The 72,089-nt window shown below is 36.2% G+C and overlaps 2 protein-coding genes and 2 long non-coding RNA genes across 4 annotated transcripts in view; 1 reads left to right on the top strand and 3 right to left on the bottom strand.

Moving 5' to 3' along the window:
• Positions 1-62, bottom strand: part of LOC139893438 (uncharacterized) — a 1,904-nt gene extending 1,842 nt beyond the window's left edge. Inside the window, exon 1 of the long non-coding RNA XR_011774536.1 lies at positions 1-62. This exon is cut by the window's left edge and continues 72 nt beyond it. This is a non-coding gene — a long non-coding RNA (uncharacterized lncRNA).
• A 4,427-nt stretch (positions 63-4,489) lies between these two features.
• LOC139893437 (uncharacterized) lies at positions 4,490-6,524 on the bottom strand. The gene is made up of 3 exons (XR_011774535.1): positions 6,260-6,524; positions 5,104-5,170; positions 4,490-4,642 (listed from the first exon to the last, which is right to left on the bottom strand). It is a non-coding gene; the product is annotated as an uncharacterized lncRNA (long non-coding RNA).
• Positions 6,525-28,336: 21,812 nt separating this feature from the next.
• On the top strand, positions 28,337-32,979 carry LOC139889975 (transcription factor TGA2.2-like). Its single transcript, XM_071872884.1, has 8 exons — positions 28,337-28,432; positions 29,341-29,400; positions 29,595-29,702; positions 30,113-30,205; positions 30,296-30,355; positions 30,833-31,075; positions 31,159-31,375; positions 32,906-32,979. The coding sequence occupies exons 1-8, from the start codon at positions 28,337-28,339 to the stop codon at positions 32,977-32,979; spliced, it is 951 nt and encodes a 316-aa protein (XP_071728985.1).
• A 428-nt stretch (positions 32,980-33,407) lies between these two features.
• Positions 33,408-49,566, bottom strand: LOC139889974 (F-box protein At5g07610-like). The gene is made up of 2 exons (XM_071872883.1): positions 49,198-49,566; positions 33,408-33,701 (listed from the first exon to the last, which is right to left on the bottom strand). The coding sequence occupies exons 1-2, from the start codon at positions 49,564-49,566 to the stop codon at positions 33,408-33,410; spliced, it is 663 nt and encodes a 220-aa protein (XP_071728984.1).
• Between the last annotated feature and the right edge of the window lie 22,523 nt (positions 49,567-72,089).

Genomic DNA, 72,089 nt, shown 5'->3' with positions numbered 1-72,089 from the left:
GTTAGCCTCCAAATCCGAAATTAGATGATGAATCTTGGTTGAGTTCTTGAGAGGAAAATGGAAGTATGAAAAGAGAGAAAGAGAGAAAATGAGAGGAGGAGGTTGAAGGTTTGACTAGTTGACCTAGTCAAATCTTTGGCCTCTTTGCAAGTTTAGTCCCTCTAGTTTGGGTGCGGGTGCGTGAATTAACCAAACGAATTATTTTGAATTACACGAGAGTACGAGAGATGTTAAAATCCAATAACGAAAATATTTTAAGAAGGTTAGCTAATGGAGGCTATGAATCGAGGTACTGAGGATAATATTACAATAAAAAGACGGGCGTTAAAATAATTTAACGGAAAAAATGCGGGATGTTACATTACCCACACCTTAAAAGAAATTTCGTCCCGAAATTTAGTTGGAAGCAATAGTCGTTGCTTCTTACTCGAGACCTTACGTTGCCAATGCTATGAATAAGTGAAGATACATCCCTGGGCATTCCCACAAATTTTGACAGTCGAGATTTCAGTTTGTATTAAGACTTGGTTTTACGATCCAAAATTTCAACCAGTTTCCCATGAAGGGGAGTTTGCCATCAATAGTAAGTTTATCTATGAGAGTAGCACGTTCCTATTCCGTAGGACACGTCTCTAAGTTTGTTGCATGGAACGTAGGGTAAACGGAAATTTAATTGAGTCGGAAGTTCTAAACGGTAGGAGCGGTTACAATACGCCCCAAGGTTTCAAAAGGATTAATATTTCGCGGTTTAAATTTCCCTGATTCCCGATACGGATTTCACCTTTCCAAGGTGCGAGGTCTCAATATTACACGGTTACTGACTTGGGATTCGAGAGGTTTACGTCGAATATCGGTATAGTCCTTTTGGCGACTACGGGTCATCTTGAGTCCTTCTCAGACTTGGACGATCTCAACTGTTATTTCTTGAATGAGTTCGGATTCGGTGGTTTGCTTGCCACATGCTTTGATCCAACGAATAGGGGTATGACATTTGCGGTCATATAGGGTTTCGGAAGTGCGGCGTTAATACACGAATGGTAACTGCTGTGTGAGAGGAGACAACTAAAGGCAACAATACAAGTTTGTAACATGTCTTTCCAAGATGTGAAACGTACGTTTGTTTGGTCCGTTGATTGTGGATGATACACGGCATTCATGTTTAAACGTGTCCCTACAGTTCCTTGTAAGGCATCCCGAATTTAGAAGTGAGACGAGTATCCCGATCTGAAATTTTAATGGAGATGGTACGCCGTTCCGAGCTAGAATTTTCTTTAATACACGTTTGAACAGGTTTCGTTTCTCAAGAGGTCCGCACCGCGGAAGATCCATCGGTTCCCGAAAGTGGTTGTTAGGACTATTCACCATCGTGGCGAATACTAATATAATGTGAAGAGTTTCTCTCTCCATTGAGAAGTTTTATAAAAAGTTTCCTTACACGGAAATGCGAGCAATAAGACAGGAGTGAAATGAGAACTTAGAATAGGATGAGTTCACACCTTGAGGTAACCATGTCGCGCACTTAGTGGTCGAATGTTGAGGCTTGGTGGGATAACGAGATAGTACACGTAGTTGTATGATAAGTCAAAGAAGAGTGAAGCATCCTTGGATTGGGTGTTATCTTAAGTTCCAGTAATATCAGGCGGAAAATGGTGAAATAACAGGGCTATGTAACGTGGCACGTGTTGATGAGAAGGTTGATCGGGTCCATGATTAAGTATTCAAATTTATCGAGCAAATTAACGAATTTCAGTTCCCTTGATTTCGAGTCGAGGGAGTATGTCTTTCGGGCGTTCAAGTAGAAATATTTCCATATTTGAGTTCCAGTGTGCTAAACGAATTTAGCTAGTAAGGTTTGTGTGAAAGATCATGTTCAAAGTTCAGACACGGAGAGGTTTAAATTTTTCCCTCAGTGAGTTAACGAGTTTAAAGGTCGTGCAACACGAGAAAAGTCGGAAATGAATCTTCAGTGATAACCGGCGAGATCTAAGATTTTACGAATACAAGTCTGAGTCGTGAGGGTTTCCCGATTACGTGTGGTTCCGATTGCGAGATGTATTGAGATACTTTGACCACTAACAACATGGTCTAAAAATTGAACTTCGTTTAACCAAAATTCTCACTTGGAGAATTCGGTATAGAGTTGCTCTTTTCTCAAGTGTTCGAGCGTAAGTCGGAGACATTGTTCGTTTTATTCTTCGATTGAATAGGTTTAGAACATCAATTATAAGTACGGTAACGATTTGTCTAAATAAGTTTGCACACGCGGCTCCGGAGGTTTATGAATACAGACGGAGTCTTAGATTAACTGAACGGTACTAAGAGAGATTTACAACTATCGTAGCGAGTTCAGAAAATGGTTTAGGAGACATCGTCTCCCTCAACCCTCAATTGATGATAACAAGGATGGAGATCGATTTGGTATACACACGAGATCCTCGTACTTGATCAAGAGGTCATTGATACGGGGAAAAAGAATATCGGTTCTTAACCGGAAATTATTTAGTTCACAATAATCTATACAAGACGATAGGGAAACATTTCTTCTTAACGAATAGGTTTTGAGCTCCTCAACTCTATAGGTGTTAAGTCAAAATTCAAATTATTCACCCAATAAGTTTAACGTACATCCTCCGATATAAATTTAGTGGCACACAATAGTTTTTCGTGGGTCACTTGAATGGCCTAAGCAATATCTAGGGGGAGTGGTGGAGTGCAAGGAGTACGAGTCAAAGTCTTGGTTATAAAACGTCTAACGATAACCGAATCGAATAAGTATGAAATATGCGGGTTGTTGTGAAGAAACGTACCCGTGACTAGTCCATCGTCGTCTCGGGCATCCTAGGTGTCGATGGTGAAAGTTTAACGGCGGGCGTTGGGGTTGGCTTTCTTCTTTGGGCACGCATTCCTATATTGACCCGGTTGGCCACATTCGAAACAAACAACCGCCCTTGGCGCATTGGGCGTCTTTTGAGCGACGGTAATGGTACTTTTACAAATATGGGCCACATGGCCACTTCTTTGACACCTGATGCAAAATAGTTTGCCACATTCACCCAAATGATGTTTGCGACATTCGTTACAGTAGGGCAGGTTTCCGGCATACCCTTTCTTGCCGTTGGAGGTGAAGGACTTCTTGGTGAAGTTGTTGTTGTAGTTGCTCGATGGAGAGGCTTCCCATTTTCTTTTGTTGTTACCCGGTTGGTCCTCGGCCGTAGGTGTCGGAACTTCAATTTCATTCACCGTTTTTATAGATTGGCGGGCCATCGTTAAAGCCTCTTGTAGGTTGGCAGGTTTGGATGACATTAACCCGTGTTGAACGCTCTTCGGGAGGCCATCCATGTAAAGTTCGACTCTTAGGGATTCGGGAGTCATGAGATTTGGACACATTAAGACTAGTTCGGTAAACTGTTGATTATAAGCTTCGAGGTCATTCCCGACCGTTTTTAAATTCCGTAGACCCTGTTCGAGCCTTTGAGTCTCGTCGCGCGGGAAGTATTCGGTGATCATTCTTTCTCTTAATTCGGTCCAAGAGAGTGTAAGGGCCTCATCGATACCCATTGATTGTACATACGTGTTCCACCATGAGAGAGCAACACCGGTGAAAGTGAGGGTGGAAAACTTGACCTTATCTTGGTCCTGACAACCGCTTATGTTAAAAACAGCTTCCGTTTGTTCGAACCATCGGGTGAGAGCAATCGGTCCCCCGGTTCCATCGAAAGTGGGAGGTTTGTACCCCATGAAGTTTTTGTAGGAGCACCCCTCGTTTGAATTATCGGCTCCATGATTGTTGTTGTGGTTGGAGAAGTGATCGGCCACGGCCTCACCCACGGTGGTGGCTATCATTCGTTGAAGGGCTTGTTCTAAAGTTTCGGGAAGGGTATTGTGTTGACCTTGGTGAGCCATTGTTCCTTCATGACACAAGAATATCGTTGATTAGTATTCTTAACAATACTAATCGTGATATGGAATAATGATGAAGAGGAAAAAAAAAATTTTCCTTGATTCGCCTTAAATTCTTTATGTCGTAATGTCGGAATGTTCATATGAGTCACCGTAATATAATCCCGGCAATTATATTACCCTGATTCATATGTGCATTCGACATTATTCTATAAAGTCAAGGTGGCGCGTCAATCAAATTAAACAACGAAAGATTTAGATGAAGCGAGAGTTAGTTATGAGTAGAAACGTTCGAGTATAAATGCACAAATAGTCAAGTAATTCCTACTTCATGTCTATATGCCGGTTGTAGTCTAGATTCACTAATGTACCCTATGACTCGGGGTTGACACCAATGAACTCTAAATCCCTACAACCAATGCTCTGATACCACTTGTAGCGACCCCGACAAATCGTCAATTGACGGCGTCGACTACTTAGGTCCCGTTGCGTGGTCATAGGTCTTTAACGTGACGTTTGACCAAAGATATGTCGCATTCCTTTCAAAAATAAAGATTGTTTCAAAGTTTACAAAAATTGTTCATCCAAAAGTTACGTTACAAAGTTATAGTTACATGTGAAACCTATGCGACACAGTTTTAAAGAAAGTCAAAAGACGCTCCATGAAATGCATGTATACTCGACATCCAATGCAAGTATCAAAATAATGAGCGGAAGCATGTTTCACATAGCGTTCAAAGACCTGAGAAAAACATAGAAATCTGTCAACGAAAACGTTGGTGAAATCATAGGTTTAAGTAAGTAAGTACAAGTGAACCACAAGATTTGCATCAATGAAATAATAGTAATACATTCCAAAAGTTTGTTTCACGAGCACCCAATTATCAATGCTTAACATTTCTCCCATTGAACCCCATCACTTAGTGCTAGAACATACACTGTTTCTCGAAAATATATTTCATTCGTAAACGGAAGCGAACCGTTTGAATGAGGGTTTGTCAAACCCATATGGATCCATACAACATAAGTTCTCGCTTACACCCGGCAAGTGTAACTAATGATAATCGAATTGAGGATTTTGTTCTAAACTCGTATGTAGAATGTTTGTTTTCCTGTACTTGTGTTCACTTAGTAAAGAAATGTTTATGTTTTCTCATCCCAAATGTAAGTTCAAAAAGAGTAAAAGTGGGACTATGATCTCACCTTGAGTGCACGAGTAGTAAAGTACTTCAACAAGTAAACGTGTGCAAAGAACAATGCTAGTCTTGACCTAAACAATAGGTTGTATCAATAACGGTAAACACAATAGGTCAAAGATGTTCAATTAGTCCTATGGCTCGTTAAGACTCGATCATAATAGCATGTGAATCAAATTGTCATGTTTCATGCAAGGTACAAGTATAAAAACATGTTAGAACGATTGCACAAATATTTGGTTAAGTTTGATTAAAAGTCAACTTGGTCGGGTCAAAGTCAACGAAAAAGTCAACATGTTCGGGTCGGGTCCCGAACTATTTTTCTGAGGTTTTTAATCATATATGAGCATGTTAGAACAAGTTTCATGTGAATCGGAGGTCCGTAGTATGCCAAACATTTTTCGTATTTTGGACATGGAGGTCAGAGCCTGGACACGGCTTATGCCGCGCCGCGGCCCACAATTGTCGCGCCGCGACAATACACGGGAGCTGGTACCTGGCCAGTTTCAAATGTTCAAGTCTTGATCCAAAATTCGTTTTAGCACAAAATGCAAACCGTAAACATTTAGAACTCGCACCTTATATCGTTGGAAAGCTCTTTTGACAAAGAACATAACTAATCATGTTTCATCAAACAAAAACATCATTTCCAATGACTGATTTCTCGTCATGTGATCATTTAAAGTCCATTTTCAAGTTTCAAGTTCACAAAATGCATTTTAAGTTTCAGGAATCCAATTCACACATATGATATGCCGTTTTGAAGGTAATGAAACATGCATTACAACTAAACACTAACAATTAACATTTCATGGTATTCAAGCATCAAAAAGTTCATCTCAAGAACGATCAAACCCTAATCAAGAATCACAAAATCATTAATCATGTTTTTGAAGTTTTACAAATCAACCTACACATCAAAATGAAGCTAGTGATACTAGTAACACAATTAAAACATGAACTTTAATGATTTAACAACATTTAATCTTCCAAAATCAAAGATTAAGCAAACCCATTTTCAAGTGTTCAAACTAGTTACTCAAAACAACAAATCGAACAAACAAAACATATATTCATGTTATACACGAGCCATAGACACTAATTAACACTTTTATAATTCAAAAACATCAAGAACACAAAATCTAGTAATTTTAGAAAGTTACCCAAATGAGATGAAATTGGTATCAAGTCGAAGAGGATGAAGAGAGGATTCCAAATATGTAATTTGTTTTGATGTTAGCCTCCAAATCCGAAATTAGATGATGAATCTTGGTTGAGTTCTTGAGAGGAAAATGGAAGTATGAAAAGAGAGAAAGAGAGAAAATGAGAGGAGGAGGTTGAAGGTTTGACTAGTTGACCTAGTCAAATCTTTGGCCTCTTTGCAAGTTTAGTCCCTCTAGTTCGGGTGCGGGTGCGTGAATTAACCAAACGAATTATTTTGAATTACACGAGAGTACGAGAGATGTTAAAATCCAATAACGAAAATATTTTAAGAAGGTTAGCTAATGGAGGCTATGAATCGAGGTACTGAGGATAATATTACAATAAAAAGACGGGCGTTAAAATAATTTAACGAAAAAAATGCGGGATGTTACAGCCGTCAGGGTTACTTCAACAACCAGAAATCCCAGAATGGAAATGGGATGGTATTACCATGGATTTCATCACAAAGTTACCTAAGACTGCCTGGGGTTATGACACCATTTGGGTAATAGTTGATCGTCTCACCAAATCTGCACATTTCTTACCTATAAAGGAAACGGATAGGATGGAGAAACTATTACGACTGTACATAAAGGAAATTGTTTCAAGGTATGAAATACCTATTTCCATTATATCCGATCGTGATAGTAGATTTACATCAAAGTTCTGGCAATCACTACAGGAAGCCCTGGGAACTCATTTGGATATGAGCACCGCATATCATCCGCAAACTGATGGGCAGAGTGAAAGAACGATTCAAACTCTTGAAGACATGCTCAGAGCATGTGTGATCGATTTTGGAAACGGACGGGATAAATATCTACCATTAGCAGAATTCTCGTATAATAATAGTTATCATGCGAGCATTAAAGCTGCACCCTTCGAAGCACTGTATGGAAGGAAGTGTAGATCCCCTATCTGTTGGAACAAAGTAGGAGATCGACAATTAACTGGTCCCGAGATCATCCACGAAACTACTGAGAAGATAGTACAAATCAAGGAGAGATTGAAAACAGCCCGTAGTCGCCAAAAGAGCTACGCCGATGTCCGAAGGAAACCATTAGAGTTTCAGATCGGTGACTTGGTTATGCTAAAGGTGTCACCTTGGAAAGGTGTAATATGTTTTGGAAAAAGGGGTAAACTGAACCCAAGGTATGTAGGCCCGTTCAAGATCATCGAACGCATCGGACCGGTAGCTTATCGACTCGAGTTACCACAACAACTCGCCGGAGTACATAATTCATTTCACGTCTCAAACCTCAAGAAATGTCTTGCAAAGGAAGATCTCACCATTCCTCTTGAAGAAATCCAAGTCGACGAGAAACTACAATTCATAGAAGAACCAGTCGAAATCATGGACCGTGAAGTTAAACGGCTCAAGCAGAGCAACATACCAATCGTTAAGGTTCGTTGGAATGCTCGAAGGGGTCTCGAGTTTACTTGGGAACGAGAGGATCAGATGAAACAAAAGTACCCACATTTGTTTCCCGAGAACGCAAAATAGGTACAATTTTAAAATTTCGGGACGAAATTTATTTAACGGGTAGGTACTGTAACGACCCGGATTTTTCTGATCGTTTTATACTTATGAGATTAATATTTACATAAATTAAACCTTACCAACATGATAAGCAATCTAAATTGTTGAGACTTGTGTTTTTGAAAAGAGTTTTACACAACGTTTGACCGTCCAATTTGACCGATGATATCACGAACTATATAACATACGATAATTATACGTTTGTGTATATATATGTATTTATATATATTTAACATGATCTAAGGATGGTTTAACATCTCATTGTGTACTAATAATAATAAGATAAAAGTATACTTTGAAACTACTAACTTAAGTTTTCAAAACGATAACTATACGTAACGTTCTTTGACATAAATACTTATAATGTTTATACAAGTATTGTATAGATATGTATTTAATCACTTTTAAAGGGCTTTTATACATAAAACAATATAAGTATATTTACAAAAGATAGTTATATTTGAAACCTCGTTCTGTTTTCTCAAGATTTCTACAAGTATATCTAGAGTATATGTACCGGTATCATACCCAGCTTCTATAAGTATTTACTATTAGTATATACATATTAAATCAACATCCTAATCACCTTTAATACTGCCCTAGATAAGAGGTAATTAGAATTTGGAAGTTAGTTGACTAATTACACAAGATTACAACACAAAATTTTGTTTTTGTTCCCCATTAAATCACACCATCACCACCATATATACACCATCCATCTTCAATTTTTACTACCTATTTCTCTAACCAAAAACACACTCTTAGGAACCTTAAGTGTTTTTCACAATCTCAGCAAATAACCATGAAGATCTAGCTACAAAAACAACCCTTAATCATCATAAGAAAATCCATTCAAAAACACTTCAAAAATCCTTCCAAGTAAACAAGTTTACTTCCAACCTTTCAATCCAACTCCACCACTCTTTTGATTCTAGGATTTTTCTCATCTCTTACAGTAACTTTGTCCAAGTAACTTGAGGTAATAACCTTATTCATAATCTTATTCAATTCATATTCATATAACTATCTTATTTTGTGTTGTAAAATTTTAACAACAAGAACATAGTTTGAATGATTTCAAACTTATTCGCAAACTAAATAGATCCTTCTAACTTGACTTTTAAAATACTTCAAGACCTGTAATATATTATAATGATATGCTAACTTAACAAGATATAACTTGGTTTTACAAAGAACACCTTAAAAACTGAATCTACGTCGTCGGAGTGCAACCGGGGGCTGTTTTGGGTTGGATAAATAAAAACTATCTTGAACTTTGAATTGGAAGTTCATGTTCTGGAAAAATGATATTTCTTATGAATATGTTAACACATAAAAATTTCATGGTTTAACTCAAAGTGTAAGTATTTTTAGAAAAATGATCATTAAATGTTGTTTTTATGATGGAAAATGATCACCTTCATAAGTTTCACCAAAGTTTGACCTATAACTTGTGATTTAGAATACAACCTAAGGTATTTTCAGTTCATATTCTTAAAATTTGACTCGATCCAAGGAAGTGGCAAGTTGAACCAACAAAAACGGAGTTGTAATGAAGAAACTACGACTAAAACAAGATCGGGTATCCGAAGCTAGTTTAGCTACGAAAATATTTGGAGAAAAATTAAATTAATCATATATTTCTAATTAATATGATATTTCATATATATTTACTTATGATTTGATTTTATATATTTCAAGACCACCCGTAAACAACACGAGAAGATTAATCATAAGACCTCATGATTGTACGCAACACGTCATTTGACAACACGGTACTTTATGTACGCAACACGTCACTTGACAACATGGTACCATGGGTCGAGATTAATTCTGATCAATACGAATACGATGGGGTCTTTATTTATTTTATTTAAGCAACTAATTGTGGACCACTAACATCGGACTGCTAACTACGGACTAAGAAAATATTAAAAGTATTAAAAGTATATATATATATATATATATACATATATATATATATGTATATATATATATATATATATATATATATATATGTAACGATTACTTGAAAAGAAAATATGTTGATATATTATATATATGGTTAGGTTTGTGATATCAATCGGAGACCAAGTCGTGTTTATTACCTTCAAGGCAAAACGTGAGTATATAGTCCCACTTTTAAACTCTAAATATTTCGGGATGAGAATACATGCATTTTACGATTTACGTTATGGACACAAGTGATTAAAAATATATATTCTACGTTGAGTTGTACCACTGGCATACTTCCCTGTAACTTGATAACTACTATTTACATGAGGTATTGTAAACGCGAATCCTGTTGATAGATCTATCGGGCCTGACAACCCCAACCGGACTGGACGACCAGTATTCAACGGTTGCACAGTACTTCATTTCGGTGACTACACTTGGTACGGTGTAGTAAGATTTCATAATAAAGGGAATATGCGACGTTGATTAAATGTTAAGTATGGTTATCAAGTGCTCAACAACTTAGAATATTTTTATTAAAACGTTTATATATGAAATCTTGTGGTCTATATTTATAACGCTGCCGGCATTAAACCTATATCTCACCAACTTTATGTTGACGTTTTAAGCATGTTTATTCTCAGGTGATAACTAAAAGCTTCCGCTGCAACATGTTGAATTTAAGCAAGATCTTGAGTATGCATATTTGTGTCAAAAATAAAACTGCATATCGGAGGATTTGTAATGTAAAATATGTTGGAAGTCGTATTGTTATTATCACATGTAAAGTTTGTAAGTCTAAGATTATCGCTAAACGATAATCATTATTAAGTTGTTTAAACCTTGTATTTGTAATAAAAGCTATGGTTTGTATTGTAAAAATGAATGCAGTTTTTGAAAAATGTAGCATATAGAGGTCAATACCTCGCGATGAAATCATATGTTATTGTATTCGTCCTTATGGTTAAGGTCGGGTTATGACACTTCAGAGAAACGATTGCTTCAAAGAAGTTTCGAGTTGAAGATTTATCATTATCTCCAGCAAAGACGAGTTTCTCAAAAGATTTGTCAAAAGCTGAAGATTATCAATCACATCATATATCTAAGGGGGGGATTGTTAGGAATAGAAATTCCTAATGATAATAGATATATATTAGTGATTGATCGATGGATGAGTTTGCTAGGCTTAATGTTTATGTGCTAAATTGTAAGTGACTTAGTATGAGTATAAATACTAAGTAACTGATAATGCTAAAAACGAACATATATTTCATAGCATTATTCCTCAAGAAAGACAAGATTTTAGTTGCAATTGTTCTATTTACAAGTGATATTCGTTTAAATAATAAAAGGTGAAGACAACGGACAGATTCGACGAATTGAAGACGCAAACGACCAAAAAGCTCAAAAGTACAAAGTACAATCAAAGTGGTTCCAATTATTGATAAGAAACGTCTCAGAATTACAAGAGTACAAGATTCAAAACGCAAAGTACAAGATATTAAATTGTACGCAAGGACGTTCGAAAATCCGGAACCGGGACCAGAGTCAACTCTCAACGCTCGACGCAACGGACTAAAAATTACAAGTTAACTATGTATATAAATATAATATAATATATAATTAATTATATAAATTATATATATATTATATTTATATAATAAAACGTCGGCAAACAAAGATCCAAAAGGTGTGAGCTGGATCCAATATCTCCGCGACTCGCGGAGTTCTAAGAGCAAATGGGCAGCGACTCGCGGAGCCCCAAATTCTAAAAATGCCTATAAAAGCTAACGCATTCTGAACGTTTTATATATCTTTTTCTTCTCCTCATTCATACGTAATATATATATATATATATATATATATATATATATATATATATATATATATATATATATATATATATATATATATATATATATATATATATTTTAATTTTAATTTTAATTTTAAATCCTAATAATAAGGGTATTGATAATGCTAAAAATGAACATATATTTCATAGCATTATTCCTCAAGAAAGACAAGCTTTTAGTTGCAATTGTTCTATTTAAAAGTGATATTCGTTTAAATAATAAAAGGTGAAGACAAAAGACAGATTCGATGAATTGAAGACGCAAACGACCAAAAAGCTCATAAGTACAAAATACAATCAAAGAGGTTCCAATTATTGATAAGAAACGTCTCGAAATTACAAGAGTACAAGATTCAAAACGCAAAGTACAAGATATTAAATTGTACACAAGGACGTTCAAAAATCCGGAACCAGGACCAGAGTCAACTCTCAACGCTCGACGCAACGGACTAAAAATTACAAGTCAACTATGCACATAAATATAATATAATATTTAAATAATTCTTATAATTATTTATATATTATATAAATAAATAAAAACCGTCGGCAAGAAAGACTCCAAATTGTGTGAGCTGTATTTACAAACTCCGCGACTCGCGGAGTTTGAAGGCAAAAAGGGCCGCGAGTCGCGGAGCCCCAAATTCTGCAATTCCCTATAAAGCCAACCGAATTCTGATCATTTTTCATCATCTAATATCCATCTCTCTATCTATATCGTATATATTTATATTTATATTTTAATTTTAATTTTAATTTTAATTTTAATCCTAATAATAAGGGTATGTTAGCGAATATTGTAAGGGTGTAAGTCGAAATTCTGTCCGTGTAACGCTACGCTATTTTTAATCATTGTAAGTTATGTTCAACCTTTTTAATTTAATGTCTCGTAGCTAAGTTATTATTATGCTTATTTAATCCGAAGTAATCATGATGTTGGGCTAATTACTAAAATTGGGTAATTGGGCTTTGTACCATAATTGGGGTTTGGACAAAAGAACGACACTTGTGGAAATTAGACTATAGGCTATTAATGGGCTTTATATTTGTTTAACTAAATGATAGTTTGTTAATGTTAATATAAAGATTTACAATTGGGCGTCCCTATAAATTACCATATACACTCAATCGGACACGATGGGCGGGGTATTTATATGTACGAATAATCGTTCATTTAACCGGACACGGGAATGGATTAATAGCCACTAGAATAATTAAAACAGGGGTGAAATTATGTACAAGGACACTTGGTATAATTGATAACAAAATATTAAAACCTTGGGTTACACTCAGTCGACATCCTGGTGTAATTATTAAACAAAGTATTAAAATCTTGTTATAGTTTAAGTCCCCAATTAGTTGGAATATTTAACTTCGGGTATAAGGATAATTTGACGAGGATACTCGCACTTTATATTTATGACTGATGGACTGTTATGGACAAAAACCAGACGGACATATTAAATAATCCAGGACAAAGGACAATTAACCCATGGGCATAAAACTAAAAACAACACGTCAAACATCATGATTACGGAAGTTTAAATAAGCATAATTATTTTATTTCATATTTTAGTTCCTTTATTTTATATTTAATTGCACTTCTAATTATCGCATTTTTATTGTTATTGTATTTAATTGCACTTTTAATTATCGTACTTTTTAATTATCGTAAGTTTATTTTATCGCACTTTTATTATTCACAATTTCATTATCGTTATTTACTTTACGCTTTAAATTAAGTCTTGTATTTATTTATTATTTTACATTTGGTTTTAACTGCGACTAAAGTTTTAAAATCGACAAACCGGTCATTAAACGGTAAAAACCCCCCTTTATAATAATAATATTACTTATATATATATATATATATTTGTATTTTTATAAAAGTAAACTAATATATCGTTAAGCTTTGTTTAAAGATTTCCCTGTGGAACGAACCGGACTTACTAAAAACTACACTACTGTACGATTAGGTACACTGCCTATAAGTGTTGTAGCAAGGTTTAAGTATATCCATTCTATAAATAAATAAATATCATGTGTAAAATTGTATCGTATTTAATAGTATTTCCTGCTAAAATTAATAGCTATTTTATATACACCTCGCACGACATCAGGTATGTTAGCAAATGTTGTAAGGGTGTAAGTCGAAATTCTGTCCGTGTAACGCTACGCTATTTTTAATCATTGTAAGTTATGTTCAACCTTTTTAATTTAATGTCTCGTAGCTAAGTTATTATTATGCTTATCTAATCCGAAGTAATCATGATGTTGGGCTAAAAATATATAAATTTGGGTAATTGGGCTTTGTACCATAATTGGGGTTTGGACAAAAGAACGATACTTGTGAAAATTAGGCTATGGGCTATTAATGGGCTTTATATTTGTTTAACTAAATGATAGTTTGTTAATTTTAATATAAAGATTTACAATTGGACGTCCCTATAAATAACCATATACACTCGATCGGACACGATGGGCGGGGAATTTATATGTACGAATAATCGTTCATTTAACCGGACACGGGAATGGATTAATAGTCACTAGAATTATTAAAACAGGGGTGAAATTATGTACAAGGACACTTGGCATAATTGATAACAAAGTATTAAAACCTTGGGTTACACTCAGTCGATAACCTGGTGTAATTATTAAACAAAGTATTAAAACCTCGTTACAGTTTAAGTCCCCAATTAGTTGGAATATTTAACTTCGAGTATAAGGATAATTTGACGAGGATACTCGCACTTTATATTTATGACTGATGGACTGTTATGGACAAAAACCAGACGGACATATTAAATAATCCAGGACAAAGGACAATTAACCCATGGGCATAAAACTAAAATCAACGCGTCAAACGTCATGATTACGGAAGTTTAAATAAGCATAATTCCTTTATTTTCATATTTAATTGCACTTCTAATTATTGCACTTTTATTTATTGTTATTGTATTTTATTGCACTTTTAATTATTGTCATTGTATTTAATTGCACTTTTAATTATCGCACTCTTTAATTATCGTAATTTTATTTTATCGCAATTTTATTTATCGCAATTTCATTATCGTTATTTACTTTACGCTTTAAATTAAGTCTTTTATTTATTTAATATTTTACATTAGGTTTTAACTGCGACTAAAGTTTTTAAAATCGACAAACCGGTCATTAAACGGTAAAAACCCCCCCTTTATAATAATAATATTACTTATATATATATTTGTATTTTTATAAAATAAAACTAATATAGCGTTAAGCTTTGTTTAAAAGATTCCCTGTGGAACGAACCGGACTTACTAAAAACTACACTACTGTACGATTAGGTACACTGCCTATAAGTGTTGTAGCAAGGTTTAGGTATATCCATTCTATAAATAAATAAATATCTTGTGTAAAATTGTATCGTATTTAATAGTTTTTCCTAGTAAAATATAAGCTATTTCATATACACCTCTGCGCACATCAGTCACACACTAAGAATGCTTAAGCCTTCCCTTCCTGGCTTACATTTACACACACACAAAGTGTGTTTCCCCCAATTACTCTCTCAAACACATTGAGTGTAACGACCCGACTTTTTCGACTTGCTTTTGTGCTTTGTGTTTTCACGAAACTGCGTATTTGTGCGTACTATTCTAATTTATACTCTGGAACCTTTATATACATGGTTTACTTTCATTTATATGTTAAAACGTGCCTTAGAGTACGTAGGATACTTAACTTGATCATCGGAAACCTTTATGACCGTTAGTGTCACTTGACGTTACGTACAAACTGCGTACTGCGTACACGTTTAACTTTTGTCTTAATCGGAATATTATGACTACGAAATCTTAATTATTATTTTATAATAATAATTACTTGGGTTTATGGATGCTTAATTGTGCGTAGTAATTTAATTATGCTTACTAGTTAGTCTTGTTGGACTTTCTACCTTGTTGGACTTAAGCCCACCCTACTCTAGCTAGTAGCCCATTTATTTAGACCACTTATTAATTACTAGTGACTCAATAATAAGTAAGATAAATACCCATTTATTAGAGGGAACATACTAGCATTTGTGTCAAGTATTATCCTTAATGTTACATGGGATCCCAGCATAAGCACCTACTTTAGACAACCATTGACCAAAAAGTAAATCTTGTCCCCCCCCTCCCCTACCAAAACCTACGGCCTTAATGACCTCCCCCACCCTCATTTCCTATAAATACCACCCTTATTCCATCCATTTAACACTTGCTCTCATTTGTATTTCACACACACTTACTCTCTTATTTCCTTTCTAGTCTTTCTCACTCTAAAACTTGTAAGTTTTTTATTTTTCTTCTTCTTCTTCTTCTCCTTTCCTTTTCGTGATCATCATCATTCTTTAAAATATCAAGCTTTTTAGCTTTGATCTTGATTACATCTTGTAGATTCAAGCATGAATCCTTCAAGAACATGAAAGATTCAAGCATTCTAGCTTTGAATCTTCACTTACTTTATAGATCTACATCTTTTTAGCTTTAATCTTGTTATTTTTTTTGTAAAGATTCAAACTTTTGTTTGTAATCTTCATGTAACTTAAAGATTCAAGCTTTATGCTTCAAGATCTTCAAGAACAACCAAGATGCAAGCTTAATAGCTTGGATCTTCATATCTTTTGTTGGATCTAAGTTTTCTAACTTATGATCTCATTATTTTATTATAAAGATCAAAACTTGTGTTTATGGTCTTCATATAACTTAAAGATCTAAGCTTTATGCTTCAAGTTCTTCAAGAACACTAAAGGTTCAAGCTTTCTAGCTTTGTGACCTTATAACTTGTGTAAAAGGGATCCAAGCTCTCTAGCTTAGGGTTCCATCACATCATTTGATTTAGATTGTGTTAATACTTATTTGATTGAAGTAAAGTTTGTAACTTTGTTTGTAAATAGGACTTGTATTTGTGTTAAGACTAAGGATATGATGTAACATTGGTTCATCATCCATCTAAGACTCTTAAATGAGTTGTGTTCTTACTTGGTCTTAACATATTGTGTGTTGATGGTAGAATCTTGGTCCAGGTGATGCTAACCCATCAATGAGTTGTACCCTTGAAGCTACAAGCATCAAGGATGAGAACCGTGATGAGCATCAAGCACCAAGAACCCCACCGGAGCACTTGTTTACTGTTTTTTGGGATATGATCAGTAACCTGGGCTACTGTAAAGTTGATTTTCAGTTATTTCGGTTCGATTAGATAATTTTCCGTTTAAGCCTCGTCTTAATCCGAGTTACGGTTTAGGATTTATGGCCCTCCGAAAGTCACTACGCCCTTGTAACGTTGTGCTGAAATTTCTGACCTACTCGCACTTAAACCGTCATCACGGTCAAATGAAGACGAGTTAGGTTATGAAAGTTGGTCAGCGGTTATAGGACTCACATACGGAGCCATAGCCACTGACTACGCATCTTTTCAATTTACGTAGAGGTCGTAGCAGCTGATCCAAGTCAGCCTATTGTTTCGATCTCTATACTTGTTAAACTTACTTAGCTTTTACAATGATGAATGATGATGATGATGACACTTAAACTTATTTTATGCACTATTAGAACTTATAAGGACAACATACTGACCTAGTAACCTTTGATTTAGGTTGACGACCTTTCGGACCAACTTACTACTTTCGGACCAACTTACTACTTGCATACTTTCATTACCGACTTTACCGCTTTTATCACTGTGAGTTATAGCTTCCCTTTTTACTTTTACTATTTTTGGGACTGAGATTACATGCGCCGTTTTATGTTTTACTTATTTGACACGAGTACTTAAACTTTACATATGTGTGGGTTATATAACGGCATAAACTTTCCCCTTAGCACGGTAACGTTTAACTATTGGTTTTTGAACCGGTAGACGCGAATCTTAGATATGGATCCATAAGGTTTGACATCCCCACTCGGGCTAGTCGCGCTAGCATTTAACGGGTGTTTAATACTTCGAGGACATACGCACTCGACAGGTGTACTTTTAGGGGGTGATATTTATATTTACGTTAAGTCTAGTTACCATGTGCCCACGGTTAAACATATACTTTTCTTACTACTTTGAAACATTGAAATCTCGTGGTCAATCTTACATTACTGTTACAACTTAAACTATAGCTCACCAACATTATTGTTGACATTTTTAAGCATGTTTTCTCAGGTGCTTAGAGGTTTGTTGCTTCCGCTGTTAGACTTGTTGTCTTGGTGTTATTGATTTGCTGTTAAGGACCTGCTGTGTTAGATTTCCGCTGCATTACTTAGAGATGTCTCAATCATGGAACTTTTCTTTTGCATTCGTAATTTATGTTATTTTCAAATAATGACTTTGTAACGACCTTTGTGTCACGTTATCTTTTATAAACGCTATCTTTTTATGAATGCAAAACTGGTTTTCAAACAGCATATAGTGTTTGAGCTTGTAATAATCCTGTTGTTGATGATCCGTACACGATGGTTTTGTACGGGGTGTCACATTTGGTATCAGAGCATTGGTTGTAGGGAATTAGGTTGCATTAGTGAGTTTAGACCGGACCAAGTAGGATTCACTAACAGGACTAATCTACAACTTGCTAGTTTACTTGTTTCTGCGAAACTTACTGCATGCTACTGATTACTTTTACTGCTATGTGATATTACTGCATGCTATTGCTTATCCTTACTGCCATGCGAACTTGCTGTATGCTTATTTCCGCTATTGCATGATTACTATCTGCTTTCACATGTTATTTCTGTTTAGTGTTGTTATTATTGCCATGCTGTATACTGTTTTAGACAACCTAGGTTGCTGTAGTGCCTAATACGTGCTTGCTTTATGACTTACTGACACGGAAAAAGTTATTTTTCCATGTTCAGATGTCGGATATCCCGCCCGTTGTCATTTTGGAGAGCGACTCAAACACATCCGCCACCTCGCCTACCATTGTTGCCGATTCTTAGATCCCATCGTCGACACCCTCCAGTGACCCTGGCGATTCGTCCTCGGGAGCCAGTAGCCATGTACCCGACCCAATGGTTATCTCAGACGGACATGAGGATCCACCAGAGATTCCAGCTCCACTCATCCCAGTACCTCAGGAGCCACAGCCCCATCCCGGTGGTGCTGTGATTCCCGGGGAATACGGGGACGTTCCGTTCCGTAATGAGCATAAACATTGGTGTCTACGCCTTCCTGATGGACGTATCATACCGATCCCACCTTTCAGATATCGGATTATGACTACCGGCCGAGCAGAGCCACCTCCAGCTGTTTTCGACGACTCATCACCCGACGACTCATCCTCTGATGACTCCAGTGACGAGGATTCGAGGACCCTGAGGAGACGCCCGTGCAGCCACCCTCCACCCTGCCGAAGAAGCGGTATCGTTTTGATGGTACCGTTATTCTAGGGATTAATGGAGGTCGACCATTCGTTAACGCACGTGGACTGAGGACTAGGGTCACCGCCCGTAAGCGGGTTGTGCCTTACCCTGCGGATCCATTTGTACGTAAGCCTTACCGCTATGCAGCATCTACTTCTTGTGCTGGACCACCTGCACCACCTGTACCATCTGCACCGCCTGCCCCACCATCTCCCTCCGTCGAGGAACTGACGAGGGAAGTGGAGATCCTCTGTGCTCGGGTAACTGAGCTCGAGGACCAGATGTCCCACGTAATGGACATCCTTTACCCACCGTCACTATAGGGCATTGTAGTAGATTTCATTATGTAATCTCGTTTGTAGTTTCATGTTTTACTCATGTATTGTGCGAACCTATGCGGATGTATGCAACTTGTTATTAATGAATGGAACTTAGTGTTGTTTACTTTTGTGTGGTGTTCTAATTACGTTACTGTATGTTGTTTCTGTGGTATCTGTATCTAGTGCATTACTTAGTTAACATGTGTTGCGTTGGTTCCGTGTTGGTTGCCTTATACTATATTACTATTTATTGAATGCCGGATTTTGACTTAAGTCAAAACTTTTGTTTAAAAGGGCAATGGCAAACGGACGAGCAGCACCCACATCAGCCCAAATCGAGGAAATGATTGCGGAGAGAGTAGCTGCAACTATTCCGGAAATCAACCCACAAGCTCCACCAGTTAACGCGCCCATCTATAACGGGTGTACATATAAGGAGTTTCAAAGCTGCAAGCCCCACAACTTTAGTGGTACTGAGGGGCCGGTTGGATTGACTAGATGGTTTAAGAAACTAGAAGCTGTGTTCCGTGTAAGTAACTGCTGAGAGACGAACAAAACCAAGTATGTCTCCTGTACGCTGTCGGACGGCGCCCTAACCTGGTGGAACACACTGGCTCAAGCTAAGGGTATTGACGAGGCTTATGCCACTCCGTGGGAAGAATTTAAGGGATCCCTGATCGAAGAGTACTGCCCCAGAGCAGAGATACAGAAAATGGAGGCTGAGTTCTGGGAGTTGAAGGTTGTGGGAAACGATCTTGATGGTTACAACCGTATGTATCTGGAATTAGCGCGGATGTGTCCCACGATGGTTACCCCGGAATTTAAGAGAATGGAGCGATACTTGTGGGGACTTCCCAAGTCCATTCAAGGAAATGTCACCTCTTCTAATCCACCCAACGTCCCGGCAGCTATGCGCATGGCGCAAACCCTTATGAACCAAATTATCAGCAAGGAATCGGAAAAGGCAAAATCCGAATCGGGAGCCAGTGGTGAGAAGCGTAAGTGGGACAACAACAAGGGGAGAGTCTATGATCAAACCCCCACTAAGAGGCATAACGATGGAAGGAACCCCAACCAGAACACCAGCTCGAACCCCAACTACAAGGGTAGTCTACCGCAGTGCAAGAGGTGCTACAAGCACCATACCGGGTACTGTAATGTGGTCTGTGAAAAGTGCAAAAGGACCGGACATATTGGCAAGGACTGCAAGATTCCCATCCCAGCTGTGAGAACTAACCCCAATGGACCAAGAAAGTGTTATGAGTGTGGACAACAAGGCCACTTCAGGAATGAGTGTCCCAACAAGCGAAAGGACGGCGGACCCCCGTGTGGAAGAGCTTTCAATGTAAATGCAAGGGATGCCCGTGAGAACCCCGACTTGGTTACAGGTATATTCACTATCAACAATCTATTAGCTTCTGTCCTATTTGATACTGGTGCCGATAGGAGCTATGTTTGTAGACACTTTTGCTCTAAGGTAGATTGGTCGTTAGTGCCTTTAGAGGAGAGTATGCTAGTTGAGGTAGCCAATGGGAAACTTGAGAAAGTCGACCAAATTGGCCGAGGAGCTATTATCAACATAGCTGGTGTGGATTTCGCAATTGACTTGATACCCATCAAATTGAGAAGCTTTGACGTGATTGTCGGCATGGACTGGTTGACCAAAGTGAGGGCCGACATTATCTGTAGAGATAAAGCTCTTCGTATACCACAAGGAGATGGTGAGCCACTGGTTATATACGGAGAGAGATGTAACTCGGAGCTGAACCTCATTAGTTGTATGAAAGCGCAGAAGATCATGAAGAAAGGACATCTTGCTGTTTTAGCACACGTGAAGGCTTTAGGAACAGAAGAGAAGAGCGTGAATGATGTGCGAATCATGAATGAATTCCCCGATGTCTTTCTGGAAGAACTGCCTGGATTACCGCCACCGAGAGCCGTGGAGTTCCAGATCGATCTAGTGCCGGGAGCTGCACCCGTAGCTCGCGCACCTTATCAACTAGCACCTTTCGAACTGCAAGAGTTGCAGAGTCAACTACAGGAATTGCTTGACCGAGGGTTTATCCAATCGAGCTCATCGCCTTGGGGCGCACCTGTTTTATTCGTGAAGAAGAAGGACGGATCCTTCCGCATGTGTATCGACTACCGTGAACTCAACAAATTGACGATCAAGAACCGATATCCTCTTCCCCGAATTGACGATCTTTTTGATCAGCTGCAAGGATCAAGCGTTTACTCTAAGATCGATTTGCGATCCGGTTATACCCAGTTGAGGGTGAAGTTGAGGGTGAAGGAGAGTGATGTGATGAAGACTGCGTTCAGAACCCGCTATGGTCATTATGAGTTTCTCGTGATGCCGTTCGGTTTAACCAATGCACCCGCTGTATTCATGGACCTCATGAATCGTGTATGCAAGCCATACCTGGATAAGTTCGTTATCGTCTTCATAGATGATATCCTCATCTACTCCAAGAGCGAAAAAGAACATGAGCAACATCTCCGACTAGTGCTTGAACTCTTGAGACAAGAGCAACTTTATGCCAAATTCTCCAAGTGTGAATTTTGGTTGAAGGAAGTCCAATTTCTGGGTCATATTGTGAGTGATCAGGGTATCAAAGTTGATCCTGCAAAGATCGAGGCTATCAGCAAGTGGGAGACACCCACTACTCCAACTCACATCCGCCAATTTCTAGGCCTTGCCGGTTATTACCGGAGTATTATTGAAGGTTTTTCGTTGATTGCGCGTCCTTTGACCGCACTGACTCACAAAGGGAAGAAGTTCGTTTAGGAGAACGAACAAGAATCAGCATTTCAAACCCTGAAGCAGAAGTTAACCACCGCACCTATCTTGTCGCTTTCTGAAGGTAGTGATGACTTCGTTGTGTACTACGATGCTTCGAAAAATGGTTTTGGTTGCGTATTGATGCAAAGAACGAAGGTCATTACTTATGCTTCTCGTCAACTGAAGATACACGAGCAAAACTACACTACCCATGATCTCGAACTTGGAGCCGTTGTCTTCGCTTTGAAGTTGTGGAGACACTATCTTTATGGGACAAAGAGTACCATATTCACCGATCACAAAAGCCTCTAGCACATCTTTGATCAGAAGCAGCTGAATATGAGACAACGTCGATGGATCGAGATGCTGAACGACTATGATTGTGAACTCCGTTACCATCCTGGCAAGGCAAATGTTGTAGCCGATGCCTTGAGCCGAAAGGAGAGAATAGTATCGCTTCGCGTCCGTGCCTTAAATATCACCATTCAGACGAATCTCAATAACCAGATCCGCGTGGCTCAAGAGGAAGCTCTCAAGGAGGAGAATACTCTCAAAAACACCTGAACATTCTTGTTTCACAATTTGAGGTCAAGGAGACTGGACTCCGATACTTTGCCGGGAGAATTTGGGTACCTAAATATGGAGATCTACAGAGCCTTATACTGGATGAAGCCCATAAGTCGAGATATTCGATTCATCCAGGAGCTGGTAAGATGTACCACGATCTTAAAGAACAGTATTGGTGGCCAAATCTTAAAAAGGATGTTGCAACTTATGTTGGTAAGTGTTTGACTTGTTCGAAGGTTAAGGCCGAACATCAAAGGCCATTTGAATTACTTCAACAATCGAAAATCCCGCAATGGAAGTGGGAAAGAATAACGATGGACTTTATTACAAAGCTACCGAAGATGGTAGGCGGTTATGATACCATCTGGGTTATCGTTGACCGACTTACCAAATCTGCTCATTTCCTAGCTATGAAGGAAACTGATACGATGGAGAGGCTTGCTCAACTGTACATAAAAGAGGTTGTATCTCGTCATGGTGTGCCTCTATCAATTATCTCAGATCGCGATCCCCGTTTTGCTTCCAGATTCTGGCGTTCTTTGCAAGAAACCTTGGGAACTCGTCTCGACATGAACACCGCATATCACCCGCAGACCGACGATCAGAGCGAATGAATGATTAAGAATTTAGAGGAAATGTTGTGTGCTTGTGTTATTGACTTCGGAAAGGCTTGGGAGAGGCATTTGCCGCTAGCCGAATTCTCTTACAACAACAGTTATCATTCGAGTATTAAAGTCGCACCTTTCGAAGCCTTGTATGGCTGTAGATGCCGTTCTCCTATTTGTTGGGCCGAAGTAGGCGAAAAGCAAAACACCGGACCCGAGGTAGTCCATGAAACAACCGAGAAGATTGTCCAAATTCAAGCGAGAATTAAGATGGCCCGTGATCGCCAAAAGAGTTATGCTGATCTTAAACATAAGGACTTCAAATTTAACGTGGGTGACCATGTGATGTTGAAAGTCGCACCTTGGAAAGGTGTAATCCCCTTTGGAAAGCGTGGAAAGTTAAACCCGCGATACATTGGTCCGTTTGAAATCTTGGAGCATGTCGGACCAGTTGCTTACCGTTTGGATCTTCCGACTCAGTTGAGTGCTGTTCATCCTACCTTTCACGTGTCGAATTTGAAGAAATGTCTTGCTGCACCAGAACTTGTCATACCACTGGAAGAACTCACAATTGATGACAAACTCCACTTCGTGGAAGAACCTGTCGAAGTTATGGACTGTGAGGTCAAAACTTTGAAACACAACAAGATTCCGATTGTCCGAGTTCGATGGAATGCCAAACGAGGACCTGAGTTTACTTGGGAACGAGAGGATCAAATGATGCAGAAATATCCTCACCTTTTCCCGACTCAAACACCTGCCTCAGCTTAAATTTCGGGACGAAATTTCCATTAACAGGTGGGTAATGTAACGACCCGACTTTTTCGACTTGCTTTTGTGCTTTGTGTTTTCACGAAACTGCGTATTTGTGCGTACTATGCTACTTTATACTCTGGAACCTTTATATACATGGTTTACTTTCACTTATATATTAAAACGTGCCTTAGAGTACGTAGTATACTTAACTTGATCATCGGAAACCTTTATGGCTGTTAGTGTCACTTGACGTTACGAACAAACTGCGTACTGCGTACACGTTTAACTTTTGTCGTAATCGGAATATTATGACTACGATATCTTAATTATTATTTTATAATAATAATTACTTGGGTTTATGGATGCTTAATTGCGCGTAGTAATTTAATTATGCTTACTAGTTAGTTTTGTTGGACTTTCTACCTTGTTGGACTTAAGCCCACCCTACTCTAGCTAGTAGCCCATTTATTTAGCCCACTTATTAATTACTAGTGATCCAATAATAAGTAAGACAAATGCCCATTTATTAGAGGAAACATACTAGCATTTGTGTAAAGTATTATCCTTAATGTTACATGGGATCCCAACATAAGCACCTACTTTAGACAACCATTAACCAAAAAGTAAATCTTGTCCCCCCCCTCCCCCTACCAAAACCTACGGCCCTAATGGCCTCCCCCCACCCTCATTTCCTATAAATACCACCCTTATTCCATTCATTTAACACTTGCTCTCATTTGTATTTCACACACACTTACTCTCTTATTTCCTTTCTAGTCTTTCTCACTCTAAAACTTGTAAGTTTTTTATTTTTCTTCTTCTTCTTCTCCTTTCCTTTTCGTGATCATCATCATTCTTTAAAAGATCAAGCTTTTTAGCTTTGATCTTGATTACATCTTGTAGATTCAAGCATGAATCCTTCAAGAACATGGAAGATTCAAGCTTTCTAGCTTTGAATCTTCACCTACTTTATAGATCTACATCTTTTTAGCTTTAATCTTGTTATTTTGTTGTAAAGATTCAAACTTTTGTTTGTAATCTTCATGTAACTTAAAGATTCAAGCTTTATGCTTCAAGATCTTCAAGAACAACCAAGATGCAAGCTTTCTAGCTTGGATCTTCATATCTTTTGTTGGATCTAAGTTTTCTAACTTATGATCTCATTATTTTGTTATAAAGATCAAAACTTGTGTTTATGGTCTTCATATAACATAAAGATCTAAGCTTTATGCTTCAAGTTCTTCAAGAACACTAAAGGTTCAAGCTTTCTAGCTTTGTGACCTTATAACTTGTGTGAAAGGGATCCAAGCTCTCTAGCTTAGGGTTCCATCACTTCATTAGATTTAGATTGTGTTATTACTTGTTTGATTGAAGTAAAGTTTGTAACTTTGTTTGTAAATAGGACTTGTATTTGTGTTAAGACTAAGGATATGATGTAACCTTGGTTCATCATCCATCTAAGACTCTTAAATGAGTTGTGTTCTTACTTGGTCTTAACATATTGTTTGTTGATGGTAGAATCTTGGTCAAGGTGATGCTAACCCATCAATGAGTTGTACACTTGAAGCTACAAGCATCAAGGATGAGAACCGTGATGAGCATCAAGCACCAAGAACCCCACCGGAGCACTTATTTACTGTTTTTCGGGATCTGATCAGTAACGTGGGCTACTGTAAATTTGATTTTCAGTTAGTTCGGTTCGAGTAGATGATTTTCCGTTTAAGCCTCGTCTTAATCCAAGTTACGGTTTAGGATTTATGGCCCTCCGAAAGTCACTACGCCCTTGTAACGTTGTGCTGAAATTTCTGACCTACTCGCACTTAAACCGTCGTCACGGTCAAATGAAGATGAGTTAGGTTCTGAAAGTTGGTCAACGGTTAGAGGACTCACATACGGAGCCATAGCTACTGACTACGCATCTTTTCAATTTACGTAGAGGTCGTAGCAGCTGATCCAAGTCAGCCTATTGTTTCGATCTCTATACTTGTTAAACTTACTTAGCTTTTACAATGATGAATGATGATGATGATGACACTTAAACTTATTTTATGCACTATTAGAACTTATAAGGACAACATACTGACCTAGTAACCTTTGATTTAGGTTGACGACCTTTCGGACCAACTTACTACTTGCATACTTTCATTACCGACTTTACCGCTTTTATCACTGTGAGTTATAGCTTCCCTTTTTACTTTTACTATTTTTGGGACTGAGATTACATGCGCCTTTTTATGTTTTACTTATTTGACACGAGTACTTAAACTTTACATATGTGTGGGTTATATAACGGCATAAACTTTCCCCTTAGCACGGTAACGTTTAACTATTGGTTTTTGAACCGGTAGACGCAAATCTTAGATATGGATCCATAGGGTTTGACATCCCCACTCGGGCTAGTCGCGCTAGCATTTAACGGGTGTTTAATACTTCGAGGACATACGCACTCTCCAGGTGTACTTTTAGGGGGTGATATTTATATTTACGTTAAGTCTAGTTACCATGTGCCCACGGTTAAACATATACTTTTCTTACTACTTTGAAACATTGAAATCTCGTGGTCAATCTTACATTACTGTTACAACTTAAACTATAGCTCACCAACATTATTGTTGACGTTTTTAAGCATGTTTTCTCAGGTGCTTAGAGGTTTGTTGCTTCCGCTGTTAGACTTGCTGTCTTGGTGTTATTGATTTGCTGTTAAGGACCTGCTGTGTTAGATTCCCGCTGCATTACTTAGAGATGTCTCAATCATGGAACTTTTCTTTTGCATTCGTAATTTATGTTATTTTCAAATAATGACTTTGTAACGACCTTTGTGTCACGTTATCTTTTGTAAACGCTATCTTTTTATGAATGCAAAACTGGTTTTCAAACAGCATATAGTGTTTGACCTTGTAATGATCCTGTTGTTGAGGATCCGTACACGATGGTTTTGTACGGGGCGTCACATTGAGAGACTAGGTTAACCTTGTGGCATCAACTTGATCCATATCAAGTTGATTGTTGAAGAAAGCCGTGGAACAATATAATTGTGATTGAATCCATTGGCATACTATTGTACATAAACAGATTCAATAATAAAAAGTTTAATGTTTCAAATCTGAGTTTATACTCTTCTTCATTCATCATCACATTCATCATCATTAAACCGAATAAAAAAAACTAAACACGAATCGAAGCTTAAATCTAGGATTAACAGTAGTGATGAGGGATACGTGAGTGATGACACGATTGGAGAAATTCCGCAGTTTTAATTTAAGTAATCGTGTTTTAATTGATGTAATCGTGTTTTTTAGTTTATGTATTCGTATTTATATAATAATTAATGTAATGCTTATTTTATTAATTTATATTTGTTGTTAAAAACATACTCCGTATTAAACAATATCAATTAAAAATGAATTATACATTAAAATTAGACACTGAATTATTTTTTCCCATTTTGCCTTAAGTGTTAAATTTCAGTGTCTTAAAAGACACTGAAATCAAACACTGAGTTCAAAGTCTCGACTTCGAGTGCTCTAATACTGCCATTACCTTAAATAAGCTAGACATTCTTTGAAGATTCCATTTATCTTATGCAAGGTTGGAGATCTCGGATCTCAGGAAGATCTAAGCATCTCGGAAAAATCTCGGGGAGATCTCCGCATCTCGGAAAAATCTCGGGGAGATCTCGGGTGTTGACTTACGTTGACTTTTAGTTTTCATAATATAAATATATATAAATAAATAAATTTATGTACATTTATATACGTTTTTATGAGATTTTACAAGTAATTCGAAGAAATGAGTGAGAAAATCCGAAAAATTACGAGAATTTATGAGAAAATTCGAGAAATGAGCAAGAAAGTTCGAGAAATCATGGCTTTGACCATGTTTGACCCCGTTGACTAAGAAATCTTGGGAGATGGACATCTCGTCTCGGCGTCCTTCGAAAAATGAGATCTCGGAGAGAAATAAGGAGATTTACAACACTGATCTTATGTTAGCGACACTACTAATACCCGTTTCAACTTCAATAAAATAAAAAGGCACATAAAACTATTGTAAGACCCTGAAAACCAGTACTGTGACTTTGACTACAAGGTAAATTTAAGCCTTTTGATAGGTTTTGAGGACATTTAACAGTGACGCTTATTGTGTAGAGACTTCAACCAGAGCCTGCCTGATGGCCTTTTTCAGATGGGACATATAGAATACTAGGTGTATTTTGGAGTTCACGAGAGTTTATAGGTCATGGCACCTAGCTTCTGGTGTATGCGTTTAACCACCGATTGTCGTTTATGAGGGCGGAGTTTGAGAAAACCCAGTCACCCAAAGCGTGGTCAGACGACCAAGATACTGATTACAACTGTATAAGAAGTATTATGCTTTCATTGGTTACTAATTGATTTCAGTGCTACTTAAGAAGGTGTAACCCTTTAATGTGTGATAAACAAAACTGCGTGACACATTGTTACTAATCCAGTCTATCATTAACGAAAAAATATGTTGAAATGGACTGGTTTTGTGTTGATAATGGGGAAATTAAACCATATGCCATAAACTTTGAAGAACTACCAGTCGATATTCACAAAAACAATTAGAACATATCGCTTTGAGTTCTTACGGAATAAGTTGAGTGTTCGTGAACTTCACAATCCAACTTGAATAGGAATGTTGAGATATTACGTTATTTATTATATATCAATTAGTACTAGATATTACTTACAATATGATTAAATCTTAATTAGTTTGGGAGGTGATATTTTCAAATATGAATTTGATAGATCCACCACAATTTTAAGCTAGTTTCCAGAATTGTCCTCCAATAAATTCTAACAAAAAACTTGTTGAAGACATAATTTAAGGGGGTAGTTTGGTACATTTAAGTGGATCTATCAACTTTATGTTTGGAAATATCAATTCCCATCTTATAAAGATTCTTGGACAAATGGCCCGAAAAGATAATGATCAAGCATAAATTAGTCCAAAGGGTTCGGTTCATGCAAGATCAATAATAAAGCGGGATTTAAGGGTTCCTTGAGTTTAACTCTCCGGTCTGGAGCACCGTGAATAACCCTCATACGAGATGATCTCAGAAAGGGTGATTAAACATGACCTACCATCGTTCGGTTTGCCGAAATCGATGGCTCATAGACGGTGTTAGGATTTAATGTTCGGAGAACGTTACCTGATAACCGTAATGAGTGTATTACTATTGTGCAGATAGAGCACCTAAATCAGTGATGCTTTTCTCTCTCTATCTTGTGTGTGTTTTTATGAGGTCCATAGTGAGTATTTATAGGTGAGAGTGGATGTCCTTTTCCTGTCACATAGGCGACAAGAAATAGGGGGCGACAGGATGGTACATAAAAGTACTATTCTGTCACACGAATCGTGCACTCACGTGGTCCCCTCCGTATCATGATGTTCTGCCACGTCCTGCTACTCGTACGACCATGAAGATTCTGTCATGCATGTCTTGTACTATCCTTTGTCTTATTCAGTCTTTGTAATTATTCTGTACATCTCCCTGATAGCGTAATACTTGATGCGCAGCGACATCAGCTGAATTGCGCCGCATATTGCGCGTTACTGGCCCTTAGAGACAATCGGTGCGCAGCTGCAGTCATAAGCTTGCGCAAAATGTTAGCGTACTTTATGCGCGTCATTAGGTAACATAAGTTAACGATTTGCCAATAAAGGTAATATGAGTTTTGCCGATGCCCGAAAAGGCTTAAGTGTTTCAATTTGGAGGTAACGTTGTCAACTTCATTAACGACCGTTATTCAAATTTCGTTAAGTACTCACGTGTACTTTACATATGAAGGACAAAATTACACGGATGGTCCATGAAAGAATACTAAATCACATATGTTTGGCATGTACTTCCTCAATTCATCTTCATCTTCAGTAACTTCACCATGAAACATTTTCCCTAAACTGAATCTACACATTTATTTATCCAAACTCATATATCCCAAACTCATTTGTCCAACAACAAACTCATTTTCGTAGATCGGTCATATGCAAACAACATACAAATAACAACTTATTATTTGTATATCTACACGTAGATACATAAAGAAACTCCGGGAATTCGCGAATCTTATACTAAAAATGATAATTCATATGATAGTGGAGTACATACAATTGATGAAGCTGAAATGGTAATTTTAATATTTATAAAAAATATTCGGTTTATATTTACTTATATATTGTATATTTAGGTTGTACATATGTATATGATTTCATTGTAGTTAAAAATAAAGCGAGCTAAATTGGCAGAATCTTTCAAAAAAAGTAGAGATCGAAAAAAGGTTAATAATTATTCACCATGATATTAATAAGGTAAGCTATTATTTTTTTCTACAGATCAAAACATCCATATATATATATATTGAATTAATAAGGAGTACTTACATTACTTACATATTGTCTGGTTCTTTAATTTGTAGGTGTATGTAGATAATTTGGATGGAATTATCCAACCACAAAAAATCAAATTGACTTATTAACTCAATCAAAAATTCATGTATTTTGTCAAAATAGACAACCTATGTTTGCTAACAGTTTATTTTGAGTAAATTAATCCAGTCAAAAAATATATATATGGTACAAGTTTGTTTTATTGACATACAAAACAATTGCAGGGAAACACTTGTGTCGACTCAAGATTAAGTATATTTATATACCTCCAATTACTTTAAAAAGAAGCTACATAATATACACAAATAAAGTTATCTAATTATTTATTTTATAGTGTAGACATTACAAACTTTGATAGATATCATCAGGATTGGTCCTCAAAATTCGACAATTTGATAGTGACTCTACACAGACGGATGTCGGTTGACAGTTCTGATGATCACATTTCACCTATAATTAAACAAATCAATGAACATTACAACGAGCTACTACGCATGAAAAAAAGGGCTGCCAAAACATGTGTCATGTCAATAACTAATGTCACATGGATGTCACCTGCTCACTCTTGTGTTATGTGGATTGGTGGTATCCTCCCGTCTGATACTCTTAAGGTATACTAATTAGTGATTAATTTTGTTTTAAAAAAATTTTGTAATAAAGTTTCTAATACTATCTTATGTATCCAACTCTACAGTTAATAATGAACAATATTGAATTGTCACAACAGCAGCATCAGAAAATTGAAATTTTGAAATCTATTAACTATCCAATCCAAGAAGAGGCAAAAATTACAAATGAAGTCGATAGCTTGAAAAAAGATCTATCAGACACATTCTCCGGCAAATCTTTTGTTGACAAAGGAGATCAATATGCTATGTCCAATTATAAAAACAAAATGTTTGAACAAATTGGCAAGTTAACATCCATGGAAAACTATGTATCTAATGTGACTTTATTATATACTTCATTTATGCATTAATGATGTTACATCCTTTTTTAAAGTATTTGATAATTCAAACATGTAATATAGTTTTATCATAGATTGTTCTAATCACATTTATTCGTAAAATTCATGCAATAATTTACGCGCTATTACCTATAAGGAGCTTCATATTATACTGCTATTTTAAAGTAAATTCAACATGTAATATAGTTTTATCATAGATTGTTCTAATCACATTTATTTGTAAAATTCAAGTAGGAAGATAACTTACGCGCTATTACCTATAAGGAGCTTCAGATTATACTACTTAAAAAACAAACAACTTTCGCTATGTATGAAATTCATAAATATATTAAGCGATTACAATCATGGAATCATTCGTGGGAAACTAGACCAAAATTATAACTAGAAAACGAACCTTTTATTACAGTGTTAGCTTTTTGATTTTATTATATATGTATTGTTTTAAAGTTCAATAAACCTACATTGATTATAAATCATGTAACACTACTACAGTAATTGAATCGAGTTATTATAAACCTAAGTCAATCGAGATTCATCCCTCAAAAAATCTAGCGTATTCGTGGGTCTTCAACTAGTACATATACATATAAAATTAATAATAATGAAATAATAATAATAATAATAATAATAATAATAATAACATCAACAGGTTTAAGAAAGCAATTAATTTAGGGTTAAAAATAGGTGCTTGGCGATGATATTCAAGCACATGTGAGTACTTAACGTAATTTAACTAACGATCGTTAATGAATTTGACAATATTATTCTCAATTTCACAATTTTTCAAATCATAGTCTTTCTCTGTGCTAAACTGAAACACGCAATTCTTTTCGGAAATCAGCAAAACCCATATCACCTTTATTGAAATCATGTAACTTATTGTTACTTTTCGGGCCATTTGCTCAACAATCTTTATCAACTTAAGAGTAGGGATAGCAGATGGTTATATAAATCCCATTGAACGTTTACTTCAATTTAATTTCAGAATTTCATTAACTACAACCTTAAGGCTATCGTTAAAACGATTTAAGACGTTGTACACGGTGGTACTAGTAACACGATTTAAGATGTTGTACATGATGGTACTAGTATCATGGTGTTGGTTCAATAAGTTGTTGGGCTCAAATTTCAATAATAATTTGGATAATAATGAGATACCAAAACACGTGTACATTTACTTAGTCGATGTCAACTGTTACATCATGTTCCGATGCCAACAATGTTTCTGTTTATTCTAATCGCACCGCAAAATGGGTTCAGTTTGAGAAAGTGGAGGGCAATTTGTTGAAGCCTCAATGAAAAGTTAGAAAGCGTCCAACACCGCGGAGAAACTTTAGATTCTGAAATTTTTCAATTTCGCACTTTCTTTGGTAGCTTGGTGTTGTTTAGATTATGTTTCTATTGTTTAGCTTGTTTGATTAGTCAGTATTTAGGTTGTATCCCTTTTGTTGTGTTTGGTATTTTTTATGTGCAGTTTGGCTGTTTCTTTGGTTTTGGCACGGCTCGTTTTTTGATAGTTCAGGTTTTCGTGGTTTGCTTGCTTTCTGAGTTGCAAGGTGTGCGGCTATATAGTTTCGCCTTGTTTGGGTTCTTTCGTCTTTTCGACCAAAGGCATTGTTTTACATTGTTTTACGAAGTTATCGATTTTTCGCAAAATAAAAAAAAAAAAAAAAAAAAAAAAAAAAAAAACATATTTTGTCAGTTCAGACTTCAAATATAATCCGTGTACTCAGTAATGTCTTTAAACGAATACAAACATGTAATGTCTTAACATAAAGGGCATTGTTCTCTTCTTCTTTTCAAACATTTAAGTACAGCAATCATGTGTTCAATTCAACTTTCATATCAAGAAAGATAAAGGACTTAATCAAAAGGTAACTGAACCCAAAAAGCATACAAAGTCACAATAAATCCAAGAATAACTATTTGAAAGTCAATTAAGTTTAAGATACATACTGTTCTTATAATCAAACAGGTTATAAAGATTCAATAAAAAGAAAAGCACGAAGCCCTCGATCACATAGTTCTGTATAAGATTCTTCTGGAGAAGATGAGTCAAGTTCACAAAGCTTTTGCCAAGTCTTCAACACTAAATTGTATCGTATAATAGCCTTTTCAGGTGTTTCTATCACCAAAAATGCATCTTTTTCTTGTAATCCTGGGAAGAAACAATGTAATTCAATATCCGTAGCTCCCGGAATAACTGAAAAATCGACATGATACTTGTTGGACCAGCCAGAGTAGTCTGTGTTCATCTTGTAAATATCAACCTGGGCATTAAAAACGTTGATAAAAAGCAGAGAATCACGAGACTCGACCAGACGGGGATAACAATGTTGGTTTTATTTTTGATAGAAAAATTGATATGGTTACTTTGTGAAGGATGTTATCCCACATAGGTGGGAGGAGAAAGTTAGAGGTAGGTGACTTGGTTATAAAAGGAGGGCTAAGTCTTCATTCCAATTTGCACCAATCAATACACTTTAAGTATTTGATTATTTCTTTCTTTCTTACCCTTGTTTGAGTGTTGTATTAGTTAAATATTTTGGAGAGTGTAGTTGGTTTAAGAGAGTCGTCTATATCATTGTAACAATTTGCGATATAGTATATTTCTCTCTTTGGGGGCCAGTGGTTTTTCTCCTATTTTGGAGTTTCCACGTTAAATCTTGTATTATGTATTGTTCTTATTTCTATACTGTTATCATTGGGCTGAATTAGTGAGGCCGTAATTTCCCAACAACTGGTATCAGAGCGTCAGGTTTGACGGAGGTCTCTGTAGTGACCCGAACTTTTCCATGTTTATATATATTAATTGAGATTGATATTTACATGATTAAATGTTTCCAACATATTAAGCAATCAAACTTGTTAAGACTTTATTAATTGAAATATGTTTCATATAGACAATTGACCACCCAAGTTGACCGGTGATTCACGAACGTTAAAACTTGTAAAAACTATATGATGACATATATATGGATATATATATATATATATAGTTAACATGATACTATGATAAGTAAACATATCATTAAGTAAATTAACAATGAACTACATATGTAAAAACAAGACTACTAACTTAATGATTTTTAAACGAGACATATATGTAACGATTATCGTTGTAAAGACATTTAATGTATATATATCATATTAAGAGATATTCATACATGATAATATCATGATAATATAATAATTTATAATCTCATTTGATATTATAAACATTGGGTTAACAATATTTAACAAGATCGTTAACCTAAAGGTTTCAAAACAACACTTACATGTAACGACTAACGATGACTTAACGACTCAGTTAAAATGTATATACATGTAGTGTTTTAATATGTATTTATACACTTTTGAAAGACTTCAATACACTTATCAAAATACTTCTACTTAACAAAAATGCTTACAATTACATCCTCGTTCAGTTTCATCAACAATTCTACTCGTATGCACCCGTATTCGTACTCGTACAATATACAGCTTTTAGATGTATGTACTATTGGTATATACACTCCAATGATTAGCTCTTAGCAGCCCATGTGAGTCACCTAACACATGTGGGAACCATCATTTGCAACTAGCATGAAATATCTCATAAAATTACAAAAATATGAGTAATCATTCATGACTTATTTACATGAAAACAAAATTACATATCCTTTATATCTAATCCATACACCAACAACCAAAAACACCTACAAACACTTTCATTCTTCAATTTTCTTCATCTAATTTATCTCTCTCAAGTTCTATCTTCAAGTTCTAAGTGTTCTTCATAAATTCTACAAGTTCTAGTTACATAAAATCAAGAATACTTTCAAGTTTGCTAGCTCACTTCCAATCTTGTAAGGTGATCATCCAACCTCAAGAAATCTTTTTTTCTTACAGTAGGTTATCATTCTAATACAAGGTAATAATCATATTCAAACTTTGGTTCAATTTCTATAACTATAACAATCTTATTTCAAGTGATGATCTTACTTGAACTTGTTTTCGTGTCATGATTCTGCTTCAAGAACTTCGAGCCATCCAAAGATCCGTTGAAGCTAGATCCATTTTTCTCTTTTCCAGTAGGTTTATCCAAGGAACTTAATGTAGTAATGATGTTCATAACATCATTCGATTCATACATATAAAGCTATCTTATTCGAAGGTTTAAACTTGTAATCACTAGAACATAGTTTAGTTAATTCTAAACTTGTTCGCAAACAAAAGTTAATCCTTCTAACTTGACTTTTAAAATCAACTAAACACATGTTCTATATCTATATGATATGCTAACTTAATGATTTAAAACCTGGAAACACGAAAAACACCGTAAAATCAGATTTACGCCGTCGTAGTAACACCGCGGGCTGTTTTGGGTTAGTTAATTAAAAACTATGATAAACTTTGATTTAAAAGTTGTTATTCTGAGAAAATGATTTTTATTATGAACATGAAACTATATCCAAAAATTATGGTTAAACTCAAAGTGGAAGTATGTTTTCTAAAATGGTCATCTAGACGTCGTTCTTTCGACTGAAATGACTACCTTTACAAAAATGACTTGTAACTTATTTTTCCAACTATAAACCTATACTTTTTCTGTTTAGATTCATAAAATAGAGTTCAATATGAAACCATAGCAATTTGATTCACTCAAAACGGATTTAAAATGAAGAAGTTATGGGTAAAACAAGATTGGATAATTTTTCTCATTTTAGTTACGTGAAAATTGGTAACAAATATATTCCAACCATAACTTAATCAACTTGTATTGTATATTATGTAATCTTGAAATACCATAGACACGTATACAATGTTTCGACCTATCATGTCGACACATCTATATATATTTCGGAACAACCATAGACACTCTATATGTGAATGTTGGAGTTAGCTATACAGGGTTGAGGTTGATTCCAAAATATATATAGTTTGAGTTTTGATCAATACTGAGATACGTATACACTGGGTCGTGGATTGATTCAAGATAATATTTACCGATTTATTTCTGTACATCTAACTGTGGACAACTAGTTGTAGGTTACTAACGAGGACAGCTGACTTAATAAACTTAAAACATCAAAATATATTAAAAGTGTTGTAAATATATTTTGAACATACTTTGATATATATGTATATATTGTTATAGGTTCGTGAATCAACCAGTGGCCAAGTCTTACTTCCCGACGAAGTAAAAATCTGTGAAAGTGAGTTATAGTCCCACTTTTAAAATCTAATATTTTTGGGATGAGAATACATGCAGGTTTTATAAATGATTTACAAAATAGACACAAGTACGTGAAACTACATTCTATGGTTGAATTATCGAAATCGAATATGCCCCTTTTTATTAAGTCTGGTAATCTAAGAATTAGGGAACAGACACCCTAATTGACGCGAATCCTAAAGATAGATCTATTGGGCCTAACAAACCCCATCCAAAGTACCGGATGCTTTAGTACTTCGAAATTTATATCATATCTGAAGGGTGTCCCGGAATGATGGGGATATTCTTATATATGCATCTTGTTAATGTCGGTTACCAGGTGTTCACCATATGAATGATTTTTATCTCTATGTATGGGATGTGTATTGAAATATGAAATCTTGTGGTCTATTATTATGATTTGATATATATAGGTTAAACCTATAACTCACCAACATTTTTGTTGACGTTTTAAGCATGTTTATTCTCAGGTGATTATTAAGAGCTTTCGCTGTCGCATACTTAAATAAGGACGAGATTTGGAGTCCATGCTTGTATGATATTGTGTAAAAACTGCATTCAAGAAACTTATTTTGTTGTAACATATTTGTATTGTAAACCATTATGTAATGGTCGTGTGTAAACAGGATATTTTAGATAATAATTATTTGATAATCTACGTAAAGCTTTTTAAACCTTTATTGATGAAATAAAGGTTATGGTTTGTTTTAAAATGAATGCAGTCTTTGAAAAACGTCTCATATAGAGGTCAAAACCTCGCAACGAAATCAATTAATATGGAACGTTTTTAATCAATAAGAACGGGACATTTCAGTTGGTATCCGAGCGTTGGTCTTAGAGAACCGGAATTTTGCATTAGTGTGTCTTATCGAGTTTGTTAGGATGCATTAGTGAATCTGGACTTCGACCGTGTTTACTTGAAAAATGATTGCTTAACAAATTTTGTTGGAAACTATATATTTTTAACATGTGAATATTATGTGATATATTAATCTCTTAACGCGTTTGATATTATGTGATAGATGTCTACCTCTAAAACAAGTCCCATTGACTCACCTAATAATAATGAAGAGTCAAATGTAAATTGGAATGATTCGTGGACTGATTCACAAGTTCCCGAAGAGGAACCGGAAGAAGAGTCGGAACCGGAAGAAGAATCGGAACCGGAAGAAGAATCGGAACCGGTGGGGGAAATAATAAAACGGTTAAGTAAAAGAAAATCCTCAACCAACCGACCAAGGTTAATTATGGTCAATGGTGTTTCCGCCAAGGAAGCAAAATATTGGGAGGATTACCAATTCTCCGATGAATCGGATTCCGACGAGAATTCCGATGATGTTATAGAAATTACCCCAACTGAATTTAAAAAGGAAAAAGAAAATAATAAGGGAAAGGGCATAAAAATAGAGAAATCTAATTCCAACCCCGATGAACTATATATGTATCGTCAACCCCCGAAGTCCTTAAGTTGTAACAATGACCCGAGAACCTTTAAACCACCAGGTTTTTCTAAACCAATGTGGAAAACGATGGCTCGTATTAGGGGAACATCATATATCCCTAGAAACTTGGCAAAACGAACCAAAACCGAAGAAGAAGAAACAAGCGAGTCGGAATAAGATAGTTGTATTCGTGTGGTGTAATATATGTAATATAGTTTGCTTATGCTTTATGATATATGTAAAAATTGCTTGTATTAATAAGTATTTTTTTTATGAATCTAACTCTTGTCTATTTTACAGTATAAAAACACAAAATGGATAGACAACCCAATATTTTAAGAGACCTACCCGGAGACATGATTGATGAAATCTTGTCTAGAGTCGGTCAGAATTCTTCGGCACAACTATTTAAGGCGAGATCAGTTTGTAAGACATTCAAAGAACGTTCTAAGAATGCCTTGGTTTATAAAAGGCTTTCGTTCGAAAGATGGGGGATATCACATTGGGAAATCCATAAGTTACGATGTGTTTACTTTGACGCATATATTGCGGGGAACCCAAATGCTATTTTACGCAATGGGTTAAGAAATTATTTTGACTCAATATATCCGAATATTGGACTTCGTGATTTAGAAAAAGCGGCTAACATGCAACATAAAGAAGCATGTTATGCTTACGGATTAGTAATGTTCGCTTCTCACCAAAGTGAGAACAAGAACATCGGGCTACAACTATTAAACAAAACGTTCCCACAAGTGACAGAGTCGGTAATTGGGGTAAGAAATGAGGTTTTTAGATTGTTACGGGACTGTTGGACATTACGTAACCCTCGTCCCTTTGACGATGTTACAACACGCTGTCTTATCAACGGCCATAACGGTTATGTTCCACAAGACCAAGGATGGGAAGTAATTCTAGTAAAACCAGAATGCATGACTTGTTTCTGGACGTATGAATTACGTGTCTTTATTGCCTTTGCTGAACGACTTGTGTACTAGCTAGAATTATCTTCACAACCATCTTGTATCAAATTTATTGTGTGCTATATTTCATGCTATATGTAAAATAAGCGGTATTGTAAGTTTGTAAAATATTGTGTAAAAGTTTGAACGCGAAATATTATTATAATCAGTTTTTCATATAGAATTGTAGTAGTTGAATTGTATATTAGCTACTAAGTATGAACTTAACGGGTAGGTACTACCCGAATTTAAACTTATAAAACGCTAATATGAAGAAAAAGCTTTTATAAATGAGTTCATATTATGCTACGAAATACTATTAACTACTCTTAATATTCTGTATGATTAACTTGTTCCATTTGATTATTTTGAAGGAAATGGCACCGACTACTCGACACACCGTGAATATGAATGAAGAGGAATTCCGTACTTTTCTAGTTTCAAACATAGCCGCAGTACAGGCTGCGCTACATACCAACAATAACCTTGGATCTAGCAGTACAGGAAATCGTGTAGGATGCACCTACAAAGAATTCACTGCCTGCAAACCTTTGGAATTTGATGGAACCGAAGGACCGATCGGATTGAAACGGTGGACCGAGAAGGTCGAATCGGTGTTTGCCATAAGTAAGTGTACTGAAGAGGACAAAGTGAAGTACGCTACGCATACCTTCACAGGTTCTGCGTTAACATGGTGGAATACCTATCTAGAGCAAGTGGGACAAGATGATGCGTACGCACTACCGTGGTCAGCATTCAAGCACTTGATGAATGAGAAGTACCGTCCCAGAACCGAGGTCAATAAGCTCAAGACAGAACTTAGAGGGTTACGAACCCAAGGATTTGATATTACCACGTACGAAAGACGATTCACAGAATTGTGTCTATTGTGTCCGGGAGCATTCGAAGATGAGGAAGAGAAGATCGACGCGTTTGTGAAAGGATTACCGGAAAGAATCCAAGAAGATATAAGTTCACACGAGCCCACCTCCATACAACAGGCATGTAGAATGGCTCACAAACTAGTGAACCAGATTGAAGAAATAATTAAAGAACAGACTGCTGAAGAGGCCAATGTGAAGCAAGTCAAAAGAAAGTGGGAGGAAAACGGTGATAAGAATCACCAATACAACAACAGCAGCAATTACAACAATAATCGCAACAATTATCCCAACAATCGCAACATCAATCGCAACTACAACAAACGGCGCAACAACAACAACAACAACAGCAACTACAACACTCATCCCAACAACAATAATAACCGCAACAACAACAACAATCAGAAGCAGCTATGCCAAAGGTGTGAAAAGTATCACTCGGGGTTCTGCACCAAATTTTGCAACAAGTGTAAAAGAAATGGTCATAGCGCGGCGAAGTGTGAGGTCTACAGACCAGGGGTTAATAGAACGAAAGGAACAAATGGTGTCGGAACGAGTAATGGCGGAGCAAGTAGTGTCGGAGCAAGTTATGCCAATGTAGTTTGTTATAAATGTGGAAAACCGGGCCACATTATTAGAAATTGCCCGAACCAGGAGAACACGAATGGACAAGGCCGCGGAAGAGTTTTTAATATTAATGCGGCAGAGGCACAGGAAGACCCGGAGCTTGTTACGGGTACGTTTCTTATTGACAATAAATCTGCTTACGTTTTATTTGATTCGGGTGCGGATAGAAGCTATATGAGTAGAGATTTTTGTGCTAAATTAAGTTGTCCATTGACGCCTTTGGATAGTAAATTTTTACTCGAATTAGCAAATGGTAAATTAATTTCAGCAGATAATATATGTCGGAATCGAGAAATTAAACTGGTTAGCGAAACATTTAAGATTGATTAGATACCAGTAGAGTTAGGGAGTTTTGATGTGATAATCGGTATGGACTGGTTGAAAGAAGTGAAAGCAGAGATCGTTTGCTACAAAAATGCAATTCGCATTATACGAGAAAAAGGAAAACCCTTAATGGTGTACGGAGAAAAGGGCAACACGAAGCTACATCTTATTAGTAATTTGAAGGCACAAAAACTAATAAGAAAAGGTTGCTATGCTGTTCTAGCACACGTCGAGAAAGTACAAACTGAAGAAAAGAGCATCAATGATGTTCCCATTGCAAAAGAATTTCCCGATATATTTCCGAAAGAATTACCGGGATTACCCCCACATCGATCCGTTGAATTTCAAATAGATCTTGTACCAGGAGCTGCACCAATAGCTCGTGCTCCTTACAGACTCGCACCCAGCGAGATGAAAGAACTGCAAAGCCAATTACAAGAACTTTTAGAGCGTGGTTTCATTCGACCAAGCACATCACCGTGGGAAGCTCCTGTTTTGTTTGTCAAGAAGAAAGATGGCACATTCAGGTTGTGTATCGACTACCGAGAGTTGAACAAACTTACCATCAAGAACCGCTACCTACTACCGAGAATCGATGACTTATTTGATCAACTACAAGGCTCATCTATTTATTCAAAGATTGACTTATGTTCCGGGTATCATCAAATGCGGGTGAAAGAAGATGATATTCCAAAGACTGCTTTCAGAACACGTTACGGTCATTACGAGTTTATGGTCATGCCGTTTGGTTTAACTAATGCACCAGCTGTGTTCATGGACCTTATGAACCGAGTGTGTGGACCATACCTTGACAAGTTTGTCATTGTTTTCATTGATGACATACTTATTTACTCAAAGAATGACCAAGAACACGGTGAACATTTGAGAAAGGTGTTAGAAGTATTGAGGAAGGAAGAATTGTACGCTAAGTTTTCAAAGTGTGCATTTTGGTTGGAAGAAGTTCAATTCCTCGGTCACATAGTGAACAAAGAAGGTACTAAGGTGGATCCGGCAAAGATAGAAACTGTTGAAAAGTGGGAAACTCTGAAAACTCCGAAACACATACGCCAGTTTTTAGGACTAGCTGGTTACTACAGAAGGTTCATCCAAGACTTTTCCAGAATAGCAAAACCCTTGACTGCATTAACGCATAAAGGGAAGAAATTTGAATGGAATGATGAACAAGAGAAAGCGTTTCAGTTATTGAAGAAAAAGCTAACTACGGCAGCCTGAAGGGAATGATGATTTTGTGATTTATTGTAACGCATCAAAGCAAGGTCTCGGTTGTGTATTAATGCAACGAACGAAGGTGATTGCTTATGCGTCTAGACAATTGAAGATTCACGAACAAAATTATACGACGCATGATTTGGAATTAGGAGCGGTTGTTTTTGCATTAAAGACTTGGAGGCACTACTTATATGGGGTCAAAAGTATTATATATACCGACCACAAAAGTCTTCAACACGTATTTAATCAGAAACAACTGAATATGAGGCAGCGTAGGTGAATTGAATTATTGAATGATTACGACTTTGAGATTCGTTACCACCCGGGGAAGGCAAATGTGGTAGCCGATGCCTTGAGCAGGAAGGACAGAGAACCCATTCGAGTAAAATCTATGAATATAATGATTCATAATAACCTTACTACTCAAATAAAGGAGGCACAACAAGGAGTTTTAAAAGAGGGAAATTTAAAGGATGAAATACCCAAAGGATCGGAGAAGCATCTCAATATTCGGGAAGACGGAACCCGGTATAGGGCTGAAAGGATTTGGGTACCAAAATTTGGAGATATGAGAGAAATGGTACTTAGAGAAGCTCATAAAACCAGATACTCAATACATCCTGGAACGGGAAAGATGTACAAGGATCTCAAGAAACATTTTTGGTGGCCGGGTATGAAAGCCGATGTTGCTAAATACGTAGGAGAATGTTTGACGTGTTCTAAGGTCAAATCTGAGCATCAGAAACCATCAGGTCTACTTCAACAACCCGAAATCCCGGAATGGAAATGGGAAAACATTATCATGGATTTCATCACTAAATTGCCAAGGACTGCAAGTGGTTTTGATACTATTTGGGTAATAGTTGATCGTCTCACCAAATCAGCACATTTCCTGCCAATAAGAGAAGATGACAAGATGGAGAAGTTAGCACGACTGTATTTGAAGGAAGTCGTCTCCAGACATGGAATACCAATCTCTATTATCTCTGATAGGGATGGCAGATTTATTTCAAGATTCTGGCAGACATTACAGCAAGCATTAGGAACTCGTCTAGACATGACTACTGCCTATCATCCACAAACTGATGGGCAGAGTGAAAGGATGATACAAACGCTTGAAGACATGCTACGAGCATGTGTTATTGATTTCGGAAACAGTTGGCATCGACATCTACCGTTAGCAGAATTTTCCTACAACAATAGCTACCATTCAAGCATTGAGATGGCGCCGTTTGAAGCACTTTATGGTAGAAAGTGCAGGTCTCCGATTTGTTGGAGTGAAGTGGGGGATAGACAGATTACGGGTCCGGAGATTATACAAGAAACTACCGAGAAGATCATCCAAATTCAACAACGGTTGAAAACCGCCCAAAGTCGACAAAAGAGCTACGCTGACATTAAAAGAAAAGATATAGAATTTGAAATTAGAGAGATGGTCATGCTTAAAGTTGCACCTTGGAAAGGCGTTGTTCGATTTGGTAAACGAGGGAAATTAAATCCAAGGTATATTGGACCATTCAAGATTATTGATCGTGTCGGACCAGTAGCTTACCGACTTGAGTTACCTCAACAACTCGCGGCTGTACATAACACTTTCCACGTCTCGAATTTGAAGAAATATTTTGCTAAAGAAGATCTCACTATTCCGTTAGATGAAATCCAAATCAACGAAAAACTTCAATTCATCGAAGAACCCGTCGAAATAATGGATCGTGAGGTTAAAAGACTTAAGCAAAACAAGATACCAATTGTCAAGGTTCGATGGAATGCTCGTAGAGGACCCGAATTCACCTGGGAGTGTGAAGATCAGATGAAGAAGAAATACCCGCATCTATTTCCAGAAGATTCGTCAACACCTTCAACAGCTTAAAATTTCGGGACGAAATTTATTTAACGGGTAGGTACTGTAGTGACCCGAACTTTTCCATGTTTATATATATTAATTGAGATTGATATTTACATGATTAAATGTTTCCAACATGTTAAGCAATCAAACTTGTTAAGACTTTATTAATTGAAATATGTTTCATATAGACAATTGACCACCCAAGTTGACCGGTGATTCACGAACGTTAAAACTTGTAAAAACTATATGATGACATATATATGGATATATATATAGTTAACATGATACTATGATAAGTAAACATATCATTAAGTATATTAACAATGAACTACATATGTAAAAACAAGATTACTAACTTAATGATTTTTAAACGAGACATATATGTAACGATTATCGTTGTAAAGACATTTAATGTATATATATCATATTAAGAGATATTCATACATGATAATATCATGATAATATAATAATTTATAATCTCATTTGATATTATAAACATTGGTTTAACAACATTTAACAAGATCGTTAACCTAAAGGTTTCAAAACAACACTTACATGTAACGACTAACGATGACTTAACGACTCAGTTAAAATGTATATACATGTAATGTTTTAATATGTATTTATACACTTTTGAAAGACTTCAATACACTTATCAAAATACTTCTACTTAACAAAAATGCTTACAATTACATCCTCGTTCAGTTTCATCAACAATTCTACTCGTATGCACCCGTATTCGTACTCGTACAATACACAGCTTTTAGATGTATGTACTATTGGTATATACACTCCAATGATCAGCTCTTAGCAGCCCATGTGAGTCACCTAACACATGTGGGAACCATCATTTGGCAACTAGCATGAAATATCTCATAAAATTACAAAAATATGAGTAATCATTCATGACTTATTTACATGAAAACAAAATTACATATCCTTTATATCTAATCCATACACCAACGACCAAAAACACCTACAAACACTTTAATTCTTCAATTTTCTTCATCTAATTTATCTCTCTCAAGTTCTATCTTCAAGTTCTAAGTGTTCTTCATAAATTCTACAAGTTCTAGTTACATAAAATCAAGAATACTTTCAAGTTTGCTAGCTCACTTCCAATCTTGTAAGGTGATCATCCAACCTCAAGAAATCTTTGTTTCTTACAGTAGGTTATCATTCTAATACAAGGTAATAATCATATTCAAACTTTGGTTCAATTTCTATAACTATAACAATCTTATTTCAAGTGATGATCTTACTTGAACTTGTTTTCGTGTCATGATTCTGCTTCAAGAACTTCGAGCCATCCAAGGATCCGTTGAAGCTAGATCCATTTTTCTCTTTTCCAGTAGGTTTATCCAAGGAACTTAAGGTAGTAATGATGTTCATAACATCATTCGATTCATACATATAAAGCTATCTTATTCGAAGGTTTAAACTTGTAATCACTAGAACATAGTTTAGTTAATTCTAAACTTGTTCGCAAACAAAAGTTAATCCTTCTAACTTGACTTTTAAAATCAACTAAACACATGTTCTATATCTATATGATATGCTAACTTAATGATTTAAAACCTGGAAACACGAAAAATACCGTAAAATCGGATTTACGCCGTCGTAGTAACACCGCGGGCTGTTTTGGGTTAGTTAATTAAAAACTATGATAAACTTTGATTTAAAAGTTGTTATTCTGAGAAAATGATTTTTATTATGAACATGAAACTATATCCAAAAATTATGGTTAAACTCAAAGTGGAAGTATGTTTTCTAAAATGGTCATCTAGACGTCGTTCTTACTGAAATGACTACCTTTACAAAAACGACTTGTAACTTATTTTTCCAACTATAAACCTATACTTTTTCTGTTTAGATTCATAAAATAGAGTTCAATATGAAACCATAGCAATTTGATTTACTCAAAACGGATTTAAAATGAAGAAGTTATGGGTAAAACAAGATTGGATAATTTTTCTCATTTTAGCTACGTGAAAATTGGTAACAAATCTATTCCAACCATAACTTAATCAACTTGTATTGTATATTATGTAATCTTGAGATACCATAGACACGTATACAATGTTTTTACCTATCATTTCGACACATCTATATATATTTCGGAACAACCATAGACACTCTATATGTGAATGTTGGAGTTAGCTATACAGGGTTGAGGTTGATTCCAAAATACATATAGTTTGAGTTGTGATCAATACTGAGATACGTATACACTGGGTCGTGGATTGATTCAAGATAATATTTATCGATTTATTTCTGTACATCTAACTGTGGACAACTAGTTGTAGGTTACTAACGAGGACAGCTGACTTAATAAACTTAAAACATCAAAATATATTAAAAGTGTTGTAAATATATTTTGAACATACTTTGATATATATGTATATATTGTTATAGGTTCGTGAATCAACCAGTGGCCAAGTCTTACTTCCTGACGAAGTAAAAATCTGTGAAAGTGAATTATAGTACCACTTTTAAAATCTAATATTTTTGGGATGAGAATACATGCAGGTTTTATAAATGATTTACAAAATAGACACAAGTACGTGAAACTACATTCTATGGTTGAATTATCGAAATCGAATATGCCCCTTTTTATTAAGTCTGGTAATCTAAGAATTAGGGAACAGACACCCTAATTGATGCGAATCCTAAAGATAGATCTATTGGGCCTAACAAACCCCATCCAAAGTACCGGATGCTTTAGTACTTCGAAATTTATATCATATCCGAAGGGTGTCCCGGAATGATGGGGATATTCTTATATATGCATCTTGTTAATGTCGGTTACTAGGTGTTCACCATATGAATGATTTTTATCTCTATGTATGGGATGTGTATTGAAATATGAAATCTTGTGGTCTATTATTATGATTTGATATATATAGGTTAAACCTATAACTTACCAACATTTTTGTTGACGTTTTAAGCATGTTTATTCTCAGGTGATTATTAAGAGCTTCCGCTGTCGCATACTTAAATAAGGACGAGATTTGGAGTCCATGCTTGTATGATATTGTGTAAAAACTGCATTCAAGAAACTTATTTTGTTGTAACATATTTGTATTGTAAACCATTATGTAATGGTCGTGTGTAAACAGGATATTTTAGATTATCATTATTTGATAATCTACGTAAAGCTTTTTAAACCTTTATTGATGAAATAAAGGTTATGGTTTGTTTTAAAATGAATGCAGTCTTTGAAAAACGTCTCATATAGAGGTCAAAATCTCGCAACGAAATCAATTAATATGGAATGTTTTTAATCAATAAGAACGGGACATTTCAGTCTCGGTTATAGGAGTCGGAGTATGCTCTGTGGTTGCCATGGGAGTGGATCGTCCACATCAGAAACGAGTTCAATTGATCGTGTAGGGTACCTGGTTAGACAATATTTTTTCTGATTCGTAGTAATAGTTGGATTTGTTAGTGGCGAGTTGTGAATTTCCGATTTAAAGGGTCCTGGCTACCTGCTACATCTTTTGGCTATTCGAAATGTGAGTAAAATCATAGAAAGTGTTGTTTATAGGATACGGATACGATGTCGAAGTTCAGTCCAATGAGGTTTGATGTAAAGAAATTTGATGGGATGATCAATTTTGGCGTATGGCAGGTTCAAGTCAAGGATGTGTTGATTCAATCCGGGTTACATAAGGCATTGAAAGGTAAACCCACCTTTGTTCCTGGCAGTGATTCTAGCAGTAAGTTCGATGAAGAAGAATGGGATGATATGGATTTGAGGGCAGCAAGTGCGATTCGTTTGTGTCTTGCAAAGAACGTGCTTGCAAATGTGCACGGGTTATCAACGGTAAAGGACCTTTGGGTTAAACTAGAGCAGTTGTACCAGGGCAAGGGCATCTCAAATCGGTTGTGTCTTAAAGAACAATTTCATACTTTGCGTATGGATGGGGGTTCAAAGATTTCAGATCATCTGAGCATTTTGAATGGTATTGTTTCGGAACTTGAAGCTATTGGAGTTAAAACGGATGATGAAGATAAAGCTTTGAGGTTGATATTATCTTTATCATCGTCTTATGAACACATGAAACATATTTTGATGTATGGGAAGAAAACTCTGAAGTTTGAAGACGTTACTAGCAAGCTCCTATCCGAGGAGAAAAGACTGGAAGGTAACGGGGTCTCGTCATCAGGAGATACGATAGTGTTGTGTTCAGATAGGCGAAAGAGAAACTCTGGGAAGAATCTAGTATGCTGGAGGTGCGGGAAGACTGGGCATGTAACGTTTAATTGTTCAGGTGGAGCTAATTCGGTAAATGGCTCTAAAGGCGCTAATGATGTCTCCGTTGTTACGGAGAGTGACGAATTCCTCTGAAGTCACATCATCCTCATGGTGTGTCCGCGCCACCGTGGAAAGGGATGTTCGTTAGCGGTTCCACAATTACACATGGGCATTGGTTTGGCGTTGATGCAGGTTGTGTGCTGGAAACTGATGTTGTAGCTGATGGGACTTTCGGGAAAGCCAAACAGGGAAGTTGCACCATAAAGTTTCAGCTGGTTGTTCAACAATATGTGCCGAGGTGAAATGCTTGGAATGTGATATTCTAAGTGCTATACTCTTAATGGTAGAATATGATAATTCTTGTTAAGAGTTATGATTGTCTATGATGACAATGATTGTCGGTTTAGACAATGTTCGGTAAAGATGCAAGTTTTGTCTCTTGGGAGATAATGTCATCGGCATGAAGATGAGGATCTTGAAGTTGTCATCGAGGAAGCATCTATATCGGTTATCCTTATAATGTTGAAGTATGGTTATCTTTTTCTATAAAAAAGGTGGAGATTTGTTGGTTTTATTTTTGATAGAAAAATTGATATGGTTACTTTGTGAAGGATGTTATCCCACATAAGTGGGAGGAGAAAGTTGGAGGTAGGTGACTTGGTTATAAAAGGAGGGCTAAGTCTTCATTCCAATTTGCACCAATCAATACACTTTAAGTATTTGATTATTTCTTTCTTTCTTACCCTTGTTTGAGAGTTGTATTAGTTAAATATTTTGGAGAGTGTAGTTGGCTTAAGAGAGTCGTCTATATCATTGTAACAATTTGTGATATAGTGTATTTCTCTCTTTGGGGGCACGTGATTTTTCTCCTGTTTTGGAGTTTCCACGTTAAATCTTGTGTTGTGTATTGTTCTTATTTCTTTACGCTAAATTAGTGAGGCCGTAATTTCTCAACAAACAATACTTTCTATAAGTCACATTCTGGGGTAAACGAATTGTGTCGCCTCGATTCTCATTGATCTCAACAAATAAAACATCCCGACTAAAGGACCAATGAACTGCACCGTTCCAATACACCCCAGCCATAAACTCTGGTTTGCATAGAAACGGTATTATAATATAACTCTCAAGAGCCACCCAATTCCTGTTTTTCGATGAGTAAATCTCTATACGTCCATAATGACTACCCGGATACAAGCGAACACGTATGAGTTTATAATGAGAAGATTTAAGAGGATCATATACTAAAGTCATACCACAAGGTTTACTATCAATGAAATCATGCCTATCAAATCTAGGAATGGTGGTGCATTGATTGATTGTTGGATTGTAAACATAATAATTCATTGTCTCCTTGTTGCGACAAAGTAATAACCCATTGCAAGATTGCATAACCTTCATGATACCTGCACCTGAATTCAACTCTTTAAAAAACTTAATAAAATCTAAAGATTTAAAAGGAGGTTTGACAGGCTTAACACGATCGAACAAAACAAAAACCTACTCACATTTACTGCGATTATTACTACTCCTTCTTATAAATAAACCTGATGGGGAGATAAGATTAGGGTTAGGGTTTTGATGGAAAAAAGCAAAGCTAAGACTTGAAACGAGAGATTACCAATGTTTAGATACGCATTTGAATCGAACAATTGATTGAACCAGTAACTTGAGTAATATTTGTGTCAATATATCATCATGAGAAGCTAATTCGGAAAAATTACTTAAACTCATATTTGATCATACAATCATGTTCATCGGTTCATTCCTGAAATTATTGGTCGATATATAAAGAAAAGATTAAAAAGGGTTGCAGAACAGAACGGGTTAAAAGTTAAAACCCTAGCTGAAGGGAGTTTGGGCCCATAGAGACATGTAGTTGGGCTGAAGGTACAAATAAAAAACACATTTAAATGTGGGTGTTTGAAAATTTCATTATTTGCTTTCAAGTTTTGTTTTATTATAATCGAGATTTATTCTGTTAATTAACCTTTTGTTTTATGTGTTTGAAGATTTTATTTATTTGTTACTTTAATAAAACGTTGAACATCTTGTGTAATTTGTTTTGTTGATCTTATTACCTTGAGTATAATAGAGAGCATGTGTAGAACTTTACTTTTGAAAACCGTTATAGCGACTCTGACTTAGAGGTAAAGGTAAGTTTCTTAAGACCTTTCACAATGCAGCGTGATCGAAGCATTTTTGCCACCATCACACCTCCATGGCGCCACTATGGGGCATGATGGACTTAAAAAATGGGTGACGCGATGGTTGCATCATGGAGAAGAGAAGGTGGCGTGAGAAGGGATGGCCGACTGGGGTGTTGCCACATATGTTGTTCAAACGGCTATATAGCCGTTACAAAAAAATAATAATAATAAATAAATAAATTATAAATACCACATTTCACATATCTTTACAAATTCCAACACGCCATCACACTTGCTAAATTAGCACTATACCAAAAAAAAAAAAAAAAAAAAAAAAACACCCCCATCACGCCTTCACTATTACAAATGGTCTAATAGATTTTGAGAATATCAATTAGTTAAAAGTCCCTCATTTCTACTAATAAGATAAGATTAATTCGATAGGTGGAGGGATTGAATCACTTGGTTCGACACATGGAATGGATCTAATGCTTCAATGTTTCATCTTTATGCGATTGTTGCAGCTTTCTTTTGGCTTATATGGAGGCTCTATTTTTTTTTAGTCAAAAGTCTATGAAGAAATCTGATATTTTTGATTCTATATGCAACTTTCATTCTTTTGAATTAGATATAAAGGAAAGCTTTCAGTTAGATGCGTTGACCGGTTACTTAAACCTCGTAATTTTTTGTATATCTTTTTGGTCTACTCTAGCTTCTTACTAGAGTGAGTTCTTTATATACAAATTTTGTCTTTAAAAAAAGAAAAAGAAAAAAGATAAGATTACTTAGTAAAAGAATTACAAAACAAACAATAAATAATACCAAAATCAATGAACTTTGATATCAATTAATACAGGAATAAGACTTAACCAACAATATGGTAACTAAGCACAGAGCACATACAGCATAAAAACTTCCAATATAAGATTGAGTGAACATAAGACTAGCAGCAACACACAACGAGCACCAACTACATATAATGTTCCTATAATCAGACATGAGAAAGAGATTCAATGAAAAGAAACGAATGAAGCCCTCGATCACGTGGTACTGTCCAAGATTCACCTGGAGTAGATGAGTCAAGTTTGCAAAGCTTTTGATAAGTTTTCGACTCCAAATTGTATCTCATAATAACCTTATCAGGAGTTTATATCACCAAAAATGCTTCTTCTTCTACTACTCTCGGCAAGAAACACTGTACCACATACGAATTTCGATGCTTCGCATACATATCAATATTGCCATTCTCAACTCCTTGGGACATAACTGAAAACATGTGACAACCCGGAAATTTCCAACCAAATTTTAACTTAATCTGTAAATGATTTCGACACGATAAGCGAAGTCTGTAATGTTGAGTCTCAAAAATTTTGAACTGTTTCATGTATACATTTACCCTTCGACTGTTCTCGACGATTCACGAACCACTATTTGTAAATAGATACTTATATATTTAAAATATATATAAATTAAAATATTATATGACGTAATTGTTAGAATTAATATTGAAAAAATAAAATAATATATAATAACTATTATCTAAGATATAACTATATATGTAGATAATGTATAATGAATATATATAGTTTGAATTTATTTTGCAAGCAACAATAACGCTCAATTATCATTCGATCGATAATAAGTAAGTTAAAATCAAACTTATATTATTTTAAAATAAACTGTGATTCGAAAATGCGTTTTACAAATTATAGACTTATTAAAAATGCATTTAGGGACTATTTGTTGAATTTTAAAACTTTTTATATTTTACTTGGGGTTGGGAGTGAATAATTAATGCGATTTTTATTTAATAGTTAAGGACCGAATTTTATACCATGATGACTGAGATAAATAAAGGAAGTTAATTTAAAATTTTGGAATTTTTTCGAAGACTTTTTATCCACCACTGATTAACAACGGGCCACGATATACCACCCCGCTAGAACTGTCACTAGTGAGATTCATGTAACAACTGTCTTTTAAAAAAAAAAAAACGTTTATTTAATCACTTTAGCTTTATATAAAAGTAACAAGCTTGAATATAAAAAAAAAATCAAATCTTTTACTATATATTTTGCTTAGTTGTTTAACACACACACACACACACACACATATATATATATATATATATATATATATATATATATATATATATATATATATATATATATATATATATATATATATATATATATATATATATATATATATATATATATATATATATATATATATTATTTCCCTACTGATTTCAATTTAACCCATCACTTTGTTGACTAACAAACCCACTCATATCTTATTTCGTTTCCTGTCTAGATCACCACATATTTAATTAGACCCGTGAATGGTAAATGATCTATCAATGCACAATGATTTATTATTTATATCTTTCCCACTCACCTTATATATACATAATATATAAACATGTATAACTAATCACACCTTTATCTTATATATATATATATATATATATATATATATATATATATATATATATATATATATATATATATATATATATACATATACATATGTACTAGATATATATTTCTCCACAACCCATCTCCTAAACTTGCATCTTCTTTGAGAGTCACCATCTATCACCCTTGCTGTTCGTTCAAATCACCCAAAATCCATCCCACAGCCACCTTCTACAACCCTTGAACCATCATCATCATCATCATGTTTTCACTAACCATACAACCATGAACCATTAACGATCATTTATGTTACTTCCTTGCTGTTACCGGTTGTCAAACACCAACACGTCCAACCCACTTTTATTTATGAACAACCATCAACTGCTGCTCTTGTTACTCTCTTCTTGTTCGATACCACTATCAAACCGAACACCACATGAGGCTGCTACAGTTCTGTTTTTCTTTCTACTCGTCATCAAACCACCCACAAACCACCATAACCATCACCACAACCGAAACCCACTTGGGTTTTCTATTATTCGAACACATACTATACGTTTTCTTTTGTTTCAATCACAACTACGACTAACCAAGAACCACCAACACGTCATCGTCTTCAAACCAAGAACCAACATCACCAAACCAAACCCATTAGTTGACTAAGGTTATTGCTTAATCATAACTTTTTTCTGTTACAAGCAAACGTAAGCAAACACCCACCCCATCATGAACCGCCACTACCACCGGTTACCCTCACCACATTTTTTTTTCTCCTTTTTCTTTCCTGTCGACGCCAAACAACCACCTGCAAGCCACTTGTGTTTTCTGTTTCAACTGCTCATTTGCTCGATCAACCACCACAATAACGTTCACCATGGTTAATGTGATGCCCCGTACAAAACCATCGTGTACGAATCATCAACAACAGGATCATTACAAGGTCAAATACTATATGCGGTTTCAAAAGAAGTTTGCATTCATGAATAAAGGTGATGTCTTAACCAACATCAAATATCTTACAACAAAGGTATGCTTCAATGAACATAAGCAATTAGTAATAGTACGTGACCCAATGGTCGTTACAAATCATTGTTTCAAAAGGTAATATAGTTTGAATGCAAATAAAACATTTCATGCGGTGACAACTCTAACAAGCGCAACGGGTGTCTACAAGGCATGACTAGTACAACAGCGGAAGCAAGCAACCTTAAGCACCTGAGAAAAACATGCTTAAAAATGTCAACACAAAGGTTAGTGAGCTATAGTTTAAGTATAACAGTAATGTAATATAGGCCACGAGATTTTAGTGCTACAAAGAGCGTTTCAAAACAGTATGTAAAGTATATGTTTAACCGTGGGCACTTGGTAAATAACTTAACATTTATAACCCCCTGAAAGTACACTTGGCGAGTGTGTATGTTTACGAAGTATTAAACACCCGTTAAATGCTAGCGCTACTAGCCCGAGTGGGGATGTCAAACCCTATGGATCCATATCTAAGATTCGCATTCACCGGTTCAAAGACCGATGACTAAACGTTACCGAGCTAAGGGGAAAGTTTATGCCGTTGTATATCCCACACATATATAAAGTTTAAGTACTCGTGTCTAGTATGTAAAACTTAAAATGCGCATGTATTCTCAGTTCCCAAAATAGTTAAAGTAAAAAGGGATGCTATAACTCACAGTGGTAAAGTAGTAGTAAAGTTGACTCGGGAAAAGTAAGCAAGTATGTAGGTCCGGAAAGTCCTCAACCTAAGTCAAAAGTCACTAAGTCAGTAAATCGTTCCCGATAGGTTTAAAAGTATGTAAATTAGGTCTTAAGGGTCATCATCATTCATCATTAAACAAAAAGTATAAAGTAAGTTTCATCTTAGAGAAGAGTTTTAAACAAAGGCTGACTTCGATCAGTCACCATGGCCTCTATACCTACTGAAATAAGGTGAGACCAGTGGCCATGGCTCCGTATATAAGTTCTTTAGTTGCTGTAAAAATTCTAGAAGCAAACTCATCTTTGTTTGACCGTGGCGACGGTTTAAGTGCGAGTAGGTCAGAATTTTCAGCACAATGTTAAAAGGACATAGTGACGTTCGGAGGGCCATAGATCCTAAACCGTAACTCGGATTAAGACGAGTCTTAAATGAAAAATAATCTAATCGAATAGATCTAACTGAAAATCAATTTTACAGTAGCCCAGGTATTCTGATCAGACCCATAAAACAGTAGATAAAATGTTCCGGTGGGTTCTTGGTGCTTGATGCTCATCACGGTTCTCATCCTTGATGCATATAGCTTCAAGTGTACAACTCGTTGATGGGTTTGCATCATCTTTACCAAGTTTTGACCATCATAACACTAGTTTAAGTCTAAGATATGTAGCACAACTCAATTAAGTGTTGTATGTAGTTTGATAAACCAAGGTTACATCAAGATCTTAGATCCGACACATACATGAGTTATAAAAGTAATCTTGAACTACAAACTTGAAAGTAAACTAAATAATCAAGATCTTAAGTTGTAGAACATAGTTCTTAGTTTGATCTTGAAGATCCTAGGCCCAAAAGTCTAGATCTGAAGTTCTTAAGTTAGATCCTAAGTGATAACACTTGAATCTTTACTTTAATAAAATCATAAGTTATGAAACTTAGATTTTCATCTTGTAAAGTGTATGTAAGCTTATGAGCTCTTGATTATGACAAAATTAGAAGACCATAAGCTATAGAAACTTAGATCTTTTATAAGTATATGAAGTTATAACTAGAAAGTTATACTTCCATGTTCTTGAACTAATAAAGTTAACTTTAGTTTCAAGAAGTATGAGATCAAGATTAACTTGTAATACTTGACCATTAAGACTAAAATCACGAATTTATAAAGTGCATAATATGAAGAAATAAGCTAAATAAACAAGTAACAAGTTCATGGTTGTTCATACTTTAAAGATTCAAGCCAAGGCTTTGATCTTTAAGAAAGTAAACCTTAAGTTTACAAACATGAATACAAGTAATGATTTTACAACTCATGAACTTTAATCTTTTAAAACTTTAAGTGTAGAACCATAAACTACATAGTTTAGGTTCTTGTATGTTCTTGTATGAACAAGATGATATGAAGAACAAACTAGAAAGTTTGATTCTTAACAACAACAACAACAACTACAAGTAAGTAAACAATAATCAAAGATAAGTAAATGATGATGATTAAGTGTTTATGTTTCGGTTTTTGAAGAGAGAAAGAAAGGAGAAGTAAAGCTTGAAACTTACAAAATTAGAGAGAAAAATGAGAGAAATGGAAGTATGAAATGAAGAGTGTGTGAAAGTGAAATGATACTAGTGAACAAGTAATCAAAAAAAAGATTTGAACCCTCCCTTGTACCCACCATAGCCGACGGTTTCAAGAGGAGAAAGAGGAAGGGAAAAGTCCACTAGTTCCTTGCATGTATTAGGCTCAAAATGGTAATAAAGTAAGTTGTTATGGGAAAGGTGTGTAAGTGTATAAGTAACTAGTCTTTCCTTTACTTAATCAATCTAGTTTCATCTAAGTTTAATACTTGCATAATAAGATGGGCTAATTAATCCATTAAGATAAGTAGGGTGGGCTTCCAAGTCCATTAACATTAATAAAAGCCCAAGTTCAAGTAATTAACAAATTAATCCAATAAAGCCCAAGTAATTAACTAGCAACCTTAGTTAATTAAAAATGATTAATAATAATTAACCAAGTATGTAAATAATATCCAGAATATTATTCGTGAGAAGTTCATGTGTCACAAAGATGTGTCGGGCCATGTAAAGTCAAGTACGATAACAAGTAAATGTATAAAAATACATTTATTAACACGCAAGCATTAATAATAAATATTATTAATTAAACGTTGGAAAATCCAGGGTCGTTACATTACCCACCCGTTAAAGAAAATTTCGTCCCGAAATTTTAAGCTGAGGTAGATGGAGGAGTCGGGAAAAGGTGAGGATACTTCTGCATCATTTGATCCTCTCGCTCCCAGGTAAACTCATGTCCTCGTTTGGCATTCCACCGTACTCGGACGATCGGAATCTTGTTGTGTTTCAAAGTTTTGACCTCACGGTCCATAATTTCGACAGGCTCTTCCACGAAGTGAAGTTTGTCGTCAATTGTAAGTTCCTCCAAAGGTATAACATGTTCCGGTTCAGCAAGACACTTCTTCAAATTTGATATATGAAAGGTAGGATAAACGGAGCTCAATTGAGTTGGAAAATCCAAACGGTAAGCAACGGGTCCAACACGTTCTAAGATTTCAAAAGGACCAATGTATCGTGGGTTTAACTTTCCACGTTTTCCAAAACGGATTACACCTTTCCAAGGTGCAACCTTCAACATTACACGGTCACCCACGTTGAATTCAAAGTCTTTACTTTTGAGGTCTGCATAACTCTTTTGACAATCACGGGCAGTCTTAAGTCTCGCTTGAATTTGAGCAATCTTCTCCGTTGTTTCATGGACTACCTCGGGTCCGGTGATTTGCTTTTCGCCGACATCGGCCCAACAAATAGGAGAATGGCATTTGCGACCATACAATGCTTCAAAAGGTGCGTCATTAATACTTGAGTGATAACTGTTGTTGTAAGAGAATTCGGCTAGCGGCAAATGCCTTTCCCATGCCTTTTCGAAATCAATAACACATGCACACAACATTTCCTCCAAAGTCTGAATCGTGCGTTCACTTTGTCCGTCAATCTGTGGATGATATGCAGTACTCAAGTCGAGACGAGTCCCCAAGGCTTCTTGCAAAGAAAGCCAAAATTTGGAAGCAAAACGGGGATCGCGATCTGAGATGATCGATAAAGGTACACCATGACGAGATACAACCTCTTTTATGTATAGTTGAGCGAGTCTCTCCATCGTATCAGTTTCCTTCATAGCTAGGAAGTGTGCAGATTTGGTAAGACGGTCAACAATAACCCAAATGGTATCGTATCCGCCCACCGTCTTTGGTAGCTTTGTAATGAAATCCATTGTTATCCTTTCCCACTTCCATTGCAGGATTTTCAGTTGTTGAAGTAATCCAGAGGGCCTCTGATGCTCGGCCTTAACTTTTGAGCAAGTCAAACACTTACCAACATACGTTGCAACATCTTTCTTAAGATTCAGCCACCAATACTGTTCCTTAAGATCGTGGTACATTTTGCCCGCTCCGGGATGAATCGAATATCTCGACTTGTGGGCTTCATCTAATATAAGGTTCCGTAGATCTCCATAACACCCAAATTCTTCCGGCATAGCATCGGAGTCCAGTTTCTTTAATTTCAAATCGAGAAACGAGAATGTTCAAGTATTCCTGAGATATATTCTCCTCCTTAAGAGCCTCATCTTGGGCTGCTCGGATCTGGCTATTGAGGTTCGAATGAATGGTGATGTTCAGTGCCCGAATACGAAGAGGTGTCATCCTCTCCTTTCGGCTCAAAGCGTCAGCTACAACATTGGCCTTGCCAGGATGATAACGAAGTTCACAATCATAGTCATTCAGCATCTCGATCCATCGACGCTATCTCATATTCAGTTGCTTCTAATTAAAGATGTGTTGGAGGCTTTTATGATCGGTGAAAATAGTGCTCTTAGTTCCATAAAGATAGTGTCTCCACAACTTTAATGCAAAGACAACGGCTCCAAGTTCGAGATCGTGAGTAGTGTAGTTTCGCACGTGAATCTTCAGTTGTCGAGAGGCGTAAGCGATAACCTTTGTGCGTTGCATCAGTACACAACCAAAACCACTTTTCGAAGCATCACAATAAACGACAAAATCGTCACTGCCTTCAGGAAGTGATAAGATAGTTGTGGTGGTTAACTTCTTCTTCAAGGTTTGAAATGCATATTCCTGTTCGGGTTCCCAAATGAACTTCTTCCCTTTGTGAGTCAGCGCGGTCAAAGGAAGCGCAATCAGAGAGAAACCTTCAATAAATCTTCGGTAGTAACCGGCGAGACCTAAAAATTAGCGGATATGAGTTAGAGTAGTGGGGGTTTCCCACTTGCTGATAGCTTCGATCTTTGCGGGATCAACCTTGATACCTTGATCACTCACAACGTGACCCAGAAATTGGACTTCCTTCAACCAAAATTCACACTTGGAGAATTTGGCGTAAAGTTGCTCTTGTCTCAAGAGTTCCAATACTAGACAAAGATGTTGCTCATGTTCTTCTTTGCTTTTGGAGTAGATGAGGATATCATCTATGAAGACGATAATGAACTTATCCAGGTATGGCTTGCAGACACGATTCATGAGATCCATGAACACGTCAGGTGCGTTGGTTAAACCGAATGGCATCACGAGAAACTCATAATGACCATAACGAGTTCTGAATGCAGTCTTCATCACATCGCTCTCTTTCACCCTCAACTGGTGATAACTGGATCGCAAATCGATCTTAGAGTAAACGCTTGATCCTTGTAGTTGATCAAAAAGATCGTCAATTCGGGGAAGAGGATACCGATTCTTGATCGTCAATTTGTTGAGTTCACGGTAGTCGATACACATGCGGAAGGATCCGTCCTTCTTCTTTACAAACAAAACAGGTGCGCCCCAAGGCGAGAAACTTGGTTGGATAAATCCACGGTCTAGCAGTTCTTGTAATTGGCTCTGCAACTCCTGCATTTCAGAAGGTGCGAGTCGATAAGGTGCGCGAGCTACAGGTGCAGCTCCTGGCACTAAGTCGGTCTGAAACTCTACTGCTCTTGGTAGCGGAAATCAAGGCAATTCCTCCAGAAAGACATCGAAAAACTCGTTCACAATTCGAACATCGTTTACACTCTTCACCTCGGTTTTTAATGTTTTCACATGTGCTAGCACAGCAAGACATCCTTTCTTCAAGATCTTTTGCGCTTTCACGCAACTAATGAGGTTCAGCTTCGAGGTACATCTCTCTCCGTAAATGATCAGTGGCTCGCCGTCTCCGTGTGGTATACGAAGAGCTTTTTCTCCACAGATAAGGTTGGCCCTTATCTTGGTCAACCAGTCCATACCGACAATAACATCAAAGCTTTCCAACTTAATGGGTACCAGGTCAATCACGAAATCCACACCAGCTATGTTGATAATGGCTCCTCGACTAATATGGTCAGCTTTCTCAAATTTTCCATTGGCTACCTCTACAAGCATACTCTCCTTTAAAGGAACTAACGACCAATTTATCTTATCGCAAAAGTGTCTACATACATAACTTCTATCGGCACAAGTATCAAATAGGACAGAAGCTAATAAATTGTTGATAGTGAATATACCTGTGACCAAGTCGGGGTTCTCACGAGCATCCCTTGCATTTACATTGAAAGCTCTGCCACGCGGTGGTCCGCCGTCCTTTCGCTTGTTGGGACACTCATTTCTGAAGTGGCCCATTTGTCTGCATTCATAACACTTTCTCGGTCCAGTGGGGTTCAACTTCCCAGTCATGGTGGTGATCTTGCAGTCCCTGCCAATATGCCCGGTCTTTTTGAATTTTTCACAAACAACGTTACAGTACCCGGTATGGTGCTTGTAGCACCTCTTGCACTGTGGTAGAGTACCCTTGTAGTTGGGGTTTGAGCCAGCGTTCGGGTTGGGGTTCCCACCGTTGTTGTTTCTTTTGAAACCCTCATGTCGCTTCACCGGGTTTTGATCATAGGCTCTACCCTTGTTGTTATCCCACTTACGCTTATCACTACTACCCGCTTCGGATTTTGCCTTTTCCGGTTCATCGATGATGATTTGGTTCATTAAGGTATGCGCCATGCGCATTGCTTCCGGGACATTGGGTGGCTTAGACGAGGTGACATTTCCCTTAATGGACTTAGGAAGTCCCCACAAATACCTTTCCATACGTTTAAACTCCGGGGTAACCATGGTAGGACACATTAGGGCTAATTCCAGATACCTACGGTTGTAACCATCGAGGTCATTTCCCACAACCTTCAACTGCATAAACTCAATCTCCATCTTCTGGATCTTGGTCCTAGGGCAATACTCTTCAATCAGGGCCCCTTTGAATTCCTCCCATGGGGTAGCAAACGCCTCATCAATACCCTTTGCTTGTGCCAGTGTGTTCCACCAAGTTAGTGCGCCGTCAGACAGCGTACATGAAGCAAACTTGGTTTTGTTCGCCTCTGAGCAGTTACTAACTCAAAACACAGATTCTCATTTCTCAAACCACCTAGTGAGACCAACTGGCCCCCCCGTTTCACTAAAGCTGTGGGGTTTGCAGCTTTGAAACTCTTTGTATGTGCACCCATTACGAATGGGCTGGATAACCGGTGGCGGTGGAGCTTGGGGGTTCATTTCTGCTAAAGCTGCGGTGACTCGTTCATTGATCATATTCTCGATTTGGGCTGCGGTAGGTGTTGATCGTCCGTTGGCCATGGTATTCTAAACAAAAATTTTGACTCAAGTCAAAATCCAGTATTCAATAAATAATAATACAGTATATGGTAACCAACATGGAATCAACACGTCACATGTTTATTAAGTAATGCAACCAGGTACAAATACCACATAATCATCATACAGTAACGTAAATAGAACACTGTGCAAGAATTAAATAACGCAAAGTTCCATTCATTAATAATAATAAGTTGCATACAATCGCATAGGTTCGTACAATACATAAGTGAAACATAATACTACAAATGAGATTACATAATGAAATATACTACAAATGTCCTATGGTGATGGTGGGTGTAGGATGTCCATTACGCGGGACATCTGGTCCTCAAGCTCAGTTACCCAAGCACGGAGGATCTCCACCTCCCTCATCAGTTCCTCGACCGAGGGAGATGGTGGGGCAGGCGGTGCAGTCGGCACGGGTGGTGCTGGTGGAGCTGGTGGTGCAGACGGTCCGGCTCCAGAAGTAGAGGCTGTAAAGCGATAAGGCTTACGGATGAAGGGATCAGCAGGATACGGCACAAGCAGCTTACGGGCGGTAACCCTACGACGCCAACCATGAGTGTCAACAAATGGTCGACCTCCATTAATCCCTGGAATGACGGTACCATCGAAACGGTACCGCTTCTTCGGCGGGGTGGAGGGTGGCTGTACAGGTGCATCATCAGGGTCCTCATCTGAATCCTCATCACTAGAGTCGTCATAGGATGAGTCATCGGATGAAGAATCAGTGGGTGATGGGTTTTCTGAATCGGCTGGGGGTGGCTGCACGGGTGGCTCTCCTCGGGCGGCCATCATCTATCAGTATCTAGTGGGTCCGATCGGCACGAGACGTCCATCAGGAAGGCGTCGGCACCAATGGTTATGTTCATTACGGACTGGACCTTCCCCAAATTCTGCGGGAGTCACAGCACCACCGGAATGGTGCTGTGGCTCCGGAGGTCCTGGGGCAAGTGGAGCTGGAATCTCTGGTGGGTCCTCGGCTCCGTCTGAGGTAATCACTGGGCTGGGTGCATGGCTACTAGCTCCGGAGGACAAAGCTCCTGAGTCACTGGAGGGTGTCGACGACGGCATCTGAGAATCGGAAACAATGGTCGGTGAGGTGGCTGATGAGTCTGTGTCGCTGTCCAAAATGATGACAGGTGGAATATCCGACATCTGAACAAGGAAAAATAACTTTTTCCATGTCAGTAAGTCATAAAGCAAGCACGTATTAGGCAAAGTAACTACGACAGTCTAAATCATGTGTAACAGTAAGTAGCAAGGCAATAACGGCAAGTATCATGCAATCGAAAACAGATAATAGCATGCAGTAGTGAAGTCATGTAGTAGCATACGACATATAACAGTAAAAGTAAACAGCAGCGTGCAGCAAGTTCCGCAGAAACAAGTAAACTAGCAAGTTGTAGATTAGTCCTATTAGTGAATCCTACTCGGGTCGGTCCAGACTCACTAATGCAACCTAATTCCCTACAACCAATGCTCTGATACCAAATGTGATGCCCCGTACAAAACCATCGTGTACGAATCATCAACAACATGATCATTACAAGGTCAAATACTATATGCGGTTTCAAAAGAAGTTTGCATTCATGAATAAAGGTGATGTCTTAACCAACATCAAATATCTTACAACAAAGGTATGCTTCAATGAACAGAAGCAATTAGTAATAGTACGTGAACCAATGGTCGTTACAAATCATTGTTTCAAAAGGTAATATAGTTTGAATGCAAATAAAACGTTTCATGCGGTGACAACTCTAACAAGCGCAGCGGGTGTCTACAAGGCATGACTAGTACAACAGCGGAAGCAAGCAACCTTAAGCACCTGAGAAAAACATGCTTAAAAACGTCAACACAAAGGTTGGTGAGCTATAGTTTAAGTATAACAGTAATGAAATGTAGGCCACGAGATTTCAGTGCTACAAAGAACATTTCAAAACAGTATGTAAAGTATATGTTTAACCGTGGGAACTTGGTAACTAACTTAACATTTATAACCCCCTGAAAGTACACTTGGCGAGTGCGTATGTTTACGAAGTATTAAACACCCGTTAAATGCTAGCGCTACTAGCCCGAGTGGGGATGTCAAACCCTATGGATCCATATCTAAGATTTGCGTTCACCGGTTCAAAGACCGATGACTAAACGTTACCGAGCTAAGGGGAAAGTTTATGCCGTTGTATAACCCACACATATATAAAGTTTAAGTACTCATGCCTAGTATGTAAAACCTAAAATGCGCATGTATTCTCAGTTCCCAAAATAGTTAAAGTAAAAAGGGATGCTATAACTCACAGTGGTAAAGTAGTAGTAAAGTTGACTCGGGAAAAGTAAGCAAGTATGTAGGTCCGGAAAGTCCTCAACCTAATTCAAAAGTCACTAAGTCAGTAAATCATTCCCGATAGGTTTAAAAGTATGTAAATTAGGTCTTAAGGGTCATCAACATTCATCATTAAACAAAAAGTATAAAGTAAGTTTCATCTTAGAGAAGAGTTTAAAACAAAGGCTGACTTAGATCAGTCACCACGGCCTCTATACCTACTGAAATAAGGTGAGACCAGTGGCCATGGCTTCGTATATAAGTCCTTTAGTTGCTGTAAAAATTACAGAAGTAAACTCATCTTTGTTTGACCGTGGCGACGGTTTAAGTGCAAGTAGGTCAGAATTTTCAGCACAACGTTAAAAAGACATAGTGACGTTCGGAGGGCCATAGTTCCTACACCGTAACTCGGATTAAGACGAGTCTTAAACGAAAAATTATATACTCAAACAGAGCTAACTGAAAATTAATTTTACAGTAGCCCAGGTATTCTGATCAGACCCAGAAAACAGTAGCTAAAATGTTCCGGTGGGTTCTTGGTGCTTGATGCTCATCACGGTTCTCATCCTTGATGCATATAGCTTCAAGTGTACAACTCGTTAATGGGTTTGCATCATCTTTACCAAGTTTTGACCATCATAACACTAGTGTAAGTCTAAGATATGTTGCACAACTCAATTAAGTGTTGTATGTAGTTTGATAAACCAAGGTTACATCAAGATCTTAGATCCGACACATACATGAGTTATAAAAGTAATCTTGAACTACAAACTTGAAAGTAAACTAAATAATCAAGATCTTAAGTTGTAGAACATAGTTCTTAGTTTGATTTTAAAGATCCTAGACCCAAAAGTCTAGATCTAAAGTTCTTAAGTTAGATCCTAAGTGATAACACTTGAATCTTTACTTTAATGAAACCATAAGTTATGAAACTTAGATTTTCATCTTGTAAAGTGTATGTAAGCTTATGAGCTCTTGATTATGATAAAATTAGAAGACTATAAGCTATAGAAACTTAGATCTTTTATAAGTATATGAAGTTATAACTAGAAAGTTATACTTCCATGTTCTTGAACTTATAAAGTTAACTTTAGTTTCAAGAAGTATGAGATCAAGATTAACTTGTAATACTTGACCATTAAGACTAAAATCACGAATTTATAGAGTGCATAATATGAAGAAACAAGCTAAATAAACAAGTAACAAGTTCATGGTTGTTCATACTTTAAAGATTCAAGCCAATGCTTTGATCTTTAAGAAAGTAAACCTTGAGTTTACAAACATGAATACAAGTAATGATTTTACAACTCATGAACTTTAATCTTTTAAAACTTTAAGTGTAGAACCATAAACTAGATAGTTTAGGTTCTTGTATGTTCTTGTATGAACAAGATGATATGAAGAACAAACTAGAAAGTTTGATTCTTAACAACAACAACAACTACAAGTAAGTAAACAATAATCAAAGACAAGTAAATGATGATGATTAAGTGTTTATGTTTTGGTTTTTGAAGAGAGAAAGAAAGGAGAAGTAAAGCTTGAAACTTACAAAATTAGAGAGAAAAATGAGAGAAATGGAAGTATGAAATGAAGAGTGTGTGAAAGTAAAATGATACTAGTGAACAAGTAATCAAAAAAAAGATTTGAACCCTCCCTTGTACCCACCCTAGCCGACGGTTTCAAGGGGAGAAAGAGGAAGGGAAAAGTCCACTAGTTCCTTGCATGTATTAGGCTCAAAATGGTAATAAAGTAAGTTGTTATGGGAAAGGTGTGTAAGTGTATAAGTAACTAGTCTTTCCTTCACTTAATCAATCTAGTTTCATCTAAGTTTAATACTTGCATAATAAGATGGGCTAATTAATCCATTAAGATAAGTAGGGTGGGCTTCCAAGTCCATTAACATTAATAAAAGCCCAAGTTCAAGTAATTAACAAATTAATCCAATAAAGCCCAAGTAATTAACTAGTAACCTTAGTTAATTAAAAATAATTAATAATAATTAACCATGTATGTAAATAATATCCAGAATATTATTCGTGAGAAGTTCATGTGTCACAAAGACGTGTCGGGCCATGTAAAGTCAAGTACGATAACAAGTAAACGTATAAAAATACATTTATTAGCACGCAAGCATTAATAATAAATATTATTAATTAAACGTTGGAAAATCCAGGGTCGTTACAGTTAAACTGCTCGCTGCTATCTTTCGTTTATGTTTTCTGTTTCAATCCGTCGCCAAGGTCACCCAACAACTTAGGTTTTGATCAATGTTACACATCTGTTTGCTAGTCTACTGTACCATCGAAGAATCCCAAGACAAGAACCGAAACCCACATATTATTTCCAGCTGAGTACTATTTCTGTTGCAGCCCAAGAACAAACCCACATCAAACCCATTTTTTTTCTGTGTTCAGTCACTATTGTTGTTTTACGCCTTTTATATTCAGCACGATACCACGATGTGCTACTGCAAAAATCCCATGATATATACTGCTGCTGTGTTTTCCCTTGTAACCGTGAGAACACCACCATCTTTCACATTCGACAACCATAATAAACCTTCACCAAAAACACCCCTTATGCTTCGGTTTACTGCTACAGCGATGTAAATGATGATGAGGTATCACGAATGATGTCGTGGTAATGATTATGATAAAATTATATGTTAATCTTGAAACAAAGATAGATGATGATGATGATGATGAATGGTACCTGATGATAACGAAGAAGATGATGATAATAATTGGACGATCGATGATGACAATTGATGGAGATTTTTGGATCGAAACTATTTCCCTTTTCTTTCTGTCGATCTCACGAACCCCACAAAACCTAACACAAAGAAAACCCCACTTGTTTTTATTCGCATGATTATATCCCCTCGGTCGATTAAACAAGTGATCATATAAATTATCGGATCATGTTTGAGCTGATTATAGGGCCGAATTTAAATGGATTAAGATAATTGATAAGTGGGCCTCGAAATGTTTTCAAGGTTGGGCCAAGTCCCTGATTGGGCCGAATCAATTGGTTGTGAGGATGCAGTCGGATAGGGTTAAGGAGAAAGCATAAGGATAAACTAGTTATATAAATTAAATCTGAGAAATAAAACACAAAGTGATGGGAGGCGAAATGGTTGAGGGTGTTGGGTTTGAGCGGGAGGTCTCGGGTTCAATCCCGGGTGGTGGCGTTTTAATTTTTAAAGCTCCTTTCTTCAAAGGTTGTATTTTTTTTTTATTATTATCATTATTCTTATTATTTTTATTATTCTTATTATTACTTTTATTAAGATAATAATAATAATTATTATTATTATTAAATGATAGTATTAGTATTAAAATTATTATCATTTTAATTAGTATTATCATTAGTATTAATATTATTATTATTATTATTGTTATTATCATTAACATTAAAATTTACATTTTTAATTAAAAATTATTACTATCATTATTATTATTTTCATTAACATAATTTTTATATATAATTTTATTTACATTATTTTTTATTATCATTATTATTATCATTAATATTATTATTATTATTACAGTAATATTATTACTACAAATATAATAACAATTTTGACATAAATATTTATATATAACAAATTATGATTTAACAATATAAGTATATAGATATATATGTATTAATATAACCATATGAATAAATATTAATATACAAAATAAATATATAACCTTTGAAATAACAAATATATTACTAAACTAGATAAGTAATATATACAAACTAGTTTGATTATTATTACATGTTAATTATATGTGTTAATATATATAAATGATATAGGTTCGTGAATCTGAGGCCAATCCTACATTGTTCAATGACGTCGTATGTATTTTTACTACGAAATACAGTATTGTGAGTTTCATTTGCTCCCTTTTTAAATGCTTTTGCAATATATATTTTTGGGACTGAGAATACATGCGCTATTTTTATAACTGTTTTACGAAATAGACACAAGTAATTGAAAATACATTATATGGTTGAATGGATCGAAGCCAAATATGCCCCTTTTAGCTTGGTAGCCTAAGAATTAGGGAACAGACCCCCTAATTGACGCGAATCCTAAAGGTAGATCTACGGGAACTAACAACCCCCATTCTGGAATTTGGAATGCTTTAGTACTTCGATTTTATCATGTCCGATGGGTGTCCCGGAATGATGGGGATATTCTATATGCATCTTGTTAATGTCGGTTACCAGGTGTTCAATCCATATGAATGATATTTTTGTCTCTATGCATGGGACGTATATTTATGCGAACTGAAAATGAAAATCTTGTGGTCTATTAAAATGAAGGAAATGATTATTTATGTTAAACTAATGAACTCACCAACTTTTTGGTTGACACTTTAAAGCATGTTTATTCTCAGGTATGAAAGAAATCTTCCGCTGTGCATTTGCTCATTTTAAAGATATTACTTGGAGTCATTCATGACATATTTCAAAAGATATTGCATTCGAGTCATCGAGTTCATCAAGATTATTACTAAGTCAATTATAGTTGGATATATTATGAAATGGTATGCATGCCGTCAACTTTCGATGTAATGAAAGTTTGTCTTTTAAAAACGAATGCAATGTTTGTAAAATGTATCATATAGAGGTCAAGTACCTCGCGATGTAACCAAATGTAATGTATTCGTCCAGATGGATTAGAACGGGTCATTAGAAAACACCGGTATAACTGAAAGATTAACATGATGCATATTGAACCAGCCACAGTAGTCTCTGTACATATTGTAAATATCAACCTCAATACACGAATGAAAAACATCGAAAAAAGTAGAGAATCCTGAGATTCAACCAAATGCGGATAAAACTGCCTTCTATAATGCCATAGATGATCACACACATCCTTAGGTAAAGGAATTTTGTTTACGCAATTCTGTCATGACTCATGAGTATACCAAGTGACATGTGCCTGGCACATGATGGCTTCTAACAGAATAACTACCATGTGTCTAGCTATAAATAGAGTGTTTAGGATATAAATTAATCAAATATTGATTTGTAATCCTAGAAGTCGCCATTTTTTTTTTCAAAAATCAGTAGTATAATTGTCATGGTCTTCCTAGGACGAACCAGAGAAGATACGGAATAGTCGACCCAATTGTGTATATTAGCAATTGTTATGAAAAAGGTGTATATTGTTTGAAGACTTTGAAAAAACGTGTATTTTTGCTAATTTCCCTTATCATAAAACAAATAAATAGATATATTCGTCTCATTGAGCGTCACTTGTCATCTATATGTTACAAACAAAAGCAATTTCATTAAAAGGCGATCCAACGTAGCTCCAATTAAAATGAATTTTGCTATTTATATAATAAAGTAATAGTAATTCTGATATGATGTTGTATGACAGTTAAGAAGTTTAGTCAGGAGCGGTACGACAGTAAATAATCTTAGTTAAGGTTATCCTTGGTACTAGAGGTGATCAGTATTTGGTTTGAAACCGTTTAACCCGAAAATCAAACCGGAACCAAATATAAAAAAACCGAAATTAAATTTGAAAAACGGTTTTCGGATCGAGTAAAACCGAAATCGAATTTGAATTCGGTTTTCAGTTCGGTTGTCGGTTTTGAAAATTCCGAATTCGATTTTCGGATCCAATCATCTATATAGGTTCTCAATCATATAACGATTAAGTGGCCTACATTATATTTATGTTACTCAAATTATCATGTTCATCTTCTTAATAACAGAAGCAGTAAACGTCACAGTTAAGCTGTAAATATTAATAAATCATCAAATTCTTGATAATTGAATTATACGTCATTGTTTTAGGTTGTAAATAGTTAAGACATGGGTATCACCACAACTAAACTGTCGTGGTTTTGAATTTTTTTCATCATTTTCAGTTTTAACCGAAACCGAACCGAATTCGAAATCGGTTTTCAGTTTCAGTTCGACTTTCATTTTGGATTCGGTTTTCGGTTCGGTTTTCGGGTTTGCCCAAAAAAATTTAAGAATAAACCGAAAACCGAACCGATGATCACACCTACTTAGTACTCAATCAGATCCTGTTCAAAAGCTAGGGCCCGGAAACCAATAGTGGAGTTTAATACGTAATTTAGCTAGGCCCATAATCCTTAATTAGGGGAGCCCTTTATCATTAAAAAATAAATAAGCATAATTTGTACACCACTTCTCTTGTTTATAAATCTCAAACAATTACTAGTCTTGTATTTCTATATCGAATCCTCTTATTATGCATTTTATTTAGAAAATATTAATACGGTGAAAAAGAAATGATGTATTTATCATCACTAACAATATACAACTCCTTGATGTCTAATTTACGATGAAATGCAATTAAATATATTTAGTATAATAATCATCATTCTTATCAAAAACTCTAAGCTAAAACGAGGTGTGTATCACTATCACTTAAACCATTTGTCAATTATTTAAGATTCATATGTATGTCATCCATGTCTTATATAATTTCATAACATTCAAATTGGATTATGACATTGTTTTAACATTGTTATTCCTGATAAGTTATTATTTGCGTTGCTAGTTGCTACAAAGCTAATGAAAACGTATGGAACACCTTAAAGAACAAAGAAGAAAGGTTTGTAGTTTCATAGAATAAAAAATTTCATGGAATAAAATATTATAAATTTAACAAATAATTGGAAGTTGTGTTTTGAGAAGTTGTCGCCCAAACAATAATTTTAAATTTTAATAAAAGCACACGTTTTCGTCAATAACAAAAATGTCACATTTTGCCATTTTGTGTATCCGTTCAACAGTCAACAGTGAAGTATGGGTAGACAAGTCATATTCGTATCTATCTCTTTTGGAAAAATGTATTTATAACCAGATTGCTTTGTCTACAACAATAATCGCATCAACATATACTACTAAATATATTTAACGGTAAGTGCACCCTATGATTGGCACGCATAAAAAATCACTAAAACGCAATAAAATGCATAAAAACAACATCAAAAACTTTTTATATTATAAAGTCGTCCAGTGCTTTGCATACAGAAATACATTATCGAAAAAGATCCTAAAATAATATAACTTTTAAACTCCACGCTCTCCTCGTTGGGCGATTAGGGCGACCCAAACTTTTCGGATCAAAATTTTCACGGCGCTGGCAATGGTTGCTCGTTCTAGGTTCTAGCAAGATGAAGAAGGAAGGACTTATAGGGTTCGTAGGGGAGGTTCTAATGGTGATGATCTATGCCCGATCCGCAATCCATACAGGAAGAAGAAGGAGACTACTTTTATGTAACGAATTTGCCTGAGCAAATCAATCGAAAGGGTTTATAGGAATTATGCCAATCGTATGGATCGATTGTTGACTAGTATGTGGCATTCAAACGTTCCAAGATGGGTAAACGATTCGGTTTTGTGAGATTCTTGGATGTGAATGATGCTATCACCTTTGCCAAATTACTATCGACAATCACGGTTGATGATTCTCAATTGTATGATTCGTTTGCTAGGTTTCAAAAAGGAGAAGAAAAACTGGTTCGATTCGTGGACATGAATTATGATTGTGATTTCCCTGAAACGGCAAGAACTATTGGAAGAAGACAACGACTGCTAATGACTAGGCTAATAACAAACACCAGGAGACATCGAGTAATTCGAATGCCAAGGTTATTACTGATTCTATCAAATCGGTGGTAGTCCCTTTAGTCTAAGTCGATCTCCCCAATGGCCAACACCTTTCTCAAGAGAATCTCACAAGTGGTACTCGAGGCGGTGACATACGAGCTCTTATTGCTGGGCTAAGTTGAGCGAAGCAGTGCTCCTACATCAAGTCACAAGCACTTCCCCCATCCAAGTATATTTTGTGAACTCGCCTTTTGAAGATCTTTTCGCTGATAGTAACTGGTAGATTCGAAGGGGTGATTGTGTCCAAGGCTGGGAAGAAGACTTCGTCCCATTCTATGACTTCGCAACTTCTTTCCCTTTTGTTGTATGGCTTGTGCGAATCAATCGCAAGTATGGCTTTTTCTGTGTGTTGCCTTTTATCTTCGGGCCTCGTATGAATGATTTTTTTCTTCTTTGGGTTGCGTATCCCTTTAATGAGATGGGATAGTGTTGGTCCCTTGATTAACAACAGGAGTATTGTAGAGGGGGTGAATACAATTTCTTTTAATTAACTAACCAATTAAAACACAGTTTAGTATTTAAGCATGTAATTTAAATAGAGTCAAAGGTAATTTTTCAACTGTTATTCTTTATTGATTAAATCACAAAGAATTACAACTATCCTTGGCTGAATGATAGTTGGTTGATACAGATTTACCTAAGTATAGCTATGAGGATAAACTTAAAGCTATTACACGTTTTGGACTCTAAATAAATAAACCCACACCACTAGTTGTTACAATAGTGGATACAACAATTTATAGTAGTCCTATTAACCGTGTAATGGTTCTATTGTCCACTGGTACATAGGATGTCTGTACTTGTGGAGACAACTGCATCAGAGAGCGTGCTCTCCTCTTTCCTCTTTGGTAGCTATTTGCAGGAACACCCCAATTTGGTTTGGCACCACTATTCGTTTAAACAAATAGAATGTTGTGTTCCCTAGGTATTGACAAA

The sequence above is a fragment of the Rutidosis leptorrhynchoides genome, chromosome 2, assembly GCF_046630445.1.
Source record: "Rutidosis leptorrhynchoides isolate AG116_Rl617_1_P2 chromosome 2, CSIRO_AGI_Rlap_v1, whole genome shotgun sequence".
In the NCBI taxonomy this organism is placed as follows: domain Eukaryota; kingdom Viridiplantae; phylum Streptophyta; class Magnoliopsida; order Asterales; family Asteraceae; genus Rutidosis; species Rutidosis leptorrhynchoides.
The sequence above is the reverse complement of the archived record's forward strand: the minus strand, read 5'-3'. Positions and strand labels throughout refer to the sequence as shown.

Coding starts and splice junctions, on each gene's coding strand:
- LOC139889975 (XM_071872884.1), top strand. CDS start 28,337: ATGAGGGCGGAGTTTGAGAAAACCCAGTCACCCAAAGCGTGGTCAGAC. Junction 30,206..30,295: donor CAATTGATGAAGCTGAAATG/GTAATTTTAATA, acceptor ATTTCATTGTAG/TTAAAAATAAAGCGAGCTAA. Junction 30,356..30,832: donor AAAGTAGAGATCGAAAAAAG/GTTAATAATTAT, acceptor AGATATCATCAG/GATTGGTCCTCAAAATTCGA.
- LOC139889974 (XM_071872883.1), bottom strand. CDS start 49,566: ATGAATTATTATGTTTACAATCCAACAATCAATCAATGCACCACCATT. Junction 33,702..49,197: donor CAATTCGTTTACCCCAGAAT/GTGACTTATAGA, acceptor TTTAATGCCCAG/GTTGATATTTACAAGATGAA.